Below are 72,089 nucleotides of genomic sequence, written 5' to 3'. Positions count from 1 at the left end.
AGAGTTGGAAAGATTAATTTGATAACATCAGCAACAAAGAGTTTACGCATCCACCAATTACTAGTCCTAATCCTATCTTAGGACCCGACCCCTCAATGACACCTGAGGAAGTAATGCTTGCCATTAGCAAGATGAAAAATGGAAAAGCAACTGTTTCAAATGACCTACCAGCGGAAATCTGGAAAATCCTCGGAAAGCCTGCTTCAGAATTCCTTGCCTCACTCTTCAACCGAATCATCGACGAAAAACAACTTTCACAAGCATGGACATCTAGCATCACACTTCCAATCTGGAAGGGAAAAGGAGACGTGAACGACTGCTCGACTTATCACCCTATTTGACTCCTCTATCACACTTGATAGCGGAATCTGTATCACCAAACCAGTGTGGATTTGTTAAGGGATGCAGCACTATCGATGCTATCCATACCACTCGCCTTTTGATGGAAAAACACAGAGAGAGAGACTGAGGAGTGTACACATGGCATTTCTAGACCTAGAAAAGGCTGTCGGTCGTATGCCACACGATCTTATTTGGCGAGCTCTTCGCTGCTATGGCGTCCCTGAAGAGTATGTGAGCTGGGTGCAAATTTTGTACCATAATTCCACTAGTGTTGTTCGGAGTCCTGCTGGAATTGCTCCGCCCTGCGATATCACTGTGGGTGTTCATCAGGGTTCTGCCCTTCCACCATTGCTATTCATCCTTTGCATGGACATGGCAAGAGCTGACATACAGGCTTCACATCCCTGGACCCTTCGTTATGGTGTTGATGTGGCACATGTTGCCCAAGTGTGCCCTGAACTCCAGCACCAGGTTCAAACGTGGAAGGACAGACTGGCTGAAAAAGGACTGCACCTCAATGTCCAAATACAGAGTACCTAAAATGAGGGTCCCAAACCAGAGGCACCATGAGTGTCGGCGAAGAAGGCCTGCAGAAGTCCATGCATTGTAAGTACCTAGGTCTGTCGTCACCTCAGACTGTGACACATCTCTTGATACTCGGATGAGGGTGAATGCAGGTTGGCTTAAGTGGCTTAAGTGGAGACAGGTCAATGGAGTCCTCTGCGATAAAAAGATGCCTCAGTATCTAAAGGCAAAAGTATATAAGACCATGGTACGCCCAGCAGCAATGTATGGGACTGAGTGTCGCTCTATGACGAAACAACAGGAGCAAATGTTACACAGCATGGAGATAAAGATGCTTTGATGGTCGATGGGGCTGACACGATGTGACCACATAACAAATATAGACGTCCGGCATAGGTTTGGTGTCACGCCCATCACCGACAGTTTAGTTTAGTTATGTCATGTTCTGTAGATCATTTTTTCGATTATTTTATCGATATAATATGGAACAAGTCAGATACAAGATTTATATACACACATGAATAGTGCCAATATTAACATTACTGAAATTTTTAGTTCTCCTCATACAACTACATTTAGAAGTACAATTTTTTTACCAGTTCTGGAACAGAACCTCATCCATGGAATAGAAGGAGTTTTTCAGAAGAAATTATTTTAAGCCAGATTTAAAACTTGATCTGTTACTTGCCAGACACTTTACATTGTTGGGAAAATGATCAAAACTTTTTGTTGCTGAATAATGTACTCCTTTTTGAGCAACTGACAGTTTCGATAACGCATAGGAAAGGTCATTTTCCCCTCTAGTGTTGTACGTACAAACATCACTGTTCTTCGCAAACTGAGATGGATTATTTATAACGAATTTAATTAGCAAATATATGTACTGTGATACTGCAATTAAAATACCTAACTCCTTGAATAGGCGCTTACATGATGTCCTTGGGTGTAACACCACTAATTATTCTCACTGCTCTAAGTGATGAGTTGCCCCAGAAAACTATTCCATAAGACATTATTGAGTTGAAACTTGCAAAGTACATTAGGAGGCTGATCTGTTTATTACCAAGACTAGTGATTATACAAAGAGCGAAACAAGCTGAACTTCATTGTTTCAGAAGCTCAGTAATATACTTCTTCCAATTGAAGTTGTCGTCAATGTGAACACCCAAAACTTCGGAGAAATCTACCCTGTAAACTGAGCCCTGTTCATATGCTACATCAATTGTCAGTATGACTATTCGGTGTACAGAACTGGATATAGTGAGTTTTTTCAGAATTAAGGGAGAGTCCATTTTCTGAGAACCACTTGATAATTCTTTGAAAGACATCCTTAACAATCTCTTGGGATTTATTGTAACACTAATGTCATCTGCAAAAAGTACTAGCTCTACCTGCTGAACGTTAAGTGAGAGGTCATTCACATGAATAAGGAACAGCAGAGGACCTAAAATTGAACCCTGTGGGACTCCCTTTGTGATAACTCTCCGTTCACTAGAATTTACCACCCTCCCAACATTATTTTCAGTTATTCAGCACAAATTTTTGCTTTCTGTTCGTTAAGTATGATTCAAACCATCTGTGTGTATAGCCCTCAATTCCATAAAACCTGAGTTTTTCTAAGTGTGTGACATGATCCACACAGTCAAATGCGTTGTAAAGATTACAAAAAATACCAACTGGCGATAATTTGTTATTTAGGGCTTCTACTATCTGGTGGGTAAATATGTCAGTCAAGTAACCCTTCCAGAATCCGAAGTGTGACATGCTGAGTAAATTATTTTCACTTAAATGTGAGAGTATTCTTGAATACATTTCGAATATTTTAGAAAATGAAGTCAGCAATGAGACTGGTCTATAATTATTTAAGTCACTCTTGTCCTCTTTCTTATGAAGAGGTTTGACAATTGCGTATTTCAATCTGTCTGGAAAATTTCCCTGTGCCAGCGAAGCATTACTTATATCACTAAAGACTCCACTTATTCAATTAGCACAACACTTCAAAATTCTGTTAGAGACTCCGTCAACACCATATGGGCTCTTGTTTTTCAGTATATTTATAATTGCCTTAATTTCAGTAGGGGATGTTGGTGCTACTTCTAAAGGCCTAAAGTCCTGGGGAAAGACATTTTTAACCTATATTTTTGCTTCTTCAACTGAACCCTGTAACCCTATTTTTGCTGCTACATTCAGAAAGAGATTGTTAAAAATACTTGCAACTTCTGAATGATCACTCACAATATCATCATTTAGCTTTATTGCTATGATATGCTGTGCACTGTCAGGCTGCCCCATCTCCCATTTGACAATATTCCATATAGTTTTAATCTTATTTTGTGTATTATTAATTTCTGTCAGAACACATAAGCTTCTCTACATCTTAATGACTTTCTTTAAAATGTTACAGTATCTTTTGTAGTAAACAACTAACATCATATCCTGACTTATTCTGGCCTGTCCACATATTCCCCTCTTCCTCTTACATGATATCTTAATCCCTTAGTAATCCATGGCTTACTAGACTTTGTAATGGCTTTTTTGGTTAACGTTTCAGGAAAGCACAAAAAACAGCGCTCCACATCAACCCAGGAGGAACAGGACCACCAGGAAGACCAGCAAAGGGATGGACGGACAATGTCAGGGGAGACATGCACGTTATTGGCTTAAGACCAGAAGATTTCAACGACAGGGGGAAATGGAGGAGATGTAGCAAATAAGCAGACCCTGCAAGTCGGAATTAATGCTTGGAAAGAGAGAGAATTGTTTCTGAGTGGTTTGTTTTGCACACATTTAGGAATGTCAGGCTGCAACCCTTCGAGTGCAGAGAAATTGATATTCGGGTGCAATGAATGAGATCTGGTAAAACATACTGAAACTTTCCAATACTCTTGGCTTCAAACTGACAGATTTAGAGGTTGGTTGGATGCCGTTGAAGGTGACAACAGAAAGGCGCGGTGTAAACAGTGTTACTTTATTGTTGCCCGCAGTAGAAGCGACCTCGAAAAACATGCTTATCGAGTTAAACACATTAAACATGCTGAAACTGTGCAAAGCAACAGAACTGTTGTTGATTGTTTTCGAGACTGTTTGATGAAAGCAAACATACGGAAAAGGCGAAGACAGCTGAACTAAGATTAGCAACTTTCTTCGCTGAGCATATTGTTGCATTTTAAACAGTGAACCAACATGTTCCTGTGTTAAAAGATGTTTTCTCTGACTTCAAAATTGCTTCAGCGGTGACTTGACGTCGTATAAAGTGTACCAATATAGTGAAAAATGCCATTGCAAAGGTGGAAACTGATAAAACGTTTCAGTATCTAAAGGAAATTTTCTATTTTACTGAACGAGAGTACCGACATGTCAGATAGCAAACATATACACGTTTTAGTGAAATATGTGACGCCAGTTGACGGGTACGTAAAAACCCAACTTCTAATGTCGAAACCTCTGGATGCCAAAGACTGCTCGGGAGAAAATCTATTCATAGCTCTGAGGAGTGTGTCGAAAGAGAAAGATATTCCAATTACAAATGTAATTGGCATGGCTTGTGACAATGTGTCTGTAATGTTGGGAAGCTCTAATTCTGTTATAACAAGACTTAGAAATGTTGTACCAAATCTGATTATTCTCAACTGTGTATGCCATTCATCTGCTTCAGTTACAAACAAGACATGTCAGAAGCTTCCTAGATCCTGTGAAGAGTTAATAAGGTCCGTGATAAGGAACATACCTGGCAGTGCAAAGCGCTGCACTATTTTACAAGAATTTCCAGAACTTTTAGGAGTTGAACGTAAATAGTTCTTTAAATTATCGAGTACGCGGTAGCTGATTTTACACGTATGTGTTGTTCGTCTGCTAGAAAACTGGGACGTGTTTTTGCACTACTTCCAGTTAGCAACTGTTCAAGATAAAAGTCCGCAGAAACAGAGCTTCGCGAATTTGAAAGTTCGTGTATCACAAGGCGCGTTTACACTGAGCTCAGAACATGTTTTTGTTTGCAACATTGTTCCCTCCTCATGTTGGCTACATTATTCGTTGTTCATGTATTCAATGATTACATATTGTCTCTAAAGTATGTTTTAGTTTACTTAGACACTTTTAACGCTCTTTTCCAATTGAGGAAAATATTAATTCACAAGTTTTCAGAAGATTCTTTTGGTCTGTTTATAAAACATTCGTCAGAACTTTCAAAACCCTGGCGTCCTCACTGAAATTCACAAGATTAATAAACTTCCACCATACCATTATCTCCCATTAGAATCAGAATATTTTGGCCCCAAACAAACTGTCGCTAGGATTTTTGTCGGTATTATTGATTATGTGAGGTCACTTCAGTATATTGCAGGTTTGACAAAATATTATTATCAATAAATATTGAGCACGCGCAGACCCCTAACAGTTGTCTACACTATGCTGTCGGCGTCTAGTTAAAAAACTAGAGTACACTAAGAGTGTACGATAGTAAGTTCCAAAGTATACCCGAAATTCAGTTAGAGCATGACTAAAGTAACGTACAACAACGAATTGATGAAGTTAATAACTTGCTACGAATGTGTCTTATTTATAATAACTGAAGACGTCAAGATGATGAGTTGCAAAAAACATTAACAAGAGATTGAAAATGATTTGAGGCTGCTGACCTGTAAGGTAGGTAGGGAGGCTTCCGAAACTACAAAGAGATTCCTCACTGTACCCAAAGAAATATGACGCACTTCTTACTTGAGCTTCGGACAAACTCGTTGCATTGCATCAATGGGTTCGGTTAAACATGGTCCGAACCCTACAAAAATTGCCAATTGGGATTTCATCTCATTGCCACTGTAAAGTTTTTTTTTTTTTTTTTTTTTTTTTCTTTATTGTATTTCAATTCCCCATCGGGGCGGGCTGGCAGCAGCATATGCGCTGCTCTTCAGCCGAAAGACATAGAACAAAACAATAGAAGACATTTAAAAACAGCAAAGGAGAGAAGAAGGCGAACATAGATATACAAAAGGGAGAACATCATGGAAGGCAATATACAAAAAAACGGGGTGACTGTAAAATGGAGATTAAAAAAAAAAAAACTGTTTAAAAGTAGCACACACAAAAAGCCACACTCTGCGACGATTAAAAGAACACAAGGCACAGTATGACTGGAGCATGAAGGTGTTGACGGATGGCATAGCACACTGACGGCGAACCTCAAGGCAGTACACAATTAAAATCACACCTCTGGACGCACACGAGAAATAGCACGAAACACAACACTGACGTGGCACACTGATGATGATCAATACAGAGGATCTGCCAGGTTCAAGGAGATGAGGGAGACCTGAAGAAGGGAGGGAGGGGAAGAGATGGGGGAGGGGAATGGGGGTCGCTCGGAAGAGGGCCAGGTAGGGAGGGATGTGGGAAGGAGAGAGGCAAGTATGGGGTGCAGGGTCTCAGGGGAGGGGGGGATGGAGGAGAATCCGCTCTGGGGGAAGGAGGAAAGAGGAGAGGGGGGCTCTGGGGAGGGTCTGTAAAGTTTCAATTTGCCACATATAATAAACACATTAGCAAGAATGTTGCTGGGTGTGAAGTACATTCCTTACAAGATGGCCATAGATATGGACATTTATTCAAATTTCCTGAAGCAACTGGAAACAAGTAATTGATATCGGTAAGGACATCGTTCTTATTTTCAGCATTTACCTGCTGAACAGCTTATTGCGAAATCCAGTACACAGCCGTTACGTCCTGCACTGTTGCTCGACGTCGCCGACATCGCCGACAGATGTCAGCTCAAAACGCTGTCGGGAAAACATGGCGATCATTTTATCCCTGTCTCCTGTCGCCGTCTGCAGTTCGTGACTACCTGTAATCCAGTCACATAGTATTTTCAGCCACATTGATTGTGTGTAGTGTGTTAACTTTTAAGAACCCGTTACGAAAAAACAATTTGCGAAACTGTACCACGTTAACCAAAAATTTGACGGTGTATAGAGCTAACTGCCGTTTTCGTCACAGGCGTCTAAAGCTAGCGAAATGAGGGATGCTCAACTACCGGACCTACCGATAGATGGCTCTACCAGCTGATTACTGTCGTCTGTATTGCCCGCCATATTCGAATTTGGCAAGAAGTTTCTTTCGGTCTGTACGGTGTATAAGGAATTAAGGATTATCGAAATGGTGATTTCTTGTTCCGCTTTCAAGCGTACGAAGCGATGGAGTAAGGAAAGTGACTTACCATTTCACAGGTAATAGGACTACCGATACAATACGACAACAATACAGACTTAGTGCGTTTGCTAATTCGATGTTTTTGAACAGGTTTCCTCTAAAGCACCCAGACCTGCTAAAGAAGTGGATTACTTCCGTGAAGCGGAAAGATTTTAAACCTACGTCTTGCAGTTTTCTTTGCGGAAACCTTTTCCGGCAAGATGATTACGTAGTGAGCCCTGGAACGTGGAAGAAACGTCTCAGACACGAAGCAGTGTCATCAATTTTTGACTTTCCGACACATTTGATACCACCAAATAAACAGCCACGACGACATGTTAGGATTTTGAGTGACAACGATGCTTCTCCATTTGAGGTAGCTAATTAATTTCCTTGCTATGTGTGTGGTTTTGACTTTTGTGAATTTATTTCGTGCGGACACAAATGGGCTACATAGGTCTAAGCAATGTTGTAATACAGTTCCATATTTTTGTTTTTAGCGTTCTGTCCTGGAATCCGTGCTTGATTTGCCCTCTGGAGAAGCTACTGATTGCGTGGAGAATTTTGTCAATGAGAATCCTTCCGTGGAAAGCATGTCCCATTTATCTAATGCAGAAGCTGTGAATTGTGTCGAAATCGTTAGTATAAGGATGTTTTCACACCCCCAAAGTTTTCTTATAATATTTTTTCATCAAGCCTTGAGTTATTTCAATCATATATAACGAAATTATTTCTTTATTTCAGAGTGCAGTTGGTTCTCAAGTAATTGATTGTGGTATACAGTCGAAAGTAGAAATGGAAGACAAGGCGACCAAAACTTGCAATTTTTTCTCAGACATTGTGCACGAATTAAAACGTTAACTGAAATGTGAAGTGTGTCCGTGAAAAACTTCGAAGAAGAGAGAAGAAAGTGTTTTCCATGGATGACATCATAAGTTCATTGAAGGAGAAGGGGCATCTTCCTGAGAAGTTACATAACTTCTTCAATCATCAGAAAGGAACAAAAGTGGAATTAGTGTGCAATTTAGTGGACAACTCTCTCTCGTCAAAGGGTAATAGATACACAACAAATGTGAAAATGTTTGCAATGACTGTGTACTTTTATTCACCAGCAGCATATGAATACCTGCAAAAATTAATGCCTCTGACCCATAAATCATTGATTTCCAAATGGGTGGCAAGTGTCGACTGTGAAACTGGCTTCTTAAAAGATGTTTTTAAGTACGTTGATTCGAACCCAATCGTAAGGGACCAGTTCAGCGATTCATGTCTAATTGTAGACAGTGTGGCACTTAGGAAGCAAGTAGTTTGGGACCAAGGAACTAAGCAATACACAGGTTTTTTAGAGTTTGGTGGGGAAGTGCCTCAGTCAAAAGAAGTAATAGAGGCATCTGAGGCTCTGGTTTTCATGCTTGTCTCTATTAAAGGCAAATTTATATGCCCGATTGCATATTTCTTTATCAACGGTGTACAGGCAAATAATCAGGCCACACTGATGAAATCCGCTTTAGAGAGGCTGCATAGTTCTGGCATTAGGGTTTGGTGTTACATGTGATGGCTGGAAGGTAAATATAAGCACTTTATGTACACTTGGCTGTACTTTAAATTTTTCCAAGGGTGATTTTAAGAGCTACAATGTTTATTGTATGTTGGACATGTCATATGATGAAGTTTGCCAGAAATGCTCTAGCAGACGTATCTGCTATTGAGTCTCCAACTGGCATTATTAGATGGCATTTCATTGAACAATTGAACGAGGTACAACAAGAAGAAGGTATGACATTTGCCAACAAACTATCAGGACAACATATAAGTTATGTAAATAGAAAAATGAATGTTTCATTAGCTCCACAGACTTTGAGTTCTAGTGTGGCAGATAGTATAGGGTTTTTGAGGAGGGTTGTTGATCCAAATATTAAAGGAAGTGAAGCAACAGTAGAATTTTTGTATAATATTGATAGGATTTTTGATATTCTGAACTCCAGAAATCCATTAGGTAAAGGTTATAAGAGCCCCCTGAGACTTGACAACAAATCTTATTGGCTTGGTATTTAAAAAAAAATTAAATTTTAAAAAAAAAGGTTCAAATGGCTCTGAGCACTATGGAACTTAGCATCTGTGATCATCAGTCCCCTAGAACTTAGAACTACTTAAACCTAACTAACCTAAGGACATCACACAACACCCATTCAACACGTTGGTATTTTCAGACACACTGAAAATTATATCAAAAGCTTAAAAATCATTGGTGTTCCATTGCTGCTCCATGCAAGAAATATTTTTGCTTTTGGGATAATTTTCAATATGCAATCAGTAAGGCAATAGCTCTGACAAGTATGCTTCGTGTTGAATCTCCTTTGAAGCATTTGCTATCATATAAGCTGTCACAAGACCACATAGAGCTTTTTTCCCCCTGCATTCGGTCCAGATGTGGTTGGAACAACAATCCAAATGCATACCAGTTCAAATGTGCCATGAGAAAGTTGCTCTTGGGTAACAGTGTCACTGCAATGAATGGGAATTGCTCAAATTTTAATGTTGTTTATGATTTTCATGCAAGAAAGCATGTAGTAGAAAGTGATGAAAGTGCTGCAGAAAATGAAGTAGAGGAGTGGTGTGCACTTTTTGACGATAAGATTAAGTTCTCATTTCACAAGTAAAACATACTCTATTATATTGCAGGGTGTGTGTCATTGCGCTTTCAAGGCAGATCACATGCAAAGACTGTCTTCACATACTGAAGCCACCAGTAGTTAAATCTGCATTAGAATGTGATTCTCTCTATGCTTTTCCCAATATGGCCAATAAAAATACATTTGTAACTTTTGTTAACTGGGGAAAACTGGTTAAAACAAGTGACTGTGTGTAATCTGTTGTAGAATACTCAGAAACTGTTTTAGATGTTTGTGGCTGCTGGGGATATGCGACAAAAATATATACAGGCCAAGATTTTGCATTGTGTTAAAAAGAAATTTGTAGATTACCCATTTCCTGCTCTTGGTCATGATTACCGTTATGAAATTAGGATCGAGGACTTACATCAGACTCAGCTTGCTTGTAAGATTGCATCCCTATACTCCTGCATACGCTTAAAAACATGTGGAAAAAAAGCCTGCTGAGAAAATTTTAAACAACAAATCAAGTATAAGGCAGAAGTTAAATAAACTCATATTGTTTAATCATGTATAGTGCTCAAATTGGAAAAATTATGTAATGGGACATTCCATGCAGATGGGTGTGACATTTTGACAGATTTTTTAAAACTATTTTGTCCATAGATTTGTTGTTGTGTGATGATGAACTTCAAAAGATGAATCACATTGAAGTAAAATTAAGTCTTTACATCCTGTGTAGATATCGTAACAAAATTATAATTGTTTATTATATAAGCTTATTTTAAGATGTTTGGTGTTACAAAATATGCACTTGCATTAAAAACGGGTGATTTGTGTAAAATTAATGGAAAAAAAATGTTCTGAGACTTATTTGACAGATGGCTTTCAGTGTGAGAAAATATGTCCCTCAATAACTATGTTAACTTGAATGTTTCACTTTAAGAAAACAGTTGTTTTAATACTTCCTATAATGAACACAATGTTCCAGTTGATCATAAGCATTCTTATTACTTTATAACCATTCTAGAATGAGGGGACCTGAGTCAGGCAAAACCTAATTTTCTGAATTTTGTCTTTATTTTGCTAGGATGTCTTTCTATTATATTTTCCTGTGTTGAGGGGGGAGAAGAGAATGCAAATAATCATATAGAATTATCTTTCTAGCACTACAAACTGCAGAATACAGTGATTACAGGTACACGTGGAAATCTAGGAAATTTCAGTAATGTTACATGCCTAATTTTCATTAACATTTACCTTAATTATACGGTTACACTTTTTGCTGATTTGAACTGTGTACTACATGTTAAAAAGATTTTGTTTGGTCATAGTAATAAAAGCATTTCATTTTGTTAGTTCATATGTCCCATACGGAACTGAAATTATCGAGTTATGATGACAAAGGAAGGAAATAACATTAAGGAATCTTACTTCACAGAAATTATGTAACAATGGTTACACTTTTTGCTAGTTAACTTTAACATAAACCATTTAGTTTTCCATTAAGAGTGAAAGCAGTTGCACAAGTCACGTAAAGAACAAAGTTTCCCATAGGAAACTAAAGTATTTTACGTTTGAGTTATTGCAGACCCAAAGTATTGTGATCTTCATATTTCTATTTAAAAAAGTTTGTAACTCAAATTCACAGACATTCTGGAATCTGTACATACATGCGTGTAGCAAGGTACTTTTCATGTGCCATGTGGAACCTTTAATTTTCTGGTTTAAATATAATTTATTTCATGAATTACCTTTAATACCAGCACTGCCTGAATGCATTATTTACCATTTAGAAGAAGAAATATTAGTGTACAGAATAACAAACCTCATGAAAAATGCGAGAGATTGTTCTGTACAGAACTTGGAATGGCTCTTTATCAATAGCAGGTAAAAAAGAAGGCTTCTATTAAATGTTCAAAGAAACCAGTCAGTACCTCTTAATTCGCCATAGAGGTGATACAGTAGTAAAACAATTTACTTTTTTCAGAATTTCTGCTAAGTATTAAAAGTGTGAAGACGTATTCAATTAGTATTTGCTTTACCAATAACCTGTAGTACAAGCACACGTATAAGCAGATAATTATGGGAGTCAAGAGTTATGTTAAAATTAAAGATACTGACTGTTATTACTTGCTCACAAAGCATTGTAGTTGCTGTACAGTTTATGCTGTATGTGGTGTATCCAATGTGATTCCTGGAGGACATAATATTCTGTTATCCTATGGGAGTGCACTGGTACCACACCTATTGAAAGTACGTTTTGTTGTGGAATAGTTGTATCAGATGTCTGTACCAGAAAACAAATCTCCACTGTGACACCCTTATGTTCTTGGTATGCTATTAGCTATTATTACAGGAATACTCTTCACAAGGAGGAGGAAGCATAGTGAAATTTTCTTTTTCATCATTTCCAACATTGTACACAACTTTCTTGCACTTTTATGTTATCACATTTTTTCCCTTGATAATTGAAAAGAGAGAGGGGGGAAAAAAATTTAAGTGAGCCTTCATAACTGAAAACTCTACTTGCGTCATTTGTTATTTTCAAAATGTTACTCTCTTTCCAAATACTGTCCTATTTCTTCAAACCAATTTTGAATTTCTCAGGTTATTACATATTATTTACTGTACATTGTCCACCAATACTTCTGTTATTACCAGATAGTTTGTAATGTGGCACTACCTTTGTGCCACTGGTATTGGCTAGTGTACTTTTGCAGATAAGAAAATCGACTGGACTAGATTGTCCTGTCAGTATATGACAAATTCAGACAATATGGAACTTTTTACACTAAATTTGCAATATAATGTCACCCTTGTCTCACACAGATTGTAGCAGCCATTGGGGTGCCTGTCTGGCCAGCTTCTGCAGCTTTCACTTTCAGGTTTGTTTTTTGCCTGGGCCGTATACTGACAACCAGTCATTCCAGTGATTGACACCATGTCAAAGACTGGAGCCAAGATTCACAGAAATAGAATTCTATGGTTGTAATTCAAAGTGTAATTAATTTTGCTCACTGACATGTTTTGAATTCAATTTTAAAATTGTTTGGGTGTCAGACTGGAAAATTACAGTTTTAAGACACCCCAACCTTAAAATTAACAGCTGTGATCGAGGTTATTTTCAACAAGTTCCTTCACTTCCTACATCACCATGGATCAGTCCAATATAATATTATTACTAGACTTAACTTCCAAATGATACAAGTCAAGCATTTAAGAGGAGCCTTAACGTTGGGCTTTGTGTTTATCTCATTTAAATGTATTTCTTGTCTCGTATCAAAGACTGTAGCACTGTTAAAAACTGGTGCTTCTACCATATCACTCAGTTTAAATACACCGTGTCATGTACAGGCGTTAATAAAATCATGGCATTTAAATTACTGATCAAAGAGAGTGCCAAATTCGTAAGTGCATGTTCCAATTACAGTGTCAGCATATATGCAGATCGGTAATGCATCACTTCAGATAAAGAAAAAATAACGATTTTTTCTGTTTATACGTAAGTAATACTTTAACAGTTCAGTTGTAATTTCTGTTGTCAGTAAAGATACCCCTAAGCACACGATGTCAACTTTTTTTCAAGAGACGTCTTCACTGTTGTCCACACTTGATTTTCCGAATTATACCAGTAGTTAAAAGCTTCGGCAAGTAAGGTAATTTGTTGACCTCCATTGAATCTTAAATAGTGTTTTAAAACGGGCAAATAAGTAAAGCACTCATAAAATAGTAAACAATTTATAGGTCAGCTTGTCAAACTTTCAAAACACACTCGAATTTAGGAATTTCATAGCAGAACTGTCACTGTTTTTCTCGCTAGATTAGAAACACTTCATTGTGTTGATGTGTAGATATCTAGAACATCCAATTTAAAATACTTATGAGGGCGCAGAACGAAAAACATTTTCATCCGTGTTTTGACACTTCGTTTTTTTGCCAAATTCAGATATGGCGGACACTCAATGATAGGATCTCTTGGCGGCACGCGCTAGAGCCATCTATCTGTAGGTCTGGTAGTTGAGCATCCCTCATTTCGCTAGCTGTAGACGCCTGTGTCGCTTATTAAAAGATTATTGTGTGCTGTACAGTTAGAAAATCAAGATGTGAGTGATCTAGTGTGTGTCTCTTGACCATTGACTCCGCTTTTCTCTTTTTCTTATTAAACGTAGTTAGGTTTAATATTTGCGTGGTAATATGAGTGAGTGAGCAAAATGTACAAGTGCGGCAAAAAAATACTCTGCGGTTAACAAGTCGATTTACAGGGGAAAGAAAAATGGTTTGTATTCGTGTTTGTGACATGCAGCGGATGCTGCCTTAATACAGTGCGACGTTAAAGACTTACGACGTACAATGACTGGAACAGCTAGGTGAGTATCCCAGTTGTGAATAACGTTGTATCGGATTTACCGGTATTATTAAAATGATTCACAAAACTGCGTTGTTTGATGTACTTGGAATCATAATATGAAATTCAGTAACAGAATTGAAATTCAATAACAGAATTTATAAATTGAAGTTCATATAAGTTCAGTATGTCTTGTATAGCCTCAGTTTTGTTTCTGTAGATATCTTCTTATGCGCGAATGTTTCATAGTTCTGTGCTCGGGAAAGTATGAGTCTATATAGTGCACAACGTGAGTGATGAGTGTGCACCCTTTCGCCACACGTTGTGTAGTTGACATCTGTGATGCTCTTATTGTTTAGGTAGTTCGCGTCTCTTGTTTACAATATGGAAATACAGAAGCGTCCGATCTTACCCGTCGGCTTTGACCCATGACGTCACAAATACCGCGGAAACGACTATAAACAATTCCAATATGGCGGATATAAAAACATCGCATACGTATTGTAAACACTGAAATACACAAGTTTCACAAAAAGCCTAATGACTGTAACGGGGCAAGCGTGGGAAATTAGGGGTTTTTGGGTGCGGAGAAACAAAATATACAGAAATGTAGCCACCGACCGCCATTCAAAACCACGCAAAACAACGAAATAAATCAACATCACAAAACTGACCAAATACCAAAAAACACATTCCTATCCATAATCGGACACTTCCCTTAACCTATATAGCTCAACAGAACCTACCGATCACATCCCCCAATAGAAAACTAAGAAACGAAAGCTTCCCTTACACCTACATACATCGGCACTTATGCAGTTTAGCAGGTACGGAAAAAATTTTTCATTTTTTTTCAAAATTTGATCATCATGTGTCGTTATGCGGTGGGGGGAGTCTGCAGTGCCCCCCCATCCCCCCACAGGCTTCATTAGTGTCAAATCAATATTTTCGAATCATAGGCGGCCGCTGCCGCGGCCGCATTCCAAAAAAAAACTCCCAACCTAACCTCGTATTCAGGGCTACGCTACAGATCAATGTGTAGGTCCCTTACGTCACGGGTCAAAGCCGACGCGTGAGATCGGATGTTTCCAACCTATACCCAATACACAAAACATACATAAATAACCAAAAAAAAAACGGAACTTACCTCAAAAAAGTTCCAGCTCCACAAACTAGATTGGCCACCACAATCACACACAAATGCACACACGCACGCACGCACACACACACACACACACACACACACATACAAAAACACACACACACACACCAACGAAAAAATACTGAACTAAAATAAAAACCCAACCCACCCAAACGTCAACCCCCTCCCCCACAACTCCAAAATACAACACACAAACACTATACAACAAAATAAACCACCCACCCACCTACCCAGCCCACCCTAACTAACCACTTTCGGTCTATACATTTTACCCACAGCCCTTAAAAAAAACCCGAAGAATGCAATAGCCCTCTGGGACACTCTTCCACCAACAGTACTCATCTAAATGAGACTGAAGGTTGGAAGAGCGCCTCTTCCCCCTCCCAAGAACTGACTTAACCGCTCCCCACATCCCCTCAATTGTGTTAGTGCAAGCCCCAGTATCATAATTCTTAAACTCTAGACTGTGGTTCACTACTAAATGATTAAATCCCCTCTCACCCAACCCCCTATATGAAGAAAACGCATCTGAAACTACTGTGGACCCCGGCTCTACATACTCCTCAATTAACCCCACTAATTCAGGCTTCGACCTCCCCTCCACAACCCTAAAAACACATTCAGTACCCCCACCCCCCTGAACAACAGCCCCCCACACCCAAAGACCAGCCACAGACTTCCCCCTCCCATACTTCCTTTTACCAAACTGCGACTCATCCACCTCCACAAGCACCCCATGCCCACCCAACTTACCCCTGTACTTAATAAATTCGGAACACACCTCACGACAAAAGGAATACCAGTCTAAAACAGTCCTCTCACTCACACCAGTCTCAAACGCGCAAAAACTCTGCCCGCAACTATAACAAAAATAATACGTAATAAGCACAATCTCACGCATGGCCAATCTAGACTTCTCGAACCAGGTACCACGCCTTACAGAACGCCATACGCCATCTTTCCGGCAACACCACATGTATCCGTCCCTGGTCCGAGAGTCCGGAACTTTAACCAATTTCATAGGTTCACCGCACACACCGCACTTCACGACCTCGGCAATTAAGCCAAATAGCTGAAGAAATTTAATCAGCTCTAAAGCTGTCTCCCCCATCATCGCCCTCAACCGAACACTGTTAAGGCGGTCTTTCATATCCATTCCTGAACAAAAAACCACAACCAAATACACTCAATAACAAACTCACCCGACGTACAGCAATGAGCATTAAATTAACCATTAACTCACTAATAGAAATTCCGCTTCAAATCCAACACCTGAGCAACAGAAAACTGACCCCACCACACGAAACAAACGAAACAAACGAAAACCATGAACACACCACCAGAGAGCACGACAAACAAAAACAAGACATCTACAAACACGCCACAATCGCAAATCAAACTCCGCGCCGTAATGACGTCACACACCACAACACGCTTACGTCACGGGTCAAAGCCGACGGGTAAGATCGGACGCTTCTGTTGACCCTACAATATTGCTCGAAGTTGTGTTTGTGGAGGCTTAAATCGTGTTGGTGCGCAGAACTATATAAGTGCAGTAGAGATTATGCGCATCCGCCTTTACCATAACTTCACTTGTGATGTTTTTTGTTTAATCTGAATTCTGTTGTCTCTTAATTCTAGCGTAGCACCGAGTTCTGGAGTCAACAGAAGCGTTCGATTCCACCCGTCTGCTTTGACTCGTGACGTATGGATGTTGTGGTGAGATTAGATTAATTTTTCGTTCCATAGATCCGTGCTGAGGCGATTCTCGTGATGTGGAACATGTCAAATTTTTTTTTAGCTGAAATAACAATACTAATAGTATGAGTATATACGATACATCATTTGTTTCTATTAAAAATTCGTCAGTCAAGTAGAAGGAGTTGCTAACACTCGAATTGCAAATACAGGTTTGTGAAGGTGTTTCTGCAGTTCTGTGTTGTGCTCCTCCCAACTGAATTTAATAAAAGTTGTAATCCCAGGAACTTAAGACTGTCAACCTCTTCTATCTGCTCTTCTTCATGTGGTGTGTGACATTATGGCACAGAGTTTGCTTTGAGTTGGTTATGTTTGTAGATGTCATGTTGTTTGATTGTGCCCGGTGGTGGTGGTGGTGGTGTGTGTTATGTGGCGTATTAGGTTCATTGGAGGTTTGGTGTTGGAGGAGGGGAGTTGTTGGCAATGTTCATGACCTAAGGATTGAAATTGTTTTCAGTGAGTTACCAGTTTTTTTTTGTTCCGTTTATGTGTTCATGTTTTCGATAGGTTTTATTGGTTTGCTGTTTGTGGTGTGGTAAGACGTTTAATTTATTGTGTGGATTCACGTTTTAGGTATGAATATGACGGTAAAGTGAAATAGCACCATGTTGTGGGCAGAGATGGGAGAGGATATGTTGTTCTCGATTAAGTTCCTGCAGGTGTTTGGATTAATAGCGGAATTTGCGAAGTGTGGTGTTTTGCCGAGAGAATATGCGGTTGGGGAAAGTTCCGGCTTCTCGGACCGCGGACGTGTATATGTCTTGGTGTCGGAAGGACAATGTTTGGAGCTCCTGTAGGCGCGGTACCTGGTTCAAGAAAGTGGTGGTGGTGGTTAGTGTTTAACGTCCCGTCGACAACGAGGTCATTAGAGATGGAGCGCAAGCTCGGGTTAGGGAAGGATTGGGAAGGAAATCGGCCGTGCCCTTTCAAAGGAACCATTTAGGGAAATCACGGAAAACCTAAATCAGGATGGCCGGAGACGGGATTGAACCGTCGTCCTCCCGAATGCGAGTCCAGTGTGCTAACCACTGGTTCAAGAAATCTAGGTTGGGTGTGAGAGATTGTTTTCATGACGTACTATTTTTGTTACAGGTCCCATATTAGTTTTTGTGTGTATGCGACTGTAGTGAGTGAGAGGACGGTGTTAGATTGATTTTCTTTTTGTGAGATTGATTTTCTTTTTGTAGGGCAGTGTGTTCTGAGTATGTCAGTATAAGAGTAAGTTGGGTGAGCCGGGGTTAGTGTTTGAGATAGATGAGTCACAGTTTGGGAGAGGTACATCTCTGGTTGGTTTGCGGGTGTGGGGAGGTCGTTACTTTGTAGGGTGGGTATGCCGATTATGTTTTCAGGGTTTTGGAGGGGCGCACTAAAAGGGACTTGAAGTGTTAATTGAGGAGGGGAGTACTGTAGTTTCAGATGCTTTTTCGTCATACAAGGGTTTGGAGAAGAGGGCTTTTGATCAGTTAGTTGTAAACCATAGTTTAGAGTTTAAAAATTGGAAAACTGGTGCATGTGCTAATGCAATGGAGTTTTTTTTTTTGAGGGGGGGGGGGGGTTTGGTGGTTAAATCAGTTATAAGAAAGGGAAGAGTGGCTCTTCTAACCTGCCATCTCATTTAGATGAGTATTGGTGTTGGAAGTGTGTCCCTGGCATTATTGTGTTTTTCGTGTTCTTCTGTGGGCAGTAGGGAAGATGTACAGGATAGTGGTTGGTTGAGGGTGTTCGGTATGTGGGGGGGGGGTGATTGTGGGTAGTTGTTGTGGATTTAGGTGGGTGGGGGGGATTCTTTTATGATTATGTTCGAGAGACCTATTTTTGTTACAGTTGTTTTTGACTTGTACTGTGTGATTGAGTTCAGTTTATTTTTGTGGTTTTTATTTGGTGTGTGAGTGAGTGAGTGAGTGTTGGCCAACCAAGTGTGCAGTGCCGGAATTTGTTGGTGGTAAGTAGTAGTTTTTTTGGGTCTATTGTTCATGTGTGTTTATCGTGTATCGATTGTTTTTGATTTCTGTGGGGAAGTTTGATTTTTGTGTTTTCGAGGTGATGTGGGTTTGGTTTTATTTATCGCAGTTGCAGGTGTTTGGTTTTTGGTATCATCGGCTGTGGTTGACCTACGTAGGTCAAGGGAAATGTTTGATTCCAATTTTTGTCATCTGATAATGAAGGCAATGAATGTCATGGCAAAAATTATTGTGGGCAAAAAATTTAAAGTGTGTTGCTGTAAGAGTAATTTACTTGTCAAGAACTATCACTAATTGTCTCTGTGAAGTTTTATGAAATGTCTCATTTTGGGTTTTATAGAAGCATTGTCATGAAGTATTGTCGTCTGGCATTATCATGTGAGGGCAATTCTAGGTATTTGCATGACATCTTGTTGTTGCAGCTTGTGGTCATTAGAGTAAATGCTAAAAGTTCATATATAGAGCACATTAGAAGCCAACATTGTGCGAGCCAAAGATCATGGAGGCAATAAACTTTTGTACTTCTGTACATTGTACCAAGCAGTAGTTGGCAGAAGTAAAATGTTGAGGAAATATGACGCTCTACAAGAAACAATACATATTTATACATGATACTAAAGATTGAACTTATAGTTGTTCGTATGTAGGTAACAAATTATTCAATAAAATACCACTATTTGTCTAAGTATTTACTGAGCATGCTTATAAACATAATGTGCTTGGCTCATTGCCTGCCCCTTCTGCAGTGTGAAGGGAAAATTATTAAATGTAACTGCAGTACTTAACCTACTCTTGTTTTACAGAGAGTAATGTAACATTTATTGACATTATCTGTTGGTGTAATGACACCATTTGCCCTAATGACTTACTAATAAAATTATTACTGTTAAATTATCCTTCAGGTATGTCACATGGAGCACTTAACTAAACAAACTTTGTTCTCGGCTAGAGTTTGATGCAAGCTATCGAACTGTTCACCATTCCACCGCCTTACAGAACCACCCACTGTAACTGTTTTGAAGCCACAGTTGCTTGCACCATTCTCCCAGAGGTGGACTTGGGGATGTATTTGGGGGAGGAGTGAAACAGTTGGTCAGAACTAGTCGTACAGCAGTAAGTAAAAACTGTCGAATGTTTGCTTTGCGACTGCCAAGTAACTCTTGTGTTTTTTATTGCATGCTGTATCTAATTTGTTCACATGCATTTCTTTAATCAGTGCCTACTATATTGGTTACACATTTACCATTTGCATTGGTAGCTTGCTAGTTACTTCCATGTTATACATGATGTATTCAAATTGTAGTACGGATTATGTCAGCTGAACAGTAGATTGCATGGCAGAAGTCCAGTGACATTGTGCCTGTCTCTTACTTTGCATGCTGCAGTTCATATTTGTGCAATGAATGATGGACAGTGAACATGAAAAACAGTGAGTGGAACTGTCACATTCCAACCAAACCTCAGCCTCGGGCTTTGCCACAGGTCACTTTGTCACCACATCTAGTTTTCTTCCTACTGTTAACACTGCAAACAAACACAGTTGTTTAGTTACAATCACTCATTTCGCAGTTGCCGACTGCATCGTGCAACAGAAGAGCCAGGACATTAACTACATTTAGCCTCTTGCATAGATCATTTAAAACATGTATGAAATAGTGAGTTATCCTTTCCTTCTACTGTTGTAATTGTGGATATTGCTGTCACTTTCAGAATGAAGTGAATTTTTGCATACTTAATCAGTGAATGAATGCAATTTGAGCCTTTGGTTGACGTCCCTAATTGCTTAGATATGTCCACAACACAGAATATTCTCCCACAGAACATTAATGAATGAATGTCTCTGTATCCCCAGAGTTGGCCAGTTTTGAGTTTTTATCAGTATTTGAACCCAAGAACTTGGAAGTTTCTACCCAATTTATTATATTCTGTTGTCATGCTAACATTAATAGGTGATGAACTTAGTTTGCAATGCCAAACTGGATGATTTATATTTCTCAAAGTTTGCAGCAGGTACATTTGTCTAGAACCACGTGCTTTGTCTGGTTTGAATTGATTGCTTATTTTGTTTTGATCTGATAAGCTGAAAGTGCATTATTGTACTGTGTCGTGCAATGTTTGTCGGATTCTGATAATGAGTGTTTACGACCTGTCGCCGCTCGTGGCATGGCTTGCATTTGTGCGTGCTACTGCGGCTTACAATAAAAAAAGAGGAATTATCTCATGAGCGAAACAATGGCAAGAGACTGCTATTTGTTGTTACTTACACTGCTGCTTTCTTTGATTATGATCAACAAGAACCAAATAATAGACTGCGTGTGATAGATGATGATCTGAACGAGAGTTTGGCAAAAAATTTTCTCTGTTTGAAAATCCTTGCAGCCGCCTGTTTAGTAGGCCTACATTACATTCTGCACAGAAATGAGTCCTCTTAGATTTAAAAATCTAGTCAGTTGCCGTGCTTCATTTCTGACTGAATCACTATTCAGCGTAAGAATAATACAAATATAGGCATGACATGATACGTATATTCTTCCGTGTTTGCTGTTGTCTCACTCTAGTTTCGTAGTTAATTAGGCAGACAGGATTTAAATGAGATAGCAGCAAATACAAAAAATACATGGCATAATGTTTACATTCTTCTACCTTTTCTTTTAATTTATTTACTGATGCAGAGGTTTTGGCGCCAGTATTTATCTTTGTGCCTGCAAAGCATGCCTGTGTAGCGCTGCGTATATGAGACAGCAGAAGTTAGTTGTGGCGGCACCTACCAACATTTTTCAGAACTTTCGCTTACTTTGAACCTGATTGTAAACCGCAGACAGTTTTTTAGATTACAAAAACTGGAAAAAAGTGTGGCTTAGATTTGAGTAAATACGGTAATTCTTTCTCCGTTGCTGTATAATTCAGCTCATGTTTGTCTAGGCTGCAACTAGCGAAAGCAATGGTTTTATTTTCTCCCTCTTCTGGGTCCCATTCCCCTTGCAATAATTCTGCTGCTATGCCATATTCTGATGCATCTGTTGTGATGCCAAATGGTTCACGAAGACTTGGATGATTTAAAATAGGATCATTGACTAGGGTATCCTTTACTTCCTGGAATGCCTTTTCTGCATTTTCATCCCATAATCATTTTGCCTTTTGCTTTAATAGCGATAGTGGATGTGGATTACTATGACTTGTCCTTGTATATACCGTCTATAAAATCCCACTAATCCTAAAAAGGAACGTAACTATTTTACATTCTGTGGATGTGGACAGTCTTTAATCGCTTTAATGCGTTATGGATCAGGTTTAGTTCCTCTTATTCCTTAAAGATGTCCCAAGAATTTTAGTTCCTCTCGCCCAAAATGTGATGTAGCGAGCGAGCTTAGTAGTTATTCCCTTGGTATAGAATTTCTCTATTGCTCTTGAAAGTACATCACAATGTTCCTCCCACGTTTCTGAAACAATCAGTATATCTTCTACATAAATCAATAACTCTTGTAACAACTTTCTCCCTAATGTTTGATATAATGCTCTTATAAACACTGATGCTGATATGTTTAACCCAAATGGCGAAACTTTAAGCTTGTAGACTTTCTGTCATATAGGAATGCAGTATAAGGTCTAGATTCTTTAGCTAATTTCACCTGCCAGTACCCATCTGTCCGATCCACAGAACTAAAATAATTTGCTTTTGCAAAATGAGCAAGTAGTTCGTTTATGCATATGGGACAATCTCTCTCCAGTTCAATGTGACAATTCCAGGTTCTCGCGTCTAGTACTAGGCGCACACCACCTCTTGCCTTTCTGACAACTAACAGTGGATTGTTGTATATGCTTGTGCTTCTTTCTACAACATTATTATCTAACATTTTATGTATTTCTTCCTGTACTTCCTCTCTTACGTTGATCGGTACAGGGTAAGGTCTAAAGAAAAAAGGTTCCTTGGTTTTGATCTTAAAACTACACACATAATCTCCTATATTCCCTGGTTTGTCTGAAAATACATCTGAATATCTGCATAATATTCCATATAGCTCTTCCTTTTGAGTAAGGGTTAACAACATTTCAGATTCGTAAGCCTTGGCATACAAATCAGCTTTATTTGCAATTTGTTGTAGATTACTTACATCCTTTTCCATTGAACTCGTATTCGCTATTAACCATAAATTATTACTCCCGTTTAGTCCTTGACATCAATCTGTCTTAAACAAGATCTATTAGGCTACAGTTATGTAGATTGCACTTAAAGAAATCACTCTGAAAGTCTATTACCACCGCACATTTCATTAACCAATCTACTCCTAGTAATACTTGTGTATTTATTTTAGGGACTATTAACATGGTTTGTTCAAACACAAGTTGATCTATTTAAAATGTAATCCTTGTTTCCCATTTCACTACATTGCTCTTAATACCTGTAATACCTACAATATTTACTCCCGTAACAGGTAAGTTAGGAAATTCCTTTATTCTTCCACTTAATAGCCATTCCTCGAAAATTGACACTTCACTTCCTGAATCAATGTAAATTTCCACTCCTTTATTTCGTATTCCTCCGATTGAAATTTGTTTGCGTTGCACTTTTTCTAAATTTTCCTCTTTCGCTAATAACCAATCGTTAATAGGTGATATTTTACTATAAACGATCATTTTACTTATATATATGGGCCGAGTATTGTTCTGCGACATCCTGAATTCTGGCCGTTGACCTAGGATTTTTCTTACTTCAACAGTACGGTGGTTTGCCCCATGTTATTTTGTTGCATATTTATTTGTTGGTTTTGAGGTGTGAACACCTGTGAATTGATGTTACCAATCTGAATCCTTCCCCCTCTAGGGTTATTGTGATTTAGACCATTATTCGTGCTGTGAACAGTTTCATTACTGCTTACTCTACAATAATTAGGTTCCTTCGCCCGTGGTAAGGAATTGGGAAAGGATATGTTATTTCTGTTCCCCGTATTTCAGTCATTCACTGAATAATTTTCATTTCTTTCAGTATTCAGTGTCTAAACCTACAATAAACATTAATAACTCATTCACGGTTTTCCACACTCTGTACAATATTCCTTGTCGAACGTGGTATGGTAAACATCTAATGAGTACTTTCCGTAAGTGCATTTCATCTGTTGGATTATCTAAGTATTTAGTTTTTGTCAAATGCCATTCCAAATACTTTTAATATGTGCCCCCTGACTTATTGTATGGAGTAGGGTCTAATAACTTTAAGATTAATTTTTCCTGGATACTTGAAGACCAGTGCTTTCTCTTAAAGCTTTCTGAGACACAAATTCTTCTGCATGAGTATTTCCCCATTCCAATGCTTCTCCCAATACGTGTCCTTATGTGAAATCTATTTTCTTTAAGTCATCCCAGTTTTTGGGCAAAGATCTGGCAAACACTCGTAAAAAATAAATTGGGTGTCCATCACCGTCTGGTTTGTACTTTGGAAATTGCCATGCTAAATCAAACCTATTACCTATAGATAAACCCTCTATTACATCTTTAGTTACTCCTGTTATAGTTTCAGGTTTACAATTATCTAATTTCTTTTTATTATTGTCTATTGCTTTCCATATTCTATGAAGTTCTTGTTTACTGTTAATTGTACCTTCCCCAGAAGTGATTTTGCAATTATTTATTTCTGTTTTGTCTTTTACTTCTTTTTCTACGAATAACTGTAAACGTTTCTCCAAATGTTGTATAGCATGAGGTGTTCCTGCTACAGCATTTTCCCGTATGGACGTGATTTGCTTATTTATGTCTGAAATACTAGCGCATACCACTTGGAATTGGGAATTAACATTATCTACATAGCCTGTCCACTGTCGGGTTGTTAATCTATGTACACTTTCCTGTAAATGATCTGTTAACACTTGTTTAGCTACTTGTTGCACCTCTAATGGCACTGAGTCTCGTAATTCTTTTACTCTAGAATTTATTTCCATTATTTTAATGTTTTGATTATTAACTTGTGCATTAAAGTTAGATCCTAAGTTAGATTTAACCTCTTGTATTTTATGGTTGAGTACGTCATTGATTCAGTAACTTGTTCCTTAATGGACTAAATTAGTTCTACTTGTTCCACTCTCCGTCCTTTCCTATATTTCTCTGCTTGTTTTTTAATCATACCTTTTAGTATTGCCTTATCCTTCTCTGCTTGTTCTTTAATTATGCTTTCCAGTATTGCTTTATCCTTCTCTGCTTGTTCTTTATTTATGCCTTCAAGAATCTATCTTAACTCCTCGTTTTGCATTGCCGTATTTCTTGTGATTGGCATACACTTTTTATTACTAATCGACAGTATTAATATTAAACCCTACACTCGCAGAAATGTCTCAACTTTTTTTTAATGTTCACGTCTCACCCTTCTGCGGAACTGTGAACTGCGTGCTTGTTGTAGAACAGCCGAAGCCAGTGCTGAAGTCAAAGCCGATGTCTGCTCTTGCTGCCACTGTCTTCTTTTTTTTTCTGTTTCAGGTATCCAACAGTAAATTATAGTTTCCATTCATTATGTGTTTACTAATCAGATAGTTCATTCAAAAGAAGCTCTTAAATATTATTCTTCTTGATTCCTTGCTACGTGTGAGGCAAGACACTGTTGTTGATCGCTGGTTGTCAGGGGCAGCTTCTGTCTTCTATTCTTTGGAGTCGTAATTCTGGTTCAGATCAATTTTCTGCACTTAATTGTTGGTGCATTCCCCATTCGCCTTTTCCACAGTTACCATATGGGGTGTATTTTTCCGCTTTCTCCTGCTGATACATATTTTGTAGGGTTTGTGGTGGATCTTACACCAGCACTATGGGGAAGTTGCATCCCTGGCTGATACAGCAGGACAATATTTTGCCGACCCTGATACACCGCCAGATGAAAGTAGTATTACCTTTATCCTCTCGTCTCAGAGTAGTTGTTTGGTGGTCTGAATCCTTCCATGCCACCTCCCTGTCGATCCAACTGTGGTGAAGATACCTGGAATGTTTTTGCAAGTTCTCTCTACTACACTACTAAATAAATAGCCACACTTATCACAAACGGGGTACATTGTGCCCAACATTTTCACAATTACTTTTAACAACACAACAAACATTTGCTACGGTAATACCATTCTCTTGAGAACATTCAAAAATGACCGTATATGCGTACTTCAGGACCTGAGAGAACAAACCAGATAAACTACTGCTGTTCAATTGTTCGTTACGCCCTTGTTGGTGCGTCATTTACTCCATGGTTCTCGGATTCAGGCACTTGCTGCACTATGCCACAAATGACTCCCGTACGACCAGTGGTTGTAATACCATTTTACTGTTTACTGGTCACCTTCTCGCTGGCTCCACGACTGCTCCACATTCACTGCATACAAGAAAGGAAAACACATAGTTTCCCCTTTCTCACTACATTTCTTATTCAACTTACTCGTGGGCACCTCTTGTCGACGGCCTTCCAATGGTGTGTTGGGATGTTTATAAATATCTTGAAACGCTACACTAACCAACCTTGGAAATCATGACATAATTAGAATAAACAACATAGTTTATGCCAGTTGTTGTTACAACCACTGATAACAGTTATTAATGGGCTGCTTACATTCTTTGCTTCGTAAACTCATGACACTATTTATAAAAGCCACAAATTGGAATTGCACACTAGAATTAATGTGATCATGAAAATAAAGCAAGAACAGGATTCAGGTCTTTGTTTGAAACCTGAGGAGCATTCGAGCATTCATTGCATTTTGTACATGTATAGATGATAGTGTGTTCCAGTTTGTATTACTTGAACAGTGAATTGTGTTTTATACATCTCATGTACATTTGCAATCCATTTGGTTTGCATGCAGGAGACATGTCACAAATTTATAACACAGTTACAAAGGAAAACACAGGAGAATTGCTTCAATTTAACCCTTGTATCTCTGGAAAGATCAGTGAAATAAATGTTGGTGTCAGTAGTGTTCAGTTAAAACCTGAAATTGTTAAAACTGAACAGAGCTCCAGGGCGATGTGAATCCCTGTCGTATTCAATACTGAGCTAGTCCCCCTTCTAACTATAATATATTGGTCAAAAAGGGGTAGTAGAAGTGATAGATAAAATTACTGTCCAATACCCCTGACATAGATTTGTTGTGTAATCTTAGAACATATTCTGAGCTCAAACATAATGAGGTATCTCAAACAGAAGACCACCTAGGTGCCAACCAGCACGGATTCCAAAAACATCAAGGCAGCGATTTAGAGGCAGCATTTCTTGGTTTTTGAAAAGCATTTGGCTCACAGTCAGTACCAAACTTAGGCTTGTTGTTAAAAGTATGGTCATATGGGGCATCAAGTGAAACTTGATTGGATTGAGGACTTTCTGGTAGGGAGAACACATGTTGTCGTGGATGGAGAGTCATCTTCACATAAAGAAGTGACTTTGGGTATGCCCCGGGGTAGTGTCAGGACCCTTGCTGTTCGTGTTGTTTATTATTGACCTTGTGCACAATATTAATAGTAACCTGAGACATGTTGCAGATAATGCAGTTATCTATAGTAAAGTACCATCTGAAAGAAGCTGCATAAATATTGTCATATCTTGATCAGATTTCATAGTAGTGTAAAGCTCTTGTACCCAAAAATCTTATATATACAGGATTCATTATTTTTCCTTGCAGAAAATTTGAGGGAGCCATCTGGAGGTGGCATTGAGGCAGCAACAACATACATCACAACCTGTCTGTGGAAATGGCATGGCAAGCCGTTCCACAGGACTACATCCAGCATCTCTACGATCGTCTCCATGACGATGAGGAAACAGGAGCTGAAGCTGTGGCTGGTGCCAGAGCTGATGTCCACTTCCTGGTGTTTGTTTTATGACTATCCCAGAATTTCAGCTAAGAAATAAGGCAGAGGGCACTTCTCTGCACTTAGCGACAGTGCGAGGTCTTCCGTTGATGACTACAGCGACATCTTGAAGTGGTGCGAGAGCCCCGTGGATAGCTGCATAATGAAGAGAAACGGACACATGTGGACTTCCGCTGTCACTGCTAGCCACCAAGCGGTGTGTGGCGGGGGGCACTATTCGCGCCGAAGCCATATCGCCCCCTCCGTTCCACTCGCGGATCTCGTGAGGGGATAAAAGACTGTCTGAATGCCTCAGTACGAGCTCTGATTTCCCTTAACTTTGAATGGTGATCATTGTGTGATATGAAAGTAGTTGGTAATAATATATGCTCTACATCCTTGGCGAAAACCGGATTTTGGAATTTAGTGAGCAGCCCCTTCTGTTTAGCGCATCGTCTATCTGCAAGTGTGTCCCACTTCAAACTTTCTATGAGATTTGAAACGCTCTTGCGATGGCTAAATGCACCAGTCACAAACCTTGGTGTTTTCCTTTGGACTTGCTCAATCTCTTGAATCAGACACAACTGGTAAGGGTCCCACACAGATGAACAATAGTCTACCACTGGATGAACAAAAGTATTGTAAGCAATTTCCTTTGTTGAAGGACTGTATCGCTTCAGGATTCTACCAATAAACCCCAATCTAGAGTTTGCCTTACCTGTTACATGTGTAATCTAATCGTTCTGTTTGGGATCATTTCGTATAGTCACACCCAGATACTTGACATATGTTACCACTTCCAAAGACTGGACGTTTATTTTGTACTTATACGTTAATGTGGATTTTTGCTTTGTTATGCGCAGTAGGTAACACATACTAATATTGAGAGATAAGTGCCATTCATTACGCCACATGTTTATTTTCTGCAAATCCTCATTGATTTGTTCACAATTTTTGTGTGATACTACTTTTCTGTAGACTACAGCATCATCGGCAAACAGTCAAATGGCGTTGTCAGTATGATTAACCGGATCATTTATGTAAATCGTAAAAAGCAGCGGACCTATTACACTGCCTTGAGCCATACCTGATGTTAGGCTTGTTTCTGTTGAAGTCTCCACATTCAGGACGACATACTGCTTTCTGTCTATTAGAAAACTTTCTATACAACCGCATATGTTGACAGATAGACTGTAAGCGTGCACTTCTATGAGCAAGCGACATTGGGGAACTGAGTCGAACGCCTTTCGAAAGTTGGGGTACATAATGCACAGAGGGGGCCAGCTGTGTCTCGCATGACCACTGTTCCCTAAAACAGTGCTGCTTTCTGCAGATGAGCTTCTTAGTCCAGAAAGGTCTTTATATCTGAACACAAAATATGTTCCACGATGGTACAACAAACTGATGTCCGTGAAATTGGCTGGTAATTATGTGCATCCGATTTTCTACCCTTTTTGTAATTTGCTGTGAGCTGGGCCTTCTTCCAGCCGTGGAACTTTTCACTGTTCCATTGATTTCTGGTAGATGACGGATAAGAATGGTGCTATATTTGTAGCGTAGTGAACATAAAATATTACAGGGATACTGTCTGGACCAGATGCGTTCCTGGTATCTAAGGATCTTAACTGTTTCACAATCCCAGATACACTAAACACTGTCAGCCATCGTTGCATTTGTTCAATAATTGAAAGGGGAATGGTACTGCAGTCCTGTACCATAAGTGAGTTTTTAAAAGCTAGGTTTAGAATTTCAACCTGCAGTTTATCATCATCTATTACATTACCTGTACTGTCAGCCAGAGAAGGTATTGAATTATTTGTAGCGTTCATAGATTTTATGTGTGACCAAAATTTTTGGGGGTTATTTTTAGAACCTGCAGGTATAATATTGCTTTCAAATTCGTTAAAAGAATCTCTCCTTGACCTTTTGACAGCTGCTTTCATTTCGCATAATTTCTGTTTTTCAGCAGGGCAGTGACTATGTTTGAAACAACTGTGCAAAATTCTGTGCTTTCCCAGCAACTTCCTAATATGTTTGTTGAACCAAGGTGGATCCTTTCCTTGCCCTATATTTTTGCTAGGCACATATTTCTCTAGCACGTGGTGGACAATACCTTTAAATTCCAACCAGAGATGCTCAATATCTTTTTGTCCCGTGGTGAATGCTTGGAGCTGACTATGAATATCTTCATTAATGACACTCTTATTTGCTTTTCCAAACAAGAAAACTCTAAACCATTTCTTTGGTTTTCTTGCAACTTCCACTGACATAGAAGCCACAACCACATTATGGTCACTAATACCTTCTTGTAGATGAACTTCTTCAAAAAGTTCAGGTCTGTTCGTCGCCAAGATATCTAATAAGTTCTCATCTCATCCCAGAGCCCCAAGAAGCTGAAGGGTATGCGAACTGCATTACCTGGGCAGACCACAAACCTGAGAACAGAGTATCAGTTACAGAATAACCCAATTTACAGGTGTGAAGTTGATTCAGGTGCTCCCACCGCAATTTGCATGGAACTTCTGTCAAAATATGCAATTGCCACGCAACATTATGACAATATCTTGTACCCAGCACTTCTGACCACTGTGTGATCTGAAAAAAATTAGAAAAAAAAAGTTCGTTGCGTTTATACATTGCCTTAGTGAGTGGAGCAGGTGCAGGCGGCTTACTAGAGCGAGGAGTGGTGTCACCGTCTGTGAAGCAACTCTGCTGGTGATGTGCTGTTGCGAAGTGGTAGAACGAGAAGAGAAGCACATGTTGGTCCCGCATGTGGCAGGTGCGTAGTTTATCCATCTTCTGCTGAAAAGTTCAAACAAAGCATTCTCCTTCTCCATTGGACTGCTGCACTTGGGATGCGATAAATCCCATTGGCTGTACAGAAGTCATCGAATTCTGCGGACACAAATTGTGGTCCGTTGTGAGTCACAAGCAATGCTGGTAGACCTTCAAGGCAAAATATGGAATGCAAGGCTTGAAGATTGTAAAGCATCGTCGCAGAGTGTGTGGGAACCATAAAAGGGAAGAAACTTGCTGTACATTTCAGAGACAGTCGGCCAATGAGTGTTCTGGTAGTGTCCGGCAAAATCCAAATGCAAGTGCTGGCTTTCGCCAATCAAAGAACTGTTGTGGAGGACCCGGCTTGTGTTCCGCACAAGTAAGGCACTGAATCCAGAATGAGATTTTCACTCTCCAGCAGTGTGTGCGCTGATATGAAACTTCCTGGCAGATTAAAACTGTGTGCCGGACCGAGACTCGAACTCTCGAGCTTTACCTTTCGCGGGCAAGTGCTCTACCAACTGAGCTACCCAAGCACGACTCACGCACCGTCCTCACAGCTCTCGCAGGAGAACTTCTGTAAAGTTAGGAAGGTAGGAGGCGAGGTACTGGCGGAAGTAAAGCTGTGAGGATGGGTCGTGAATCTTGCTTGGGTAGCTCAGATGGTAGAGCACTTGCCCGAGAAAGGCAAAGGTCCCGAGTTCGAGTCTGCCCGGCACACAGTTTTAATCTGCCAGGAAGTTTGAAGGCTCTGAATAGTTACCTGCTGTACTTGGAAGTCCATGCCAAACCGCATACCATGTTGGTGAGCCAATTGCTTGGTATGGGCTATGACTTAGTGACCCTGATGAAGCAGAATAAGAAAATGTCTCCAGAGATCCTCTGGAATTGCCACACACAACTGTTCAGATTCAGTACACTGCAGTATGACACTTCATAGCACAGGCAAGTCATGCTGATATGCAAAGTCTCAACAAACCCCAGGCTACCAGTTTTTCACAGTGAGTGACCAATTGGTGTGGATGTAGTACAACATAATCCACAAGTAGGGATCTGCTGTCATTGCCTGGGCAATCTTCTGGTTGTCTAAAGGAAACTGACAGACCTGTGACTCAGTGTGGCAACAAGACACTTCTGATGCTTCAAAGTCTGCACCCAGTGCCAAAGGAAGATGCAAAAGTGTGTCTGCATCGGCACGGTTTGCTGTGGGCCTGTGCATTATCTCGCGTTGTAGTGCTATAAGATGAGAGCCAAATGTTGCAGTTTATGTGCAGTGAAATTCCGGATGAGCTTGGCTGGGTTAAAAACTTACTGCAAAGGGTTGTGACCGGTGATCAAGTAGAACTTTCTTCTGTGCAAATACTGGTGAACTTTAGTCATTCCAGAGATGATGGCAGGAGTCTCCTTCTCTATTTCCAGATAGTAGCTCTGAGCTTTGTTAAGCAATTTGGAGCCAAAAGCTATTGATCTGTGAGTAGAACCAATCCTGCAGCAAAGCCTTTCTAAGAGGCATTAGTAGTCAAGACCATAGGTTTTGAAGGATCAAAATGAAAGAGGCAGTGATCACTGAGGAAAGAGTCTTTGAGTCGTCGAAAAGCAGGGTCACGTTCTTGGGACGACACAAAAGGTACATTCTTCAGCAAAGACAGTGCAGTGGTGCCGCAGTCGGAGCTGGATTTGGAGTGAAGCAGATGTAATACATCAGCTTGCCTCGCACTGACTGCAGTTCTTTGGAGATCTGAGGCTACGAAGGACCTGCAAGTGTGACTACACCAGATGAACTCCCTGAGAATTAATTACGTACCCCAAGTACTCGATCTCAGTTTGAAAAAACACACGCTCGGGTCTATTGCATTTTAGGCCTCTTCTGATAACACTTGGCACAGGCTGTGCAATTTATAAAGGTGCTCATCTGCTTTGGGATCATCTAAACAATTTGTACACAAAGACACAGGTGCAGCTAATTGTTCCAAACAGCACTGAAAAATTGGAGGTGTGGGTGCACTACCGAAAAGCAAATGAAGAAATTTGACGAGTCCCTTATGTGTATTAATGACACACACCTGCTGTGATTGTTCATCTAAAGGAATCTGGAGGAAGGCATTGTGTAAATCAATCTGAAAGTAACAACAGCTCCCAAACGGTCAACAAGTTAACCAGGTCGAGTCAGAGAAAATTAATCTGTTTCTATTTGGGGGTACAATGTTGCTATCTTCTTCTTCTTCTTCTTCTTCCTTCTTCTTCCATGGCACTGCAATCCAGAATGAACCTTGGCCTTTCCAATGAGCTTCCACCATCCATCAAGGTCACATGCTACCCTCCTCCAGTTTTTTTATCCGAGCTTCCATATGTCTTCTCTCACTCCATCCAGCCATCTTGCTCCAGGTCGACCTCGCCCTCTTTGTCCTCCCGGATTATTAAAGAGAATCTTCTTTATCACCTCACACTCCTCCGTTCTTGCCACATGACGTGCCCATGTTATCCTTCTTGATGGTATGATTTTTGTTACAGGAGCATCAGCATATGTAGTGTACAATTCTTCATTGTACCTTTCCTCTGTTGTTCTGTGTCACACACAGGGCCAGTTATTCTCTGCAAAACTTTCCTCTCAAATATGTCGAGCAGCCTTGCATCGGTTTCTGTCAAGGCCCATGTTTCTACATCTACATTTATACTGCGCAAGCCACCCAACGGTGTGGCGGAGGGCACTTTACGTGCCACTGTCATTACCTCCCTTTCCTGTTCCAGTCGCATATGGTTCGCAGGAAGAATGACTGCTGGAAAGCCTCCGTGCGCACACGAATCTCTCTAATTTTACACTCGTGATCTCCTCGGGAGGTATAAGTAGGGGGAAGCAATATATTCGATACCTCATCCAGAAACGCACCCTCTCGAAACCTGACGAGCAAGCTACACCGCGATGCAGAGCGCCTCTCTTGCAGAGTCTGCCACTCGAGTTTGCTAAACATCTCCGTAACGCTATCACGGTCACCAAATAACCCTGTGACGAAACGCGCCGCTCTTCTTTGGATCTTCTCTATCTCCTCCATCAACCCAATCTGGTACGGATCCCACACTGATGAACAATACTCAAGTATAGGTGGAACGAGTGTTTTGTAAGCCACTTCCTTTGTTGATACACTACATTTTCTAAGCACTCTCCCAATGAATCTCAACCTGGTACCTGCCTTACCAACAATTAATTTTATATGATCATTCCACGTCAAATCGTTCCGCACGCATACTCCCAGATATTTTACAGAAGTAACTGCTACCAGTGTTTGTTCCGCTATCATATAATCATACAATAAAGTATCCTTCTTTCTATGTATTCGCAATCCATTACATTTGTCTATGTTAAGGGTCAGTTGCCACTCCCTGCACCAAGTGCCTATCCGCTGCAGATCTTCCTGCATTTCGCTGCAATTTTCTAATGCTGCAACTTCTCTGTATACTACAGCATCATCCGCAAAAAGCCGCATGGAACTTCCGACACTATCTACTAGATCATTTATGCATATAGTGAAAAGCAATGGTCCCATAACACTCCCCCGTGGCACGCCAGAGGTTACTTTAACGTCTGCACACGTCTCTCCATTGAGAACAACATGCTGTGTTCTGCTTGCTAAAAACTCTTCAATCCAGCCACACAGCTGGTCTGATATTCCGTAGGCTCTTACTTTGTTTATCAGGCAACGGTGCAGAACTGTATCGAACACCTTCCGGAAGTCAAGGAAAATAGCATCTAACTGGGAGCCTGTATGTAATATTTTCTGGGTGTCATGAACAAATAAAGTGAGTTGGGTCTCACACGATCGCTGTTCCCGGAATCCATGTTGATTCCTACAGAGTAGATTCTGGGTTTCCAGAAACGACATGATACGCGAGCAAAAAACATGTTGTAAAATTCTACAACAGATCGACGTCAGAGATATAGGTCTATAGTTTTGCGCATCTGCTTGACGACCCTTTTTGAAGACTGGGACTACCTGTGCTCTTTTCCAATCATTTGGAACCTTCCGTTTCTCTAGAGACTTGCAGTACACGGCTTTCCGAAGCATAAGTGAGAACCATTGGATAAATAGTGAATTTTGTTGGGCTACTGAGGAGACTTGACTGGAATAAATCACTAAAGGCAAAATATATCTTATTTGCTGATATCAGTCTAATCTTAGTTACAGTTGCAATCTCATTCAAGCAAGTGGCTGTGGAACCAAGATACTTGAAGCAATCAACCCTTTAAAATGTGTAACCATTCACACTGAAAGTTGACGGCATATTCGTTGATATTCTTCCCCACAGGCCATGTATTAACTTTTATCTTCATTTACCATAAGACCCATCTTCTTACTTGCTTGACTTAAGGCTGTAGAAGCTTCTTTCAGTGTTGGTACTGTCCATGCTATGTTTTCTATGTCATCTGCATGTGCTAAAATCTGTGCTATTTTTCTTTTCTAGGGGGTTTGAGTAATTTCCTCAAACTCGAATGCAGATTCTTACGTCGGACATCATAATTTTAACCATTCTCAGGAGCTTTCCATGTATCCCTATCTCCTGTAATGCATGAAACAACTGGTTTCTATTGATGCTGTCATATGCAGCCTTAGTCAATAAAGAGGTGATATTTGACAGTTTTCTCCAAAATTTGGCGCAGGTTGAAAATGTGATCTATTGTTGACCTCCCTCGTTGAACTCCGCTAGTACCTTGTACCCCAGGTTCAGGAGGGTGATTCCACAGTGGTTTCTAAACTCCATTCAGTTGACATTTTTATCTATGGGACATGATATTCCTTCATTCCATTCATCTGGTATCCTCTCCTGTTCCCATATGAGAGTGATAAGTTTAAACAGAGACTGCTCTAACGTTGTTCCTCCACCTTTTAACAATTCTGCTGGAATGCTATCAGTGCAGGGAGCCTTGTTGTTCTTCAGTTTCTGTAAAGGTTTTTAGAACTAGTCAGGGGTTCAATGTTGCCTTAGTCTGCACAAATACACCATTTGCCTGAAGGCCCTGATGGATGCCACAGTGAAAGTTGCAAGTAGCCTGTTCCCAGAGCACGTGTAGTATAGTGTGAGAGCTGAAGAAGTGAGGCTGTGCATTGTCTTTAGTGGTCACATGCACAGCAGAATTAGAAGCTTTGCCTAAGCTGTCACTGAACAAGTCTTTGAATTCAGCACACAATTGACCAACACTGTCCTTGAAATCAAAATTAGCAACAGACAACACATTTGTAGAACACACACACACACACACACACACACACACACACACACACACACACACACACACACAAAATCTGAACAAATCATGGTCAGACATATTTGCACTGTTCCGTGAACGCATACCCAGAAGTTTGTCTTTTGCAAATTCTTGTATGTGGAAGGAAGGTTGCAAGAACCTAGCACTGGAATGTTAATTCCGTTATATGGTGTAAGTGTAATGTATGATTTGTGCAGCTTGGACTTGCTAAGATGATCAGAAGCATTGAGACAGGGAAAGAAACTGAGACACTCTTAGCTAATTGCAACTGAGTAGTGCAGCCACCTATTACAAGGTCCACAAAAAGCTGCATTGTGCTAAAGAAAATGCCACTGATTTCATGATTTGTAAACTACCACTCTTCTCCTCCACACTAGAAGTTCTGTTTGGTTCAGGATGCACAACATGTACAACAAAATTTGACTTCTGTGGGTGTATATTAGGAGAGGGAGGCTTCTCTTTCTGTAAGCAGGCCGCTTGAAGATGTCCGTTCTTGCCACCTGAAAAACAAGGTGCATTTCGTGGCAGGTAGAAGCTATGCTTATGAGCTAAGAAGCGGTGCGGGCAAGCTTTCATGCCGGTACCTTGCTGGCCTGGCTGTTTATGTGACTGGCTGTCTGAGCCCACTATCTGAGTCCTTGGAAGTCTGTCGCCCACTGTCTGTCTGTCCTGACGGCTTGTTTAGTCTGAAAACTTGGACCTGGCAGCAACCTCCTGAACCTTCTCATCACATTCAGAACCTGGATTAAACCCCGATAATTCAAAAGCTCTGGCCGTGAAGTGGGGAATACTTTGGAGCACAATTAATAGACAAACACACTGGTTGCTGATAAGAAAAGAGATTGTTTAACAGTAACTGGTACTTGGTGTTCAGATAGTTGAGCTTCAGACTGAGCCAAGTACTCAACACAATCCTATTTTTTTCCCCTTCAAATGGGTAAAATGGAGGCGCTAATGATGGCTCCCTAAATTGTGGTTCTGCCATAGTTTGGAGCGTCTAATTGAGAGTCTCATTGGCTGCCATCTGCATTTGAATGTGAAGCCCTCAGCACCTCGATAAGCTGCGTCATTTGTTGTGTCTGTAACTGAAGGGGACACGTTAGATCGAGCATCGGTGCCAAAGGCACTCAAAATTGTGGTGCTGCTAATTGCAAGTTGGGTGTGCGTGGGGCTTGGGGCAGTGGGTTAGCCGTAGCAAAGCAAAAATGCTAAAGCTAAATCAGTGTGTGGCAGTTCAAACAATCAAACGGAACAAAAGTGGTAAGCGTGGATCTGACACAGAAATGTCCAGAAGCACAAATGGTAGAAGAACAAACAAAAATGTCCAGAAAGTGGTAAAAATTAGGCGACAGAGGGAGGAAAATGACACGGCATCGTAGGTTTGACAAAGTTCATCGCCAGATGTGTCGTGTGTCGGCAACTGTTGGGCCTGTGACAAATAGGTGGAAGGTGGCCTGAAGATATGTCGCCATAGGAATCTGGATGGATGAGCAAAAGATCGGTGGACACAAATGCATTTTAAATAAATATGTTGTTGTTGACTTATTGCAGAACAACTGCTGCATTGTTGTCAGCTTGTGAGTGATCGTGGCTAGCTATAAGCAAAGGTATGACATGAGCGGCACCCAAGTGCACTGAATGTTTGCCAGTGAAGTTAACTATCAACGACTTGAAGTAATGTTTGTCACCAACTAGCAACAGGGAACTTTCATTAGAAGCACAGAACAAAAGGTAGAAGTAGTCTGGGGCTCAGATGGCGGCCGCTTGTAACACCGTCTGGGTGGTCTCCATTGGTTGGCGACATGGAGGTTCTTCATTGGCAGGGTGATGAAAGCACTGCTTGTGGTGCTTGCAGTGCCTCGTGTTCCAATTTTCCCAGACGTTTTGCCTTAATTGTATTTAGTAATTTCTCCAGTGTTGCACAGAACCGTTCTCCAGTGAGGGAGACACCAGGTTCCTTGAAATCAATAAGCAGTGGGCTCTGGTAATTAAAGAACAGGATGAGTATCTCTTCTTCAGCAGATGGCTGGCTCATGAACGTGAACTTGACGGGGTGAGGGAACAGTGGATGACGCCACTCCATTGTCGACGTTTTTGACTCCGGTTCCCAGTGGCAGCACCAGCTTTTATTGCCTGCTACAATGCACTCGAGGAATGTGTTGCCTTCAACATTGTCCCAGAGCAACAGAGGGGATAGTTGACTTCTGACATGCAAAAATACAGAAATTATATCTGATGTGATAAAACAGCAGGCCAAAAAATTTTCTGGAAAGAATTGCATGCATATGTTCAAGTGGCTGAATGGTTAAGATCCATGTCCAAGTGACTGTCATAATTTGTTGTAGCTTGAGTGTAATTCTTGCCTTTGAGTAAAAGTGTCATTTCTTTTATTATAGCATGTTGCTTTCAGTTACCTATTCTACTATCACGGAGCAGTTCTTTCTATGTATATTCAAAGTTTCATCTTGCTATATTATTTGCCAGTGACACATCACTTTAAAATTACATTTGGTCTTAACTTTGGCATACCACTCTCTCTCTCTCTCTCTCTCTCTCTCTCTGTCTCTGTCCCTGTCTCTCTCTCTGTCTCTGTCTCTCTCTCTGTCTCTCTCTCTCTCTCTCTCTGTCTCTCTGTCTCTCTCTCTCTCTCTGTGTGTGTGTGTTTGTCTTCTTTAATTCTCTCTAAGAATTCGAATAGGTTTACAACATTGTTATGTCCTCGTATGAGGCTGACACAGTTTTGGTGACTTCAGTTCACTTAGTATTTCGTTCAGTTTAAACTTAATATTTCTTTCAGTTTAAACTTAAACGAAAACATCGTGGTTTTGGGCCATATTAATCAGATGATCTGTTATCGTAACTTCTTGTCCTACTTGTGAGAGGTGTTACTATAGTACACTTGGAGGTTAGAGCATGGACAGACCCTTGTGGAGTTTCACAGCATCCTTGCAGTTTAAACTCCCAGGAAAAACTGCCTGCTATGGATGTGTTAATCACATTCATTAGTGGCTTAGCAGTAAAGGCAGATGATGACAGTTTCATAAAGCGTTTGAAATGCCATACATTTATGGGGGCTTTATTTAGTGTTTTTCAACCTGTTTGACTCTTGTTACTCTATACTTGTAAACATGTAAATGGAAACCATATATGACGTTATTTCGTGAGGTTGAAATGATACTTGTTAGATTTTTACAAATATTTATTGAAGTAGTTTCTAGATGCATTTCCTACTGATTCTAGGTTGCTTTCTAGAAAACTGTTCTATCTGATTTATTTGATGTTCTTGTTTATATGTTTTGACTGCCCAGTTTTCTCTATTTATGATCAGCTGCCCTGTTTTTGCATTGTTCCGCAATTCAGTGATGGACTCCTCAATGTGCAGTTTGTCAGTTGCCGCCAATTTTGTGACATGAAGGAAGTGAAAGATAGTTATGTAACTTTTAAATTCTCGTTGTTAACCCACTACTCTTTTGCAATGCTCAATGTGCTGTGTGTTCAACATTGTCAATTGCTGTAATAGTTGAACAATAATAAAACAATGGAAAATCCAGGATGGAATGATAATAATATTATGGAACGGATAGATTGCTACTCACAATGTAACATAGATGCAGAGTTGCAGATAGGCATAACATCAAGATTATCAAACAAGTTAGCTTTCCTTTTGGCCACACACACACACACACACACACACACACACACACACACAGCCAGATGTCAGTTTGTGGGATGATGGAGTGCCATGCCAGTTGCACTTGTTGGTCAATACAGGGACGGTTGATGCTGTTTGTGGCTGATGCTGGAGTTGTCGACTGATGATATCCTGTATGTGCTCCATTGGAGACAGATGTGATTGAGCAGGCCAAGACAACATGATAGCACACACTGTGGAGCACGTCGGGTTACGACAGTGGTATGCAGGCGAACGTTATCCTGTTGGCAAATGCCCACTGGAATGCTGCTCGTGAATGCCAGTACAACAGGTTGAATCACCAGATCTTTGTACGAATTTGCAGTCACTGTGCGCGGAGTAAGCGCGAGAGTGCTCGTGTTGTCATATGTAATCGCACCCTAAATCGTAACTCCGGGTGCAGGTACAACATGTCTAGCTTGCAGACAGGTTGGTTGCGGGCCGTCTATTGGCACTCTCCTAACTGAGACGAGGTCATCACTGGCACAGAGACAGGAGCAGCCTTCGTCAGAAAACATGAGAGACCTTCACCCTGACTTCCAATGAGCTCTTACTGGACATCACTGAAGTCACAAATGGCAGTGGTTTGGAGTCAGTGAAATGAATTTTACAGGGCACCTGTCTTGGAGCTGTCCTTGAAGTAACTGATTTGTAACAGTTCGTTGTGTAACTGGAATGCCAGCTGCTGCCCCTTGCTGCTGCAGATGTAATACGATGTGCCACAGCCGTACGCCAAACTCAATTGTCTTCCCTCTCAGTATTGGCAGGTGTCCGCCGAGAGCCCAGTCTTCTTGTGACCACCACTGACAGCAATCGTTTACAGTGGCTGCGTTACTGCCAAGTCTTTTCTGCAGTATTGCAGAAGGAATGTCCAGCTTCTAGTAGCCATATAATTTGACTTGGTTCAAAATTGGTGAGGTGTCAGTTATTCCGTCTTTGTCACCTGATGCATTCTTGACTAACATCAATTCACAGCATCTAATCTCACAGGTAACTAATGCTCGTGGTTGTAACACTATATATTTATGAGAAGTTTGCCACTGGATTGAGGACTTTTCAGTAGGGAGGACTAAGCGTGTTATCTTTTATGGAGAGTCATTGTCAGATGTAGAAGTAACTTCAGGGTTGTGCCAGGGAAGGGTGTCGACTCTGTTACTGTTCGTATTGTATATTAATGCGATTGCAGACAATATTAATACTTACCTCAGACTTTCGCAGGTGGTGCAGTTATCTGTGATGAAGTACTGTCTGGAAGAAGATGCATAAATATTCTGTCAGCTATTGATAAGATAGCAAAGTGTTGCAAAGATTGACAACTTGCTCTAAATGTTCACAAAGGTAAAATTGTGCACTTCATAAAACAAAAATATATTTAATATCAGTGAGTTAGTGCTATAATCGGGCAACACTTGCAAATATTTAGATGTAACAATATCCCCATGAACCATGGACCTTGCCGTTGGTGGGGAGGCTTCTGTGCCTCAGCGATACAGATGGCCGTACCGTAGGTGCAACCACAACGGAGGGGTATCTGTTGAGAGGCCAGACAAACGTGTGGTTCCTGAAGAGGGGCAGCAGCCTTTTCAGCAGTTGGAGGGGCAACAGTCTGGATGATTGACTGATCTGGCCTTGTAACACAAACCAAAATGGTCTTGCTGTACTGGTACTGCGAACGGCTGAAAGCAAGGGGAAACTACAGCCGTAATTTTTCCCGAGGCATGCAGCTTTACTATATGGTTAAATTATGATGGCGTCCTCTTGGGTAAAATATTCCGGAGGTAAAATAGTCCCCCATTCGGATCTCCAGGCGGGGACTACTCAAGAGGATGTCGTTATCAGGAGAAAGAAAACGGGCGTTCTACGGATCGCAGCATGGAATGTCAGATCCCTTAATCGGGCAGGTAGGTTAGAAAATTTAAAAAGGGAAATGGATAGGTTGAAGTTGGATATAGTGGGAATTAGTGAAGTTCGGTGGCAGGGGGAACAAGACTTTTGGTCAGGTGAATACAGGGTTATAAATACAAAATCAAATAGGGGTAATGCAGGAGTAGGTTTAATAATGAATAAAAAAATAGGAGTGCAGGTAAGCTACTACAAACAGCATAGTGAACGCATTATTGTGGCCAAGATAGACACGAAGCCCATGCCTACTACAGTAGTAAAAGTTTATATGCTAACTAGCTCTGCAGATGACTACGAGATTGAAGAAATGTATGATGAGATAAAATAAATTATTGAGGTAGTGAAGGGAGATGAAAATTTAATAGTCATGGGTGCCAGGTATTCGGTAGTAGGCAAAGGAAGAGAAGGAAACGTAGTAGGTGAATATGGATTGGGGGTAAGAAATGAAAGAGGAAGCCGTCTGGTAGAATTTTCCACAGAGCATTACTTAATCATAGCTAACACTTGGTTCAAGAATCATGAAAGAAGGTTGTATACATGGAAGAATCCTGGAGATACTAAAAGGTATCAGATACATTATTTAATGGTAAGACAGAGATTTAGGAACCAGGTTTTAAATTGTATGACATTTCCAGGGGCAGATGTGGACTCTAACCACAATCTGTTGGTTATGAACTGTAGATTAAAACTGAAGAAACTGCAAAAAGGTGGGAATTTAAGGAGATGGGACCTGGACGAACTGACTAAACCAGAGGTTGTACAGAGTTTCAGGGACAGCATAAGGGAACAATTGACAGGAATAGAGGAAATAAATACAGTAGAAGAGGAATGGGTAGCTCTGAGGGATGAAGTAGTGAAGGCAGCAGAGGATCAAGTAGGTAAAAAGACGAGGGCTAGTAGAAATCCTTGGGTAACAGAAGAAATATTGAATTTAATTGATGAAAGGAGAAAATATAAAAACGCAGTAAATGAAGCAGGCAGAAAGGAATACAAACGTCTCAAAAATGAGATCGACAGGAAGTGCAAAATGGCTAAACAGGGATGGCTAGAGGACAAATGTAAGGATGTAGAGGCTTATCTCACTAGGGGTAAGATAGGTACTGCCTACAGAAAAATTAAAGAGACCTTTGGAGAAAGGAGAACCACTTGCATGAATATCAAGAGCTTTGATGGAAACCCAGTTTTAAGCAAAGAAGGGAAAGCAGAAAGGTGGAAGGAGTATATAGAGGGTCTATACAAGGGCGACATACTTGAGGACAATATGATGGAAATGGAAGAGGATGTAGATGAAGATGAAATGGGAGATACGATACTGCATGAAGAGTTTGACAGAGCACTGAAAGACCTGACTCGAAACAAGGCCCCAGGAGTAGACAACATTCCATTAGAACTACTGACGGCCCTGGGAGTGCCAGTCCTGACAAAACTCTACCATCTGGTGAGCAAGATGTATGAGACAGGCGAAGTACCCTCAGACTTCAAGAAGAATATAATAATTCCAATCCCAAAGAAAGCAGGTGTTGACAGATGTGAAAATTACCGAACTAACAGTTTAATAAGTCACAGCTGCAAAATACTAACGCGAATTCTTTACAGACGAATGGAAAAATGGTAGAAGCCGACCTCGGCGTAGATCAGTTTGGATTCTGCAGAGATGTTGGAACACGTGAGGCAATACTGACCCTACGACTTATCTTAGAAGCTAAATTAAGGAAAGGCAAACCTACATTTCTAGCATTTGTATACTTATAGAAAGCTTTTGACAATGTTGACTGGAATACTCTTTCAAATTCTGAAGGTGGCAGGGGTAAAATACAGGGAGAGAAAGACTATTTACAATTTGTACAGAAACCAGATGGCAGTTACACGTGTTGATGGGTATGAAAGGGAAGCAGTGGTTGGGAAGGGAGTGAGACAGGGTTGTAGCCTCTCCCTGATGTTATTCAATCTGTATATTGAGCAAGCAGTAAAGGAAACAAAAGAAAAATTCGGAGTAGGTATTAAAATCCATGGAGAAGAAATAAAAACGTTGAGGTTCGCCGATGACATTGTAATTCTGTCAGAGACAGCAAAGGACTTGGAAGAGGAGTTGAACGGAATGGACAGTGTCTTGAAAGGAGGATATAAGATGAACATCAACAAAAACAAACCGAGGATAATGGAATGTAGTCGAACTAAGTCGGGTGATGCTCAGGGAATTAGATTGGGAAATGAGACGCTTAAAGTAGTGAAGGAGTTCTGCTATTTGAGGAGCAAAATAACTGATGATGGTAGACACTTCGTCCAGTGTTGCTGTAGCTTTTGATACAAACTGGCAAAGGTTCAGATTCATCCTTGTCTTTACTTTCTTCACTTATCGATATCGTCAATTGAAGACCTCCTACGATTCCAATTTTTCTCGAAGTAAGTCCGTGCTCTGTTTACATTGTAAAATATACTCAGCTGAATAACTTTTGATCTTTAACCTCCAGAATTTTGCAGATGGAACCAAGGGTAGATAGTGGCCTCTGAGCTGTTTCTTTACTTAATTCTGTGCCTTTGTTAAATTACATTATCATAGTGCAAGTTGGTAAGTTTGATTATTACTTTCATCAAATAGTGTGTTGTATCCTAATTCCTAAAAGTAACAGCTTTGGATGAATAGCAATTTTTATTTTTTTTTATTTTGCACTATACATGTATATCTTCACAACTTAACACTTCAGTAACTTTGAACCTATAAGAGATATTAACAAATGGTTTCTAGTGTATGATAAGATAACTCATAAAATTTCTTTTACCTTCCAGGTCATACAATTTTGATGCAAAAGTGAACCTGAAAACATGATAAAATGTGGACGCCTCTGGAGAAAGCTCAGTGTGTGTGGCCCGGTAGATACAGATGATACCTGATGCCCAAATTCAACGAACCTTTCAGACTTGGAATACATCATTTATGGAAACAGGTAGTGTTCTCCATTTAAACAAAAAAGTGCTGGTCACCATGAGTTTCAGATGCCATTGTGGACAGAGTACGGCAGGCGTTTGCAAGGAGTTCTATAAAATCTGTATGTACTGCAGCCAGGGAGTTGGAAATGAGAAGATCGACATGGCACAATGTCTTGCATAAGAGGTAATGGCTCTATCCCTGCGTGCAGCTGCTTCAGGCGTTTAACCCTATGGACAAACCTAGGTGCGAACAATTAGCAGTGGATATTCTATGCATGATTGATGCAGTCATTGACTTTTTGGAAAAGATTCCTTTCTCCGATATGGCAACATTTCGTGTATCCGGAAAACTGAATTGTCATAATGTTTGTTTGTAGGATTTGCAGCATCCTCGTGTTACACATGAAATGGAGAGAGACAGTTGTAAGGTCAATGTTTGGTGCAGACTGGTCCCCCCCCCTCCCTCCCCCCTGTTGCATCACTGATTCATTCTATTCCATCACTGCCATCAACAGAGGTATTAACGTGGACATGCTACAAGAGTTTAATGTGCCACAATTGGGACACCTGCAGCCTGGTGTCATATTCCAGTAAGACATGGCACCACTCCACTGGCCCCTAAATGTACTTCAATTTCTATATAAAAAGTTTCCAGGTAGATGGATTGGACGAGATAGTCCCACATGAAGTGCACCACGATCCCCTGACCTTACACAACTATTTTTTTCCTGAGGTTTTGTGAAGGATGCGGTATATTGAACCAGGGCTAGAGACCTACAGGAATTGAAGGCATACATTTGCAATCCACTTCAATGTGTCACCATGGAGATCTTGAATCGTATGTGTAGAGAAATAGAATTCCGACGAGGCATTATCTGTGCTATTAACAGTGCACATGTTGTTTTCTATGAATGAGGAAACAAAATTTAGTTATCTGATCGCGTAAATTTTGTTTGTATGAAAATACGTAACTTACTTAATTGTTGAAATTCATTATTCAGTACACTCTAGATCATGCTATTCTCAAATAACTGTTGCTCAGTTCCATGGGTGAACTTCGGCTCTCCTTTCAGTTGTTGGTTAATCAACAGTGGGCTGTATTTTACAATAGCAAAGCAAAAAGCATCAGCATGTGCTATGTCCAAGAAGTTATTTTGAAGAAAAAAAGAATCTTTTTTTCTTATGAACTTCTGCTGAAACAGCTTCTTTTTTTGTAGTGGGCTTCATTGTTAATAGAAAGCTTGTGATTTTGATGTATAATTTCTTGCCTCCTGTGCCAGAATTTGTGGTCTTTCCCACATCCCCCACAACTAGTGTAACACTTTGTAGCGTAGTTAATTTTCTCATCTGTAAATTGTAAAAAAAAGAAAACCCTAAATTTTTATTTGAGTGACAGTGTTTTCATTGTCATGCAGGTAATATCAAAGAATTTAGATATTGCTGATGAAATACTCACTGCTGAGCCGTTTTCAGGCTACTTGTGGAACAGCCTGTTTGCATAGTGCTCATATCCTCAGTTGAAACTTGCAAAGTAACATCCATGCACGTCACTTGTTTTGTGAAACTAATATGTTGACATCCTTTCTCTTTGTTGAGTTATAGGCAGCCATTGGGTGGACAGTAAATGGTAACCAATGAACAGCTTTTAACTAGGTATGCCTTCATGCATGTTTTTTGTGCGTACAGGAGTTTCTGTTACATACACGGCACTTGACACTGCTTGTGACAAAACATTATTAATCAGCACTGATGATCAACTTGGTCCCTAGCACCCACTAGTGGGCATCTTCACTTTCATAGGAGGCAGTAGACAGGTGGAGGTTAAAATATTTACTTTAGGGTTTCACAAAACTTTGAAAAAAATATTACGTTAGTAATTATTAATTTATTCTTTAACTTGATGCAACTCTGCTTTATAAATTTTATAACGCGAAGTTACTTCGCCACTTTAGATATCATCATTACTGTGGAATGGTCGATGGTTAGAAAATTTTAATAATACACCTACATTTTCCTAGATGTGGAACAATTTATCACCTGTGGAATGCACTTGTCTTTTGCTGCCCAAAGTGGGCTGCAGGACACTGAGTGAAATGTTTTTCTAGGCGCGGGGCAGTGCATGTACAAACATAAAAAATTGAAAGTTGTGAATTTTATAATTCAACAGCTGTACATGATTGTGATATGAGAACTACCTTCTTACGCCTTTCATTAACACAATGAAAATTTTGTGCTACTTTTTATGCTAATAAATATTTATCACAATTTTTGGACAGCATGGTTGTAGAGATGAAGAAATGATAAGTACGATTAGTCACACATTAATAACACCGTATGAACACACCAGCTGCTACCATGACGACGGCGTCCTCGCTACACAGACTAGAGGGCGCCTGATATACGCTTTGTAATCCATGGCAACGGCGCCCCCACCATAGGGAGTAGAGGGCTTTGTAGTCCTTCCATATTAGCCATTTTAGTAAACTGACTAAAGTGTTTTCTACGTATGATACAATATGACTCCAGTTTTTGTGTGTCACAAATTGCTTTAATTTATATTATGGCACATAGTGTAATATACTTTCACGAGTTGACTACGGAACATTTGTTGTTATTTCATAATTAACACTATAACTGTAACTCTTTTTAAATGAAATGGTTCCGCCTTCTGTTATTTACTGTAACATAAATTTATGTTAAACCAAGGTGACTAGTAATCACATATAATAAACTGTATTAAATACCATTGATTGCCACTGGGGGTGTTGCCGTCTATTCACAAGGTGTCAGCACGCTATTTAAGCCCATACGAAGGGCTAGTCTCGCATAGTTTCCTGCCATTATGTAGACAGTAGTGACACCGCCGGCAATCAACCAATGGGTAACATACTTTAAATTTACGTAATTTTAGCTATAGTATAATGGAGTCTTTCTCGTGGATATCTATAATTTCACAGTGTAAATGCCCAGATGATGACTCCTATGTCGGGTTGAAACCGGTTGGCAGTATAATAATTATAAATGCGATTAAGACTGTTTTTTGAATAATTAATATTTATCATGCCATGCCTTCCAAACTAGGTGTTGTACAACATAATTTCATAAATGGCTTCAGTATCACATGTTGATAACGGGTGGAAACTTTCTGGCCAATAGTCGGTAACAGTGAAGTAATAAATTAAAATGTGTGACTTGGAAGTTTTAGCAAATCAGTATTTGAAATGTATTATTTGACAAACTTTTTCACATTACATTTTTTTATGGGAGATCAGAGCAAGAAAAATTTTTGGAAAGATTTGAAAACATTTTAACAGTTTGTTGGAAGTGTGTAGGTGCTACAGTTTTCTTTAGATGAGAGTAGTATTTTGTGGTTCATTGACGCCACACGAGTTCGAGCGTGCTGCAATGAACATTTTGGTATTACATCACAGTAGACTGCAGCGCAACATTCGTAGTGGGACAGCAAAGGCAAAACGTGCAGTGATGTGTGCAGTCTAAAAGGAAGGAGACGCTGTATTATTGGGAAGAGTATTCAGAAAGTGCAAAGCATTGACGCAAATCTCCTTGTGTTGTGAAGGATCGAATAACATTTTAGTAACAAAACAGTTGCAAGGTGATGGAGGAGAGTGCCAGTTCCCACTGTCTTATCACTCAAATGTGTCGGAAATTAATGCACTGCTCATGGATGACATGATGCCCTGGATAGGTGTTGACGGTTATGTCAAAGCTAAGGTATTCACTGTGACTAACAGATTCACTGATTACTTCGGTGGGCCGAATTTTAAATCATTCACATTACTGATCACAGTAACAACATCCAATTCATTATAATGGTGGTTAAAGCTCAGTACACATGAATTCGCTGATGATTTATATTGGACATAATCAAAGACATTTCTTCTTACGTGTTTCATTCATTTTTCATTCATTTTTCTTCAGATTTCTCTCCGAATTAACTCATTTTGCATCTAGTTTCTCATCCCGGTGTCAGCTGCGTTCCACAAAATATGCCGTTTGGACATGAATTTCATAAGTTGCTCATTGTTTGAGACAGAGAATCAGTCAGCTGACATTTCTGGTGAACAATTAGATCAGGAGAGTTACGTAGTCTTAATGCCCGTGCATGTGAAAAATATACTGCAGCTGTTATCTGGTATTTTCCTACTGGTCAGTTGACTTTCCCACTACAAGCGCCCTCAAGCAAATTGCTGCAGTGTGCGAGACATACCCTTCCTGAGGCGTGCAAGCGTGACCCACAGTGGCACTGTTTTGCCGGACGATAGGCAAATGGTCTGCTATGTTCGCATTGTGCAAGTGGGGAGCGCAGTCTCGCACCCATTTTACACAGCACATTGCGGCAAATTCCCGTAGCTAGGAAAACGTTGCAGTGATACAAAGATGGGTGGTAGGTAAAAAAGGTTCACTACCCCTGCTTTAATGAATCAGACTGCCATGTATAAAACAACTTCAAACATTTGTTTACTTTACTTACAGGTGCTTGGTAGCATTTTGGGCAACAGGTTTCCTGCAGCAAACTTGATGAACTGCCAGCTTTACAGCTTCTTCCCAGTTTGGGTCCACACATTGAAGATCCTTTGCAAAAATTAGTTTCCAGGTGATAAAAGGTTTTCCCCTATTTCTGCAGCCATCTGTTAGTTTCCACACCACTGACAGTTTGGGGATTCTACCATCCTTCAGGCAGAGAACATGGCCCACAAGTGTCATTCTTCTTTCAGCAATGGTATTGTTTGGGCTGTGCAGACAACCATTTGAAACATGGTCATGATAGCTAATACCAAAAATTTACCCAAAGTGTCATCAGTGAGAAACACTTAATTCGTGTGTCAATTTTGTTGACATTTCCTAAGTCCCACACCCGTGCCTGGCCGTCACTAGGATGACAGACAGGAGTGCACCTGCAGCTTAGTATAAGTACTTCTGGAGCCAGTGCAGGATTTTGTGGAGAACTGTCACATGAATGTTCGATGAGATTCGTGTTAGGCAATCTTGGTAATCAAGTCATTCACTCGATTTGTTCAGAATGTTCTTCAAACCAATCACAAACAATTGTAACCAATTGACATGGCGAATTGTCATTCCGTCTTTGTTTGGGAAAATGAAGTCCATGTATGGCTGCAGGTGGTCTCCAAGTATTGAAGTAAAACTATTTACAGTCAACGACTAGTTGAGTTGGACCACAGGACTACAGTCCATTCCATGTAAACACAGCCCACAACATTATGGAGCCACGACCGAGACTTCGTGGGTTCTGCACCACGCTTGAACCCTACCATCAGCTCCTACCATCTGAAATTGGGGCCCATCTCACCAGGTCTAGATTTTCTAGTCACCTAGGATCCAACCGTTAGTCACGAGCCCAGGAGAGGTGCGGCAGACGATGTCGTGCTGTTAGCAAAGGCACTCGCATCATTCGTCTGTTGCTGTAGCAATTAATACGAGATTTCACTGCACTCTCCTAACAGGTGTGTTTGTCGTAAGTCCCACTGATTTCTGCGGTTATTTCACACAGTGTTGCTTGTCTCTCAGCACTGGCAACTCCACGCAGCACCACTGCTCTCGGTCGTTAAATGGAGGCCGTCAGCCACTGCGTTGTCCGTAGTGAGAGGTAATGCCTGAAATTCAGTATTCTTGACACTGTGGATCTCGGAATATTGAGTTGCCTGATAATTTCCAAAAAGGAATGTCCCACTTGTCCAAATTCAACTAGCAGTCCGCATGCACAGTCCATTAATTCCCGCCGTGTGAGCATAGTCGTGTTGGAAATCTTTTTGTATGGCTCACCTGAGTGCACATGACAGCTCCCTGTTGTACTGCTGTTCTATACCTTGCGTATGCAATGGTGCTGCCATCTGTTTATGTGCATATGGCTTTCCCATTATTTACAGATAAAACTGCTGAGATATGGAAATTGGTCAACACCTTGCTGTACCTTCTGTTGCACTGTGAGTTGAGTAGGTACTTTCCACTTGTTACGCGTATTGTTTTTGTTTCATCACTATTTCTTTTCAGTCCTAAAGAAACGGCCACTCCACCCAGCTCGGTAACTATTAGTTGTAATCTGGGTTGTGTTTCTGTCAACAGAACCATGTCATCAGCAAAATCCAGGTCCTTACATCTGTATTACACGACACACCAATATGTAAAAGTGAGGTGTGGCCAACATGCTATCTAGCAGCAAAACGGGGGAAGCTATGATTTTAGCAGACTGTTCATCTGCCAGGTTGAAGTAGGAGAGGTTCTGTTAATGCAGGTGGCGTCTGTTCTGTTCTATTCTGTCGTGTGTCTGTGTGTGTACAGTAGAGGCGGTGACTCCGTGCGTGCACAGAACGCAGCCTTTCGAGCGGGCTTTCTACTAGTTATTGTTTTCCTTAGCACTCAAAACACACAGATTGATTCGACAATTCCGCATAGTATCGTGGGTATTTTTTCAGTAAGCAGTAGCTTATAAATGCATTTATGAAACAAATGAAATAGCTTATTTTTGTATCCCTGTTGAAAGAAAGCTCTATATACACTCCTGGAAATTGAAATAAGAACACCGTGAATTCATTGTACCAGGAAGGGGAAACTTTATTGACACATTCCTGGGGTCAGATACATCACATGATCACACTGACAGAACCACAGGCACATAGACACAGGCAACAGAGCATGCACAATGTCGGCACTAGTACAGTGTATATCCACCTTTCGCAGCAATGCAGGCTGCTATTCTCCCATGGAGACGATTCTAGAGATGCTGGATGTAGTCCTGTGGAACGGCTTGCCATGTCATTTCCACCTGGCGCCTCAGTTGGACCAGCGTTCGTGCTGGACATGCAGTCCGCGTGAGACGACGCTTCATCCAGTCCCAAACATGCTCAATGGGGGACAGATCCGGAGATCTTGCTGGCCAGGGTAGTTGACTTACACCTTCTAGAGCACGTTGGGTGGCACGGGATACATGCGGACGTGCATTGTCCTGTTGGAACAGCAAGTTCCTTTGCCGGTCTAGGAATGGTAGAACGATGGGTTCGATGACGGTTTGGATGTACCGTGCACTATTCAGTGTCCCCTCGACGATCACCAGTGGTGTACAGCCAGTGTAGGAGATCGCTCCCCACACCATGATGCCGGGTGTTGGCCCTGTGTGCCTTGGTCGTATGCAGTCCTGATTGTGGCGCTCACCTGCACGGCGCCAAACACGCATACGACCATCATTGGCACCAAGGCAGAAGCGACACTCATCGCTGAAGACGACACGTCTCCATTCGTCCCTCCATTCACGCCTGTCGCGACACCACTGGAGGCGGGCTGCACGATGTTGTGGCGTGAGCGGAAGACGGCCTAACGGTGTGTGGGACCGTAGCCCAGCTTCATGGAGACGGTTGCGAATGGTCCTCGCCGATACCCCAGGAGCAACAGTGTCCCTAATTTGCTGGGAAGTGGCGGTGCGGTCCCCTACGGCACTGCGTAGGATCCTACGGTCTTGGCATGCATCCGTGCGTCGCTGCGGTCCGGTCCCAGGTCGACGGGCACGTGCACCTTCTGCCGACCACTGGCGACAACATCGATGTACTGTGGAGACCTCACGCCCCACGTGTTGAGCAATTCGGCGGTACGTCCACCCGGCCTCCCGCATGCCCACTATACGCCCTCGCTCAAAGTCCGTCAACTGCACATACGGTTCACGTCCACGCTGTCGCGGCATGCTACCAGTGTTAAAGACTGCGATGGAGCTCCGTATGCCACGGCAAACTGGCTGACACTGACGGCGGCGGTGCACAAATGCTGCGCAGCTAGCGCCATTCGACGGCCAACACCGCGGTTCCTGGTGTGTCCGCTGTGCCGTGCGTGTGATCATTGCTTGTACAGTCCTCTCGCAGTGTCCGGAGCAAGTATGGTGGGTCTGACACACCGGTGTCAATGTGATCTTTTTTCCATTTCCAGGAGTGTATAATGATAGCTTCTTATTGTAGCAATGAGATGGAATAAAAAGAGCTTCCAAGTGATAATTGAAGAATACAGCTACCAAAGGTGTCTGTATGACCTAACAGATATTTTGTACCACGATAAGGCAATCTACAGATCTACAAACGTTTCATTCTGAGTTTATACAAGTTAATGTGCCTGTAATTTTACTTTTGATAGGGGTGTGTGTGTGTGTGTGTCTACATGCCTTTGGTTCTGTAGCTTTATTATTTCTGCACGCCAGGAAGGAAAGCTTGGCCAGAATAGGAGAAAAAGTGAGAACAGTTTTGTCTGGTGTGACGAACGAGGAATGTGAAGCATTCTGAGCCTCCTTACGTTTGCATTATTCAGCTGAACTCGAAAAGGTGTGGAGAAAAAATGTGCAGTAGCTCAGGCGGCACCCATAAACCAAGCGTGTGGTAGTTTGACCTATTGGTGTATTTGGAAGACGACATAGCACATTGAAAACTGCTGACAAATATCCCACTATCTGTTGTGAGTATTAATTTTTGTCACTCTGTCATTACACGGTTTCTGCGTTCTGTAAGATAGCTTATACTGTTGTAGGAATCTACATTGATATTAACGGTTAATTTGTGACACTAAAAGATAGACTTCACAGGGTTTGGATATGTCCACTTAGTGCAGAAATTGTTGATTTGTGTGATGATATGCTAGTGCTTTCAAATATTATGCTTCCACGTTGTGTGTGCTCCTCATGTCATTTCTGTGCGTGAAAACATTCACATGTCAAATGCACAGTAGTGGAAACTTTGATGCAAGCACACTAGTAGTAATAAATGAAATTAACTTAAAACATCCCAAATACATGTAAGGCAGAACGGTGGACTGAGAGCATTTTTTGTTGTCTATTGTGCAGAAGTATCCACTAGACTTTTTGATAAATGTGATTCATCACTGTGTGTACTAGTTTGCAGAGATGCTCCTGTATCAGTTTCAGAAGAAGTAATGTCAATGATCTTTAATAGGAACTGCTAAACAATTTATTTGTTTGTAACGTACTCTAGTACCTTGGAAGATCAAAAGCAATGTGAAGTTGGATTACAAAAATTCACACCTATCTGTCATAGGTTGACTTCCTTGATAGGCTGTACATATCTTCTTCTCTGGATTGCCGGCTCCATCAATCTCCAAAACCTTCTTCGAAGAATGCTGCTGGTTAACAGGAATTTGTAAGACACTCTCTCTCTCTCCTTTCGAAGTAATATAGTACTCGAAGAATACTTTTAGTTCAGTCTTGGTACATTTCAGTGTCCACAAATAACATATTCTCCATTTCCCACATCAATATTTGAATGTATACAAGTCAACCGATTCGTCTCGCATTAGACTCGATGAAATACATCTGCAGTAAAGTTGGTTTAACAACCACATAATTTATGAACCTGTCTTGCCTCTAGCGAGTCCAGCACATGAAGTACTTAAAAATCTGGAAAAAAATAAAAATTTATTTTATATTTCACTCTCACTTCTTGATACTTCATTTAGTCCCTGGAGTCCTCCTCTACTTTAGACTTCTTTACTCTTAACAAATACTATGTCTACCTACGGTATATTCCGACCAGACATTCGTTAATAGTTATCACAATCAATTCCTCTCAGGTTTATGCTCTCTTTCCTCAGTTACGCCTCCTTATCTACTTGACGTGGAATCCTTCTAGTTACATGTATATATCCAGGATGGTCCATCGGAAATTTCAGATGAGATTATCTCCAAAATTATAGAGTAAAATGATTGGGTAAAAACAGTGGATAAGACAAGTTTGTAAGCTCAGAGGAGGACATCAAATGATACTACTTCATTGAGGTGTGGGGCAACTTTTAAATCTTAAATGGAAACACACATTTTTTATTGCAGATTCGGATTCTCCATAAAAAAGTAATCAAGTTTTGTCTGAAACATCTTTAAACCATTGGCAGATAGCGCTGAAATAGAGAAAAACTCAAATTGGGGAAGAACTCCAATTTATTTAGAGTGATCCGAGGACGACGCATGAAATCGATACAGAATGTGCACCTATTCTTTCATTACGCGAAATTAAGCTTTTTTTTGCTTACAAAATGTATCCTACCCACCACAGTATTTGATGGAGGGAGGCGGAATGGAATTAAATCTCGTTACGGAACTCCTCACAATTTCATTACTCACCTGACTGTGGCGCTACCGTGGCCAAACTGGCAACTATGGCTCAATATAAAGGCCGGTGTAATACGATCAGACGTCACTTCACTTTCAGATTGTGAACCTTAAACGTCAACTGACGAAAGTAAATTATTCTTTAGCGAAACATGGCTCACTATCCTTCTACAGAGATTGTTGATATGATATTAATTTTAGGTGGATGCCATAACAACTACGCTGCAGCTGCATAATGGTATGCGTATCGTTTTCCAAACAGGTGACATCCAAGCGAAAATATTATTCAAAATTGCACTCGACGTGCTCGAAATGGATACATGCACCGTCCACCTCGTCATCGCGATTACAATGAAAATGACGCTCGTATCCGACTGTTCTCGCGTGTGTTCAACTGGATCCTGAAAAGAGTAGTCGTGCGATTCAGAGACAAACTGGAATATCGAAATCAACTGCTTTGAGGGTTTTGAAGGCACATAAATATCTTGTGTATCATATTACACTGACACACGCCTTAATGCAAAAATATATACAAATACACATGCATTTCTGCCAATGGGCCTTGGAAATAAGAGGTGGCAATGACTTTTTAGATACGATATGTTCACCAATGAAGCCACATTCAAAAACAGTGGCGAATTAAATCATCGTGATTGTCATTATTGGTCCCCTGTCGGTCCACACAGACCCATTGACAATCAACACAAATGGTCGTTAATGGTCTGGTGTGGAATTTTAAACAGTAACTTGATAGGACCGTATTTTTTTTTACCAAAATGTTGCTGGGGAATCTTGTTCACAACTTCTCTGTGATGATATGTTGGAGCTAATGGAAGATGTTGATTTAGAAACTAGGCAACAAATGTGGTTCCAACAGGGGAGCAGCTCACCATTATGCTAAAAATTTGCGGAACGTTTTAAATGTATGGGACCCTGGTTGGTGGATAGGATGCGGCGGACCAATTCAGTGGCCTCCACATTCACCAGACCTAACATCTCCTAATATTTTCTGGTGGGGTTATTTAAAAAATATTGTTTATGAAAGACAGCCCACAAGCAAAAACGATATGGAGCAACACATTTGAAGAGCGTGTGCAGCCGTACCACGGGATGTGCTGCTCAAAACTGTGGACAACTTACGCAGACGATTGACTTTATGCATTGAAGCAAATGGGGATGATTTTGAACAATCTCTTTGTGGATAATTTCATTAATTAAGCACCCTAAATTGAGAGGCAAAGGGACTCACATTAATGAAGCATCCCAACATGTGAGGGGCAAGGGGACTCACACTAATAAGCACTCCATGGGAACATCATTCTGCTATGTCCATGTCATTGTTCCTGGGTAACGCTAAAAGTAGGATACAGTACATTTTGTACAACAATAGCTTAATTTGGCGTAACGGGAGAACTGGTGCACATTTTTTATTGATTTGATGCGTCTTTCTCGCATAATTCTAAATAAATCGGATTTCTTCTACAATTTTACTTTTTTCTCGATTTCAGCACCATCTGTCAATGGTTTGAAAAATGTTTCAGACAAAACTTGATTACTTTTTTATGGAGAATCTGAATCTGCAATAAAAATGGGTGGTTTCCATTCTAAATTTAAAAGTTGCCCTTCGCCCCACCCAAAGGGACGGGAGCTGGAGGTCACGTGTAGTATGATTTGACGTCCCCCTTTGAGGTTACGAACTTGTCTTACCCACTATTTTTACCTGATGTATAGTTTTCGAGGTGATCTCATCCGAAACTTGAGATGGACCACCCTGTATATTTTCCTATATATACGTGCAATGTAGAACCGTCACAATAAACAATGTGTGCATATTTCCCGCTGTACACAAACCTTCCCTCTCCAACACTTGATGGTTCTCACCTTTTGACAGGTTTCTAGTCAGTAGTTTCATTGTTTGTGTATCTTCGTGTGTGTGTGTGTGTGTGTGTGTGTGTGTGTGTGTGTGTGTGTGTGTGTGTGGCCTGATTCTCGGCCTACTAACTTGTAGGTTATTGGAAACCAGGAAGGACTTCTGCGATGGAAGTAGATGCATATGGAAAGAGGGGGAAATAGATAGGTCCTCAAACGAGAAGTAAGAAAGGGGAAAAAAATAGATGTGGTTGCTAAGATCGAAGAAGAGAAAGAAGACAGCCCCAAAGACAGGAAACCCTTCCCACCCCCATTCCCCAGGACCCCCTACCTCGCCGGTGATTGAGTGACAAGTTGGAGGAGGTTCCTACGGAACAGACATTACCACCGTAACCTTTAAGGTCCCCGAAGAAAATCTTAGCAACCCTGCGGAAATAGCAGTGTCAAAGAATCACACACACTTGTTTGCGAGGGTGGTTTGAAAGGTGTGATGTGTGTTCCGTGTCATTCATGATTTATCTGTTAGTGTAAATTGTGCTTTTACCTACACGGCCCAGCCCCTTTCAGAATCGATACAAACCCTCCAGTCTATATCGTATCTCATAAAAGGTATAAAATATTCTATAAAAAATAGAAAATTACACACTACGATAAAGTAGTTGTTCTGTCCGTCACATTATATTACATTGTCCAAAAATATAATATTCTACTCGTTCCATTTCATGTCTAGAGATCACTGTTTATCCATGGTTCTCTTATGCCTGTCTTTGTTATGTTTATATCCAATTTGCTAAATACTAAAAATATAGGATAGTTTAAGAATTCAGTAATAAACTACATAATTGTGTAAGATTTGAAGAGAATTCAGTGCAGGAAAACTATTTTGGAAGAAACACTGAAAACAACTCGGGATCCGACAATTGTCACTCGCCCGTTAACACAGAACGTTAACGTCTCTGCGGGATAAATGTGACTCCGCCCGGATTCCATGTATCTGATATTAACCTAACTTGAGCAAGTGCAAACCAATAATTCTCGCTGAATTTTGTGTGGGAGTCTCCCCACGGCAAAACAATCACCACTTTACTAGGTAACACAACATCAGGTAAAGTTATTCCATTTTCTACTCTATCCTGGATAAATTTGAATCCTTTCCACAAGTCACCTATAACCTTGCTGGTATTATTAATTTCGGAAGAAGCAATAGTCGAAATGTTTCCAGAGGTTACTCTCGTGACAACTCCTCGATCTATCATTTCTTAAATGGTTCCTCCAAGCTACATACAGTTGTAATAACAAAGCTGGATGTATTCTCTTTGAAATTTCATCCTACATTATTTACTCGTGTACTGACACCTGTAATTTGCAATTCAATAATAGAAATTAATTCCTAAGACTAATCTACACTCTCTTTTGAAGTACTTAAACCTTGTGTTAAATTATTGTATTCATAATTGTACACGTCTTTTAAAGATTCCAAGTTTTCAATAGGTTTCGATTCTACATTATTACATTTGGCATCAAATTCAGTTCCCAAATCAACCATGTCTTCACATCAGTTGCTAGATTCTTTGCTTTGCGTGTCTACTCTGATGTTCAACAAATGGGTATTTGTCATGTAAATATTTGAAGTTTCATACTGATCCTTTAATTTAGAATCCATTGAGTTTATTAAGTCTAGGTTTTTATTCAAAATCTCACCTCGAGCATCCAATTTAGAATTTAGTGATTTCATCACTGTGTCTATTTCTCTACTTACATTAGCACTCTGTGCACCAAGTTTTTCACTGGAAGTTGCACTTATTTCATTTCTCAAAGAAGCACCCTGGTCATCTATTTTATCATTTGAGTATTTACTGAGTCTAAATTAAGACTTTGAGCATTTAAAGTTTTATTTAGTTCCTTTCTTAAAGAAGTATTTTGTGCAGTCAGTTTGATGACCAAAGTGCAGATTCAGCAGCTTCAAGAAACAATTTTACCACTTAGTTTTAATCAAATTCACTAATTCAGACCAGTCTGGCACCTCCTCACTCACTTTCATTGCTATGGCTGGTTCTGAAGTTTCTCCAGTTCTGTGTATTATCCATATTTGTCTTAGTTCTTGATCTAGTGATCATTTAACGAATTAACTCTAAGCATTGTAGCTACACTACTACAGTCGAGTGACCAGTTTCTTCGACTTTGTACTCGAACAATTATTATTTTCCCCTCACCCGGTGTGAGTTAAGGCTGCATCGATGAGCAGGTGTGGAATCGGCACTGGTGAAAAATAACTGGTGCCGGTGGCATCAGTTGCTGGTTTTCGTGTCTGCATCGGTGTGCGGATGTAGAATCAGCGCCGGTTAGCAGCAACTGGTGCCGGTGATGTCGGATGTTGTCTCCCCATCTACGTCCCTGCGATGCGTGTGTGAGCTGGATATTCCCCACAACATATCTTCTTAGTTCAATTATACTCGTTGCATCTCTTCTTAGTCGAATACGTCGAGGTCTTCTTTTCATTCTTTTAACATTATTACTTTCATATGTCTTTCACTGTGTTGCATTCACAAAATTTTTTATTTAATTTTTGGACTTAATCCAGTTACATGAAACAGTTCTCTTGTCTTGTTATTTCTGATTTCTATGGCAACACATATCTTCTGCTTCGATTTTCTCTCAAAATTGGCATTTTTTTCAAGTCATGTCATGGTGATATTTGACATTAGAAATTTAAAAAATACTTAACTATGTGCTTACATCTTAGAAAATAGCCTCTGAAATACGTACGTAATTACCAAAGATTTAAATCACTTTATGCTTTCTGAAAGTTTTTCTACATATTTTAAAACTTACATATGAAACATTACATTAATTTTTTGCTTCAAGGTACGCTGTACATAAAATTTTAAATAAGTGACATTTTAGTTTATTTTTTAATGTGAAAGTGGACATGTTTTCTGTTACCTTTATGTAGTATGGCAAACAGTTGCATAGAAGGCATTTTGCTTTTACAGGCTCTTCGTCTGTTAAGTTGACCCAATTTCCTTCAGTATGTTTTTTTAATTTTGTTAGAGTTATGGATATTACTGTTTAACAATGCAGCATGGTGACTTAATGTAAATACACACACAATCAAAGGCTTTTGAAAAGTCAAGAAACATATCACAAACTTTCTTTAGTCCATCTAGTGCCTTAGTTGAATACAGTATAAATTCAGCTGTTGCTGTACTGCTGGATCTACCTGTGCTAAATCCGTGCTAGGCATCAGAGTATGGCATTTTTTCTTTACAATTTACTATTGTTTTTAATTGCACATTCTATTATTTTAGATGAGACAGGTGTAATAGTTGTTGTTCGGTAATTTCCTGGATCTTTCTTGCTGCACTTCGGAAATGGGGATCACCTTACTCTATCTGAAACATGTCAGGAATATCCTTCCATCTGTGGCTAAATTTATTATAAAAGTTACAGGCTTTGCCACCCACTGCAGTTGAGTAGATACAACGTCTCATGTGTCATTATTTTTGTTTTTTAATCAATGTATTTTTACTACTTCAGATTCATTTGTTGAGAGAAAGAGAGAATTTTCTCAATAGGAGTAATTAAAATGATTGTGTCAGTAGAGTTTTGCTTTGTTAGTTTGCCCACTGCCTCACCATAATGTTCATTTATAATATCACAGACTTCTTTATTGTTTTTCTTTATAGAAAATAAGAAAGTGTTTCAACACTGACCTTTCCATATTATTGTATAAATTTATTGGAGCAAGCCAGTGGTTCCAACATTCAGGTTTCATACATGTTATTTACACCAATAATTTTATACAGTCCAGTGTATTTGGCACAATCAATTTTAATTGTAATGTTATAATATGTTTACAGTGCAATATTTCATAAATTGCTTTTTTTTTTCTAGTGCTCAAAAGACATTTACAGTGGGGTGTGCAGTTGAGAACAGTTCTCCATCTACCCCTCAGCGCGCACCAGAATTATTCAAAGCGGGGCACTCTGCCAATTCTAAGAAGCAGGCCAAAGATGTCCTGGTAAGCAGCACATTGTCAATGCTGCGAGACATACAAACAGCAATGAATGGGAGCAGTGAGGATGACAAGTTGGGCCAATATGTTGCAGCTGAGCTGATAACAACTAAAAATAGAAAATTGAATGCAGAGGCAAAGTGCCTTATCATGAAAGCCATCATGGGTGCAATTCAGAAAGTTACTGGTTGTTAATTTTTAAATAAAAGATTGAAAATTAAAAATTGTTTTCGTTATAGCTTCCCACTGCCAGGGTACATACCCTACAGGGTTGAAATATTCACAGGATTCTCACTCACTTCTGTGGCATGTAATGATGTCCTGTTTCCGTCCTGTTGCGGTAAGCTTGCGAGAGATTTGTCACACCACCAAAACCCATTCCCTATGGCGGGGCTTCCCAACCTTTTCAGCTGGCGGACCCCTTCTACAGTTGAAAATCCATGGCGGACCTCTAGTCAGTCGAGCACAGTAACTTTAAATTTCAGAGCGAAACCCATGGGAACTGATAGCTTCTTAGTGCTAGTGCTACTTTCCCAATGACCCCCCTCCCTGAAGTATTAATAGTCTTTGGAGCTTCTTGTAATTGTTCTTCCTGTGGTCGTCCTCCCTTCTCCTTCATTTCAACTGGAAACTTCCCTTGTTGTGAAGGCGATGGAGAAACCGCATCCTTCTTCAATGACCCGCCTTCAGCCAGGGATCCATGTTAGAAGTAATAAACTGGTCAAAAATTGACTTATGAAATAGGTAGTGCACTGACAAAGCAAGTTTAACATTTAATGATGCCTGGGGCCGCATACATGCCATTGAGCGCTGTGATTGGTCGACAAAGCTCGCTCCGCGCATGCGTAAAAGCTTTCAGCGCATCTAGCGCCGTGAGCCGGGGCACAAACGACCCCCGAATTGTTGCGAAACCGTGAATCAGAGAAGCCGCATTCTCCGGCATTAAACTGTGTATGCGTTCTCACGTAGGAACCGCAAAGGCTGCTTGGGAATACGACCTGAAGTTAAAGAACACATTTTTCACACAAAAAAATAGTGATGAATTTGATTTTCACATTTTTATTCAATAATTTTACTCATTATTTTACACGATTTGGTGAAAGGTGGCCGCGGACCCCTAGAAAGAGCCAGCGGACCACTAAGGGGTCCACGGACCACATGTTGGGAAGCCCTGCCCTATGGTATACAGATCTGTGTCTTCGACATCAGTACTTGCCAGATAAGTGCTATCTGCATCATCAATTGAATAATTGTGTAGCGAACAAACAATGGGAAATCCAGGATGGAATGTAACAATATTATGAAAGGAAAGTTGCCACACACCATATAGTATGTTATAGTATTCCCTAGTTGCCAGGAATCGAAGTGTGACAATCAACCCGAAACATAGTAGGGCATAATGGAGGTTGTCAGTGATATGTGATGGTCAAGGGAGGGGAGGGGGAGGGGGGAGGGAGAGTCCTCTGTCAGTATAACATGTAGCACTTTTTATGTTGCTGCATGGAAGTATTTTTTCCTAGGGTATCTTTAGCCAGTTTTCACGCAGTGCAGAGCTGATCTGGCTGTTGGCATAGATCTCCCCCCCCCCCCCCCCCCCCCCCCACACACACACACACACACACACACACACACACACACACACACACACACACACACACACACACCTCCCATCACTTACCCTGCCATTGCAACCATTGCCAACAAGGGTGAACCTATCTATACCTAGCATCTACAACAGCCAGCAAAACAAGGCTGTGAAACTTTTTTTAGTTATAATATGTCAAGGCATCAGATTGTGGAGGGACAAACCCAACATGCTTCCTATCCATTTCATCTGAAGAGATAATTTGTACAAATATTTAATAATGGACACATTTATATTGCCAATTGCAGTAAACTGCTGAAAAGTCCTACTTGTGAAGAATATTTAAGATAAAATTTCGTTTTTATACATTTACATTCACTTCGGGAATGCCAGGTTTTCAATGGTACATAGCTCAATTTTGTGGCTTACCAATACAGCTTGGAAACTGCCACAAGTTTTAAATTTTTTTTCCAAATTTAATTCCCTTATGCTTGTGTTGTTGGAGCCTGTTAACAATTTAAACAAAATTAGCTTCTTAGCACCACGTAAAGGTATTCCAGACTCGTAAGATAACAGTAGTTTACCTTCAAGTATTTATCTTTCAGTCTGATGCAAATTTTAGCAAACACCTGCAGAATAATTTTTTGAAATGCTTGGCTGTGAAATTCTATGACTGAAAGCTAGGCTCTTAATGATTCCCTAGTTGCCAGGAATCGAAGTGTGACAATCAACCCGAAACATAGTAGGGCATAATGGAGTTTGTCAGTGATATGTGATGCTCAAACCATAAAACACAAGTTAAATGGTCTGATTCTTACCTCCGACTAGGTGAAAATAGCTTCCCTCATCAGTGTCACACACACAAATCCCATTCTGTAGCACGGACAATAGTTTGTCAAATCAGGACACATCCATCCTGGCTAAATTCCTGAATTCCAGAGGATTGTCGGGCCTCAACTATTTCCTTAACAGGGAGTGTATGACCCTCCCTGCCTTCAGCCCTTCTTTGCAGCCAAGGCCAAACCCGAACCCTGCCCCTGGCATTACGTCACCGTTCTGTCCTAACTACTGAAGAAGCTACTGTCACTGCAAATGCAGCTTAAATAATACCGTCGTCCATGTCTAAAACACTGTGAAACAAAAGCAAAAGTAAACATAGTTAATAATAATAATAATAATAATAATAATAATTTTCTTGCACCACCAACAGAATGGTTTAGTGTACAATTCTGTATAACCATAACATAATTTCATCCTAGTTCCGCTTAATAAATATGAACCTAGATATCTCAGAAGATTTAATGAGTAGTATCAGTTCTATGAAACGATAAATTTGCATACTCGGCAACATAAACAAGACTGTAGTTCAGAGTATGTTCTCTTGGGGCACTAGGGTAGACCTACACGGTAGGTATATCACACAATCGGTCGAAGTGAACCAGTCGACAGTGCCACACTTGTCGCTTGGGGTGCTGGTGCAGATTTGTATATGTTAGGTGTGTCTTGTCATACTGGCTTAAGACTAGTTTGCTCGTTCAGACGTATGCCCGTGTTGGATTTTTTCATAGTTTTGTTCATTAAGAAATCTATGACTTATATAGAAAGGAATGGTGACAGAATGAATGCTTGTGATGAATTCTTCTCGGGTTAACAGCCGAGTGGTGGTGTCGTCTTGTCGCAGTGTTTCAATGAGTTTTGAACCTGTCATCTTTGCCAGAAACTCATTTAAACGTTGGTACCAGATGACGGGACCACTCAGCTAATAACCCGAGAAGAATTCATCAGTGGAACACGCCGAGAAAGACTGCAATTGCATAGAATGCATGTGCTTGTTTGGTGCCTGTCAGAATATGAAAGAAATGGGTGTTCCTATCTTCTGTTCCTTCCTCTCCACCACAGAGCCGCCAATTTCCGGTAGGGAAGTGGAGGGGACGGTTGGGGGGGGGGGGGGAGTGAGTTTACCAAAGGGGGGGTCAAGGAGGTGAAGAACTTACTTAAGTAATCACTCAGATTGATGAGAGTGGGGGGGGGGGGGGGCGTGATGAGAGTGAGAGTGAGATGGGGAGCTATTCATTTAAATCGTACCTGAAAGTGTTCCTGTATCAGTGAGGGGGTGGGGGAGTGTTGGAGGATTCCTGTGGGTTGGTAGGGGGAATGGGGTGAAACAATAGGTTGAAGACCTACCAATCAAAAAGAAGGATTATCCTCAGGGAGTCATAAACTCTCAATCAAAAGAGAACAATAGCTTTACCCCTGAGTGCATACTTGAACCTGATGTAGGCAACCTTCACAAACAAATTGCTCTGAAACATAATTTGTGCCCCTAGGGCAAGGAAAGTGTGAAGATAATTTTAGTGGAGGTTGCCTACATATGGGGCAAGTATGCACTCAGGGGCAAACCTATAGTTCTCTTTTTATTGACCGGTTATGACCCCCTGGGGATGATCCTTTCTTCTCATTGACAGGTCCTTAACCTAATGGTCCCCCACCCCTCCCCCCCAACCCCCTGGAAACCTCCAATCCCCCCTTCCCATCAGTGATACAAGGCCTGAATTAGTCGAATAGCCCCCTCACACTCTTACCAATTGGATTGACTGCTTAATTAAATTGATCACTCATTAACCCCCCCCCCCTCTGCTAAATCCTCAACTCTTCTTTACCTGGAAATTGGCAGCTCTGTGCTGGAGAGGAAGGATCACGTGACAGGAAATTCATTTACATAGCAGAGGTATTATAAAAAATTCAGTTTGAAGGGGTTGGATCTCTCTTACTCACCATTCTTTGATGTTTGGGAAAATGCAGGTCTTGCAAAGAAGTAATTAAATTCTGATTGCACGAGGAATACAGTCACGAAACACCCATTACATGTAATTACACTGTCAAAACAGTTCGGTCACGAAGTGTGCACCATCCATCGTGCCGTCGCACCACCTGTGCAGGCTGCCCAGAATCGGGATGCACCAGCGAGAGCCTGAGAGGCAGCCGTGCCGTGCGCAGGTGTCTGCTCGTGCCCTACGACTGACAGACCAGATATCCCGCTAATCCCCAAGCAAAATCGTGTGAGAAATTCCTGTCAAAATACATGCTCTTTCTGTCTTCATCCTCGTGTTTTGCTAGGCTTGCATGTGCCGTCGGTCACAGTCGGACTAAACCGCAAATAAAGCATCGTTTACCCAGTAAAGGCCTGTGGAATACCGACATTTGCGAGAACTGATACTGGTTTCTGAAAACATTAATAAGATGTTCAGGAATTTCATGTAGTATTATGGTATTCCACAATTATTCTTGGGGTGCACCGTGATATGCTTATTTAAAACTGATGTTTATGTGCAGAGACCAGTTGAATTCTATGAAGTATTCTATTTTGCTAACACTACTGACTAGAATAATGATTTAACAGGATACCTCGTGGCCCCACAGTCGTATCAGATTGGCTAAAGTGATTGAGAGAAATAAAACTACTGACACTTGTTTCCATGGCAACCACTTCACTGACGTGTCAACATATTGTTATGAAGTTCATGAAAAATGTATACAGACACAATGCAAATAAAGCATCTAACGTGTGCAGCACACAACACCTTTCACAGCTTCTTGGCCGGTCATTCGAAGATTGTGGTGGTAAGAGAGGGTGAATAAAAAAAGTCTGAGCATACATCTGCTTTGAGGCAGTGTTCTGCCAACTCAGTTCTGTTTGTAGGATTACCTATACACATTAAATGGAATACTTTGGCTGACCAGGTTTTTGTCGTGTTGACAAAAATAAGTTTTGATGAGATAAATTCTAGTAAAGTGTCTCTCATCTTTCTGTATGTCTACTATGTAAACTATAAGTGTATAGCTGTCACTTGTAGATAAGTTAATTAATCAACAGCTGATTTCGATGACATTAATGATTTTAAAAATGAAAAATTCATACCCCAAGTAAGAACAAAAATATTTAATTGCAAATGTAGCAACTGTAATGAAATTGCTGCTTAACATCTACAACTCAATTATTCATTACAAAACCAGTTCTTTTCTGATATTCAATGGCTTTTCCCCCTTACAAATGTTATTTTATATAATGTTATGTGGTTTAAGCTCAGTCAGTCAATAATTGTAATTGATCTCTTACCCTAACAATAGCTTACGAAGAAGATGGGGTATATTTATGAAATCTTTTATGATACAGAGTGGCACACACAAAACCAGCCTGAACTAGAATGTGAATGTGTGTGAGTAGCATTACTGGCTTGTCAATTTCTTTGCCACCTTCCAACAGCAGTAGCGTGTGAGTAGTTCATATGGAAAGTAGTCGATATAAACACTGTACTTCATTGACATGCCTTACTCCATTGAAGAACGTGTTCTTTGTTGAAGAATATGTGCGGTCTGAATCCATTAAAGTTGTTCTTAACACTTTTCATGAAAAGTTTCCTAAAAGTAAAATTCTTGCAAAATCATCAATTCAGGATCTAGTGAGAAAGTGGCGTTCAACAGGCAGCGTTGTTAATTCAAAGAGAATTAAGGCACAGACTGTACGTACACCTGGAGTTATGGCAAATGTGATGGCACACATTGAAAGAAGTCCCTACAAGTCAACATGACGATTATAACAGCAATGAGGAATATCTCGCAAGTCATGTCAATGCATCCTTCGTGGCTTAAAAATGAAATCTTACTGTGTGAGTGTTGTTCAGCAAATAAAAGAAGCGGACAGTGGTAAGTGTACACATTACTGTAATTGTTGCTGGAAAATGTCGCTGGGTGACATCTTGATCTGTTCCACCTATTTACGAGGGGTGAAGCTGGGTTTCATCTGTCGGGTTATGTTAATTCACATGACACGGGGCTACAGAGAATCCCCATGGCATACTGCAAAAGCCATTCACGATTTAAAAATTGGTGTATGATGTCCCGTATCTGGTAACAGAATTATCGGGCCATTGTTCTTCAATGAAACTGTCAACACGCATATTTACTTGCAACTCTACAATGAATTTTTGGCTCTGTTAACTCCAACTGAAAAATGTTGTGCATATTTCCAACATGATAGGACAACTTCTCATACCTCGGATTTGTCCTTAGCTCGTATACATACTGATTTTACAGAAGAGAGGACCATTAGTAAGGGCTTGTGGCCACCCCGCTCTCCTGACTTGTCACCATGTGACTTTTACCTCTGGGGATTTCTAAAGGCTAGAGCCCACTGCAACAATTTGAGAACACTTGACACATTAAAAAACAACATATGTGAAGAAATTTCGAACTTTCCTCAAAGAGTACTGAAAAGTGTTTTCTGCAACATACTTCGACGTGCACAAATTTGCTTGGATGTTGGCGAAGAACATATTGAACACAGACTTTAAATTCCTTTCTAAAATATGCTTATGAAACTAATAAAAGTAAATCTGTTACTTAAACTGTTAATTCCATAATTAATAATGAAACTGTACAATAAAAATGTAAGCAAGCGATGATGTATGTTGATTTTTTTCATTCATATTCCTTTCAGTGCAGGGGCTGGTTTTTTGTGCACCACTTAGTATTATCTTTAAATATCACGGCTGCTGCCTTGTGTGTTACGTGTTTAAAATCTAGTGTTAGGACAGTGCGCTGGTTGGTTCTTGCCAGTGCTGCAAGGGAGCACTATAGTATGTTGCCATGCACTGTCATTACTTGAAAAAGCTAAAAATATAACTATGTCAGTATATGCCCCTGCATCCCATCTCTTATAAATAAGGGTTCATATTTTGCTGCCGAAAGTAAGTCGTGATGTGCATGTTTTTGATAGTTGAGCAGCACAGTTTTAAGGTAAGTAAATAAATGGAAGGCTGCTTTGTTTTTTAATCTCCTGATATCCTGATGCAATATACTAACATTATTGTTCACTGTGCTTTTATGTGAATCTTGTGATGTACTAACATATTTTTCACTGTACTAGCATGAGAATTTTGTGGTATTTTAACATCTGTAGTACCTGCCTGCCTGAGCTTCTCTTTAAGCTTAATTTCAATCAACGTTGGATGACGACACTCGTTGTAAACCATGGTTGAATCCACGCAAACCATCTACATCCACTGCAAGACCAAATTGCTTTGGACAGTGGTCTGGGTTTGGTAGGATCATGCGTGTTTGGTGAGATCGGAAAGATGTCATCTATTATGAGCTGCTAAAACCTGGTGAAAACATTAATGCTGATCACTACCAGCAGAAAATTATAGATTTAAATTGAGCATCATGTGAAAAACGACTGGAATATGGAAAAGTGCAACACAATCACATTGCTCCATGATAACGCCCCATCACACACAGGTAAACGGGTCAGGAAACGATCAAGGCACTCAGTTGGAAAATATTGGGGCATGTGGCTTATCCTCCAGACTTGACTCATCCGATTATCACCTATTTGCATCACGGGGACACGCTCTCGTGGAACAGTACTTCAACTCGTATGAAAATGGCTCACTGACTGGTTCACTTCAAAAGTAGAGCTGTTTCTTTTTTTGTGTGGCATTCACAGCCTGCTAGAGAGGTGGGAGAAATGTACAAATAGCAATGGAGGATATTTTGAATAGAATATTGTTTATCAGTTTCAAACAACAGACATGTAATTATTGTAACCAAATTCTGGTTTCATACTTCTACACCTGGTAAGAAACCAGTCTGGCAAAATGTCATGAAATGAGTTTCTCAACCTAATGCTGTCATGTGAAATAACCTTAATATGGTATTATGATTCGCACAGTCGAACGTCTTCAACAAATCGCAGGATGTCGCCAATGTTTAGTAGTTAATAATTTCAAATTTTTTCTTGTGTTGAGGTATCAATAATTACCTCAGGATGGTAGATTTTTTGAAATCCAAACTCTGGTTATGAGTCCTTTACTAAACAGAGTGACAACCCTTGAGTATATTATCGTTAGAAAAGAGTGTTGTTTGAAACCAGTGCAGTCACCTTTCTGATTGTAACGTTGAATCAGTTGAACCTATCAATATGCGATGTGAGTTTGATACATGATGTAATTTTCTGCGTCTACATTCCTAATTAGCAAGTACCGTGTGGTGCAGGGTGCTTTGTATCGCAGCTTATCATTTCCCCATTTCCTCTCCTGTTCAAATCACAAATGGACCTAGGGGTAGAGGCACCCTATATATGCTTCCATGCAAGTCTTGATTTCTATTATCTGTAGACAGCAATCCTTATGTGAAATGTTAGTTGGTGGCCATAGAATATTCTGCTGCCTGTTACAAATGTCGATTCTCAAAAAGTTGTCAGTAGTGTTTTGTGAAGGAACGTCATCTTCCATCGAGGGATTCCCATTTAAGCTCATGAAGATTATCTGATTAAAGCTACCGGTAACAAATCCCGTAACCTCACCTCCCAGTATCCCAAACACTCGAGCAGCACAATCTGCTTTATAGATGAACTACACTTTCCCAGAATTCTCCCCCAATAAATTGAAGTCAACCATTGGCCTTCCCCACAACCGACCTTATGTACTCATTCCATTTCAAGTCTTCTTGCCGCATGATGCCTAGATATTCAACTGAAACGCAACACTCCACTAATACTGTGCTTGAAACCAAGTCTGTATTTTCCTACACATCTACATAAATTTGCATTTTCCCACATTTAGAGCAAGCTGCCATTCATCACACCAAATAGATATTCCGCCCAACTCATCGTCTACCCTTCTAAAAGAGTGAATCAAATATAAACCTGAAATTTTGAGTGCCTGTTTGTAGATAGTGGTGTGATCTCTGCTCATTGTTGTTTTAATTTCCAGTGATTGTTTTTCACAACCAGAACATTGTCGTACCATTTCTTTAGCCAGAATCTCGATGTCAGAGCGAGAGCTACCATTATCTGTCGTGCACCACATTATAATCGAGTTTCTCGCAACAGAGGAATAAAGCCATCTGAAATTTTGAAAAGACTTGTGGCACAGTCTGGGGTTAACATCCTGTGAAACACTCGACTGTATGCTGGCACAAACAATTTTTACGATGTTGAGAAACAGTTGAGAATGCAATTCATCGACGTTGCCTGAGGTACTGTCTAATAGAGGAGCATATTCTCACGGTTAGGCAGTTTATTGAAGGTGACTGACGCACAGTGGCTGCCGAAATTGCTCCCGAGATGGGCATATCCTGCAGCAGTGCTCGAACGATCATTACCGACAACCTCACATTTCGGAAAATGTCTGCAAGGTGGGTGCCTTGTCTTCTCATCACAGAGCACATAAAATTTAGGAATTGTTCTGGACACAATGGAACATCCTCCCTACAGCCCGAATTTATCTCTTGCAATTTGCCTCTCCTTGGACCTGTAAAGCAAACAGTCGGAGGACACAGATTTGATGACGATACGCTGAACTGTTCATGTGCAACTGGCTGCTGTGACAGTCCCACTTATCTTACAAACAAGGGATCGAGAAACTGCCGGCCTATCCACAGGGGAAAATGTGTTTCCCATTCAGGATACTGTATGAAAAAAGAAGCTCATGTGCATGGATTTTTCTGTAACCTAAATAAACATATAAAAAGAAATTCCAGTTTGTATTTGATTGACGCTCGTACAGTCACCAAACGTCCCTCGTATACTACAGCCACATCAGCAAGCAATCATATATTGCTGCTCACTCCAGCCGTCAAACCATTGATGTATATAAAAACATGCAGTCCTACCATACGCCTTGTGGCACACCTGATGACGTCCTTGTTTCGGATGAATATTCATTTTCCAGGACTACGTACTGGGTTCTATCAAAGTGTTCATGCTATGAGAGATGTTGTTGTTGTTGTTGTTGTTGTTGTGGTCCTCAGTCCTGAGACTGGTTTGATGCAGCTCTCCATGCTACTCTATCCTGTGCCAGCTTCTTCATCTCCCAGTACCTACTGCAACCTACATCCTTCTGAATCTGCTTAGTGTATTCATCTCTTGGTCTCCCTCTACGAATTTTACCCTCCATGCTGCCCTCCAATGCTAAATTTGTGATCCCTTGATGCCACAGAACATGTCCTACCAACCGATCCCTTCTTCTAGTCAAGTTGTGCCACAAACTTCTCTTCTCCCCAATCCTATTCAATACCTCCTCATTAGTTACGTGATCTACCCACCTTATCTTCAGCATTCTTCTGTAGCACCACATTTCGAAAGCTTCTATTCTCTTCTTGTCCAAACTGGTTATCGTCCATGTTTCACTTCCATACATGGCTACACTCCATACAAATACTTTCAGAAACGACTTCCTGACACTTAAATCTATACTTGATGTTAACAAATTTCTCTTCTTCAGAAGCGATTTCCATGCCATTGCCAGTCTACATTTTATATCCTCTCTACTTCGACCATCATCAGTTATTTTACTCCCTAAATAGCAAAACTCCTTTACTAATTTAAGTGTCTCATTTCCTAATCTAATCCCCTCAGCATCACCCGATTTAATTTGACTACATTCCATTATCCTCGTTTTGCTGTTGTTGATGTTGATCTTATATTCTCCTTTCAAGACACTGTCCATTCCGTTCAACTGCTCTTCCAAGTCCTTTGCTGTCTCTGACAGAATTACAATGTCATCGGCGAACCTCAAAGTTTTTTCTTCTTCTCCATGAATTTTAATACCTACTCTGAATTTTTCTTTTGTTTCCTTTACTGCTTGCTCAATATACAGATTGAATAACATCGGGGAGAGGCTACAACCCTGTCTCACTCCTTTCCCAACCACTGCTTCCCTTTCATGCCCCTCGACTCTTATAACTGCCATCTGGTTTCTGTACAAATTGTAAATAGCCTTTCGCTCCCTGTATTTTACCCCTGCCACCTTCAGAATTTGAAAGAGAGTATTCCAGTTAACGTTGTCAAAAGCTTTCTCTAAGTCTACAAATGCTAGAAACGTAGGTTTGCCTTTTCTTAATCTTTCTTCTAAGATAAGTCGTAAGGTTAGTATTGCCTCACGTGTTCCAACATTTCTACGGAATCCAAACTGATCTTCCCCGAGGTCCGCTTCTACCAGTTTTTCCATTTGTCTGTTAAGAATTCGCGTTAGTACTTTGCAGCTGTGACTTATTAAACTGATAGTTCGGTAATTTTCACATCTGTCAACACCTGCTTTCTTTGGGATTGGAATTATTATATTCTTCTTGAAGTCTGTGGGTATTTCGCCTGTCTCATACATCTTGCTCACCAGATGGTAGAGTTTTGTCATGACTGGCTCTCCCAAGGCCATCAGTAGTTCTAATGGAATGTTGTCTACT

At 40.4% G+C, this 72,089-nt stretch overlaps 2 long non-coding RNA genes across 4 annotated transcripts; both read left to right on the top strand.

The window, feature by feature from the left end:
- Positions 1-13,685: 13,685 nt before the first annotated feature.
- LOC124587772 lies at positions 13,686-28,006 on the top strand. 3 transcript variants are annotated; one of them, XR_006975669.1, is made up of 3 exons: positions 13,686-13,774; positions 19,788-19,998; positions 27,522-28,006. It is a non-coding gene; the product is annotated as an uncharacterized LOC124587772 (long non-coding RNA). The 3 variants fall into 3 exon arrangements; XR_006975668.1 differs by lacking the exon at positions 13,686-13,774 and adding an exon at positions 13,872-14,026; XR_006975666.1 differs by lacking the exon at positions 13,686-13,774 and adding an exon at positions 18,811-18,866.
- Positions 28,007-43,485: 15,479 nt separating this feature from the next.
- On the top strand, positions 43,486-60,443 carry LOC124587774. Its single transcript, XR_006975670.1, has 3 exons — positions 43,486-43,890; positions 44,109-44,266; positions 60,142-60,443. It is a non-coding gene; the product is annotated as an uncharacterized LOC124587774 (long non-coding RNA).
- Positions 60,444-72,089: the final 11,646 nt, after the last annotated feature.

This window comes from Schistocerca americana, unplaced genomic scaffold, assembly GCF_021461395.2.
Source record: "Schistocerca americana isolate TAMUIC-IGC-003095 unplaced genomic scaffold, iqSchAmer2.1 HiC_scaffold_62, whole genome shotgun sequence".
NCBI lineage: Eukaryota > Metazoa > Arthropoda > Insecta > Orthoptera > Acrididae > Schistocerca > Schistocerca americana.
Note: the sequence above shows the minus strand (reverse complement) of the source record. Positions and strands in the feature narration are given on the sequence as shown.